The 72,089-nt window shown below is 32.7% G+C and overlaps 5 protein-coding genes across 5 annotated transcripts; 4 read left to right on the top strand and 1 right to left on the bottom strand.

Annotated features, from left to right (window-relative positions):
- Nucleotides 1-29,279: 29,279 nt before the first annotated feature.
- Nucleotides 29,280-33,299, top strand: LOC114323975 (uncharacterized). Its single transcript, XM_028271687.2, has 2 exons — nucleotides 29,280-29,465; nucleotides 31,492-33,299. Coding segments are annotated over exons 1-2 (1,683 nt in total). The 5' UTR covers nucleotides 29,280-29,463; the 3' UTR covers nucleotides 33,173-33,299.
- Nucleotides 33,219-33,797, top strand: LOC145821586 (uncharacterized). The gene has a single exon (XM_082918115.1). It carries the CDS (start codon nucleotides 33,219-33,221, stop codon nucleotides 33,795-33,797), a length of 579 nt encoding a protein of 192 aa, XP_082774241.1.
- A 285-nt stretch (nucleotides 33,798-34,082) lies between these two features.
- On the top strand, nucleotides 34,083-37,201 carry LOC114255885 (uncharacterized). The gene is made up of 3 exons (XM_082918114.1): nucleotides 34,083-35,753; nucleotides 35,838-36,881; nucleotides 37,100-37,201. Exons 1-3 carry the CDS (start codon nucleotides 34,083-34,085, stop codon nucleotides 37,199-37,201), a joined length of 2,817 nt encoding a protein of 938 aa, XP_082774240.1.
- Nucleotides 37,202-42,620: 5,419 nt separating this feature from the next.
- On the top strand, nucleotides 42,621-48,488 carry LOC114323966 (vacuolar cation/proton exchanger 3). Its single transcript, XM_028271677.2, has 11 exons — nucleotides 42,621-43,119; nucleotides 43,275-43,342; nucleotides 43,745-43,773; nucleotides 44,166-44,362; nucleotides 45,081-45,299; nucleotides 45,565-45,690; nucleotides 46,096-46,212; nucleotides 46,303-46,356; nucleotides 46,472-46,588; nucleotides 48,012-48,102; nucleotides 48,196-48,488. Exons 1-11 carry the CDS (start codon nucleotides 42,886-42,888, stop codon nucleotides 48,252-48,254), a joined length of 1,311 nt encoding a protein of 436 aa, XP_028127478.1. The 5' UTR covers nucleotides 42,621-42,885; the 3' UTR covers nucleotides 48,255-48,488.
- A 939-nt stretch (nucleotides 48,489-49,427) lies between these two features.
- DDB2 (damaged DNA binding 2) lies at nucleotides 49,428-67,114 on the bottom strand. Its single transcript, XM_028271668.2, has 11 exons — nucleotides 66,547-67,114; nucleotides 66,302-66,392; nucleotides 65,633-65,760; nucleotides 55,213-55,335; nucleotides 54,996-55,084; nucleotides 54,723-54,843; nucleotides 53,917-54,008; nucleotides 52,862-52,991; nucleotides 52,410-52,658; nucleotides 52,116-52,312; nucleotides 49,428-49,925 (listed from the first exon to the last, which is right to left on the bottom strand). The coding sequence occupies exons 1-11, from the start codon at nucleotides 66,796-66,798 to the stop codon at nucleotides 49,703-49,705; spliced, it is 1,695 nt and encodes a 564-aa protein (XP_028127469.2). The 5' UTR covers nucleotides 66,799-67,114; the 3' UTR covers nucleotides 49,428-49,702.
- Nucleotides 67,115-72,089: the final 4,975 nt, after the last annotated feature.

Below are 72,089 nucleotides of genomic sequence, written 5' to 3'. Positions count from 1 at the left end.
GCCCTAATTACATTGATAAAATAATTTGTACAAGAAATTTAGGAATTGAGAAATTGAATAGGAAATACTCAAATTAGAAAGGTATGGGGTTAAAGGGTGTAGTTGGACTCACTTATCGCTCACCTAGTTAAACCGTTGTTAATATATCAAATTGGTGCATTTATTTCCTACTTAGAAATAACTGTATAGGACTATCGGTGGAGGACTGTACTCCACGGTTTATTGGAAGAATGGGGATGAACCTCTAAACCGGATCTTGTGACAGTGATACAGCACTACAATGTGTATCAGGCTGCGAATTAGAAGTATTTTCTTGTGACAGTGATACAGCACTAGAATGCGTATCAAGATGCGAATTAGAAGTGTTTGTTTGATTTGATATAGCACTAAAATGTCTATCAATATCATTCGTGAAGTATGTAATTGTTTGTTTGATTTGATATAGCATTAAAATGTATATCATCATCATTCGTGAAGTATGTAATTGTTTGTTGATTTGATATAGCACTACAATGTATATCATTTGAGAAATATAGGAATGTTTTTTTTTGTTGACTGTGATACAACATCAAAATGTGTATCCACCATAGATTTCGGAAATGTTTTAGTGATGAACTATAATTGCATCAAATGTTTAGGCCAGGGTACTGAGCCTTGTTTCCAGACTCAAAGTTGAATAAGAAATGGAAAGTAAATTTGTAATATGGACATGATTATCATATAACAGAAATGTGATATAAGTGGAGGTGTATGAGTTGACCATCTATCAACTGCTAATCCTTTAGTCATTGCTTATAGTTGGTTTAGTGTATTTCTACTGGGCTATGGCTCACCCTATATGGGACACCATTTTCAGGTACAGGAAGCATGCCACCTCCAAGGACATAGCTTGAGAGGCTAGAGGCAGGCAGACGTTTGTGGTTGTATTATCTTTGTTGTATTGCATGTAATTTCAAGCCAAGGGCTTAATGTGTATTTGAGTTAGTACTCTCCTCTTTGTAACCAAGTGTTAACATGGAAAACTATAAGCCCGTAGGGCATTTGCTTTTGTTGTTAACATGTAATGCCTTTGTAAAGAATTACTCTGATGAATAGAATGATGTTTATTTCTTATATCAATGCATGTCTAAATGGATGGGATTAATGCTATTATTTTGAGGGCGTTACATGTTTTTCTTTTAAGAATGTCTCGCACATGTTTTACTTTGTCATTCATCCAAACATGTTAGGTAAAAAACTACACTAAATTATTTTTCTTTTTCAAAAAACACAGTCAATTATTTTTATTTATGAATGTCTTGCACATATTTTACTTTGTTATCCATCCAAACATGTTAAGTAAAAAAATACAATCTGTTATTTTTCTTTTTTAAAAAACACAATCACAATTTTTTTGGAATCGTGTTATCAAAATGTAGTGTAAAAAAATGCAATCAGTTAAAAAACATAGGCACATTTTTTTTTCTCACCGTCAAATCAAAACGGAATGTAAAAAAGAAAAAAACACAATCAATTAAAAAACACAAGCACATATTTTTTCTGACTGTCTGATCAAAACGGAGTGTATAAAAGCATAATCAATATTGTAAAATAATCATTCATATTAAGAATGTCATTTAAAATGTGAGTTAAAAAAAACCATATGCTCATTTTTCATAAAACATAGCGAGTTAAAAAAAACAATTACAAATACTTTTTTTTTTCACTGTGTGATCAAAACAGAGTATAAAAAAATACAATCAATTAAAAAATCACCGTGCTTCTCTTTATTATGTCAAACAGATGCTCTAGAATATATTAGGCAAAGGATATCAAAGAGTTTTCTTATATATATAGATATACACTGGTTTAACAAGGCACGTGCAATGTACGGGCTATTATTACAATATGTTTAAGTTTTGTATTTTGATAATTCTTTAGAAGTTAGAATATTTTTCTATGAAATTGAATATAATAAATCATTAGATATATAATATGAGGAAAAATTGGTGATGAATCCAATCTAAAGAGTGTATAAGGCATTAAGTTCAGGCGATATTTTTTATTGGTAAGAGATCCATATTTTGTGAAATAGTTAATGAGAAGTCCTAAAAGAAATTTTGTTTCTAATTTAGCCCTTTGACTTTTTTTATCTATTTGATTTTTTGTTGACTATATGTTCAAATTTTATCATTTGTTCAAATTTTATTCTATCTGTCCAAATTTGTTATCTATATGTTCAATTTTTTTTGTCTATCTATTTAAATTTTTGTATCTGTTCAAAAATTTTTTGTGTAAATTATCTATTTGTCCAAATTTTTTGTGTAAATTTTCTATCTATCCAATTTTCTAACTATTTAAAATTTATCTATTCAATAGCTTCAATTTGTTCTCATATAGTGAAGATTCACAATTTGTACAAATCCTATTTGTTCATCATCTCGAGAAGATGTTCACCAAATCTTATCTGTTCATCATCATCATCATCAATAACATCAAAAAATTAAAAAAATAAACAAATTTGTTGAACTCATTACCAAATCCTATTCATTCATCATCATCAACAACAACATCAAAAAAATAAATAAATAAAATAAATAGATTTGTCAAACTTGTGTGATATAGTGATTCTGGTTTTGACCCAGACTCGGGTTTTATGATTTCATGTTGTTCACCTCTTTCTTCCCTTGTATCTCCTTAAATTTGGTTATTGAATTGTTGTGGTTGGGTTTAGGAGGTTGGTTGCTTAGTTTCCAAACTCTGATTGCCCAGAATTTTGCTCCTCCACTCAAACGACACTTCTTGCGCTCGAGCGAGCTTTGTGAACTACTGGTATTTTTGCAGGTTTGCAAAACTACTAAGAGAGTGTGTTCTAGCTTGAGCGGGCTCAGCTCGAGTGGCCTTTCTCGCGCTCGAGCATTGGTCCGTTGTCTGCAAAATTACTGGGAGCGCATTCTGCGCTCGAGCGTCACTTCTTGTGCTCGAGCGGAACAGCTTATTGTGTCTAACGATCTAGCGTCAACTCTTGCGTTCGATCGAACTGTGCGTATATCAGTTTGTAACAGCCACATTTTATATTACTTTTTCATCTCTTTCTCTCTCTAAAACATTTCAAAACCCTAGATTTTGAGGGGTTTTTGAATGAATGTATTAGAAGTTGTTATGGGAGTAAATATAAGCTTCTGTTGTGTTAAAAATGGTTAATTTTGGTATTTGGGATGAAATTGGAAAAAATGGAATTTTGTCCTAAAATGTCTCGAATAATTATTTTGTGTAAATATGGAATTGATTTTGGGAATATGAAATTGAATGGATGTTTATATAAATGGTGGAGTTAAATATGTATTACCTCACACCTATGAAAATTTGGATAATTTATTTGTAGTAAAGATTGTATATTTATTTAGAAATATCTGTTTCGAGCTATCGGTGGAGGATAGCCATGATTGTTGTAGAATTGCATGAGGATTAGGCGAATTGAAACTAATCTCTTAGTTGTTATCATTGAATATGATTATGATGTGTATACATTCTAAATGTATCATGTTTGGGAAGAGAAATAGGATATACTCCATGTTTGGGAGAAGAAAGGAGATGGACTCCATTAAACTAAGTTGGTCTGTGTGTCCAATGTGAAAGTCCCGAAAACCGCGCATATATATTGGTGCCGATTCCCATGGATGAAATTTCTATAAAATGGCAAGTGAATGTATTTGTATGATAATCATATTAGTTGGAGACCTGTGAGGTGTATCCTCTGTTTAATTGATTAGAAGAAATTATTATAACTAATGAATCGGGATAAAATAAATTGAGATGTAAGTTTGGCATAACCTAGTTTTGGAAAAGAGTTGTAAAAGATTTTGTCATTGGACATTGAACATGTGCATATTACTTATATCTTTGTTAAGATTCATATATTGTGATAGATTGTCTCTACTGGGCTTTGGCTCACCCTACTTGTGAAAATCATTTTCAGGTGCTGGTGACATACCTCCTCCAAGGACTTAGCTTGCACTATAAGAAAAATCACCTTTGGCGACTAAATTTTTAGTCGCCAAAGGTCCATTTTTAGTCGCCAAAAGTCGCCTTTTTACCTTCCCCGACTAAATTTTTTAGTTGCCGGTTTTGTCGCGAATAAACGGTCGCAGAAGGTTTTGGCAACTAAAAAGGTTTTAGACGGCAAAAAGACAGGTCTTTAGCGACCAAAGTTTTGGTCGCCAATACTCAATTCCACTGTTTAAAATTATACATTTGGCAACTAATCTTTTAGTCGCCAATAGTTGATGGAACACCGACCAAACTGTTTAGTCGCCAAAACAAATACTTTTGGTGACCAATAGTTTAGTCGCCAAAGGTTCTTCGGTGGAAAAAAAAAAAGAAGCTAACTTTTCTACTTTTTCTAAGATTCGAACCACTAACCTTCCACCTTCTAAACCTTTAGCAACACACTCCTTCCACTATACCACTACAACATCACATGAATATATATGCAATATATATTATTTATATACTATATTGACCTGTATTAATATAAAACTATATATATAAATATAATTATTTTTATGCAATATAATTTATGTAAAAAATAAATTGTTTACTAAAAAAAAATTGAAGCCACTTTTTAGTCGCCAATAATGTAATTTTGGGCTACTAAAATATTTTTTAGTCGCTAAAAAAATAAGTTCCAGCCGAAAGTAGCATTTTTGGCGACTAAACCTGTTTTTAGTCGCCAAAAACGTCCCCTTTTGGCTACTAAACTGAACTTTAGTCGCCAATTGCCTGTTTTTAGCTACTAAATTTTTTTTAGTAGCCAAAAAGCTTCACTTTCAGCGATCAAACTGTTTTTAGTCGCCAAAACATGTAGAATCGGCGACCAAACTGTTTTTTAGTCGCCAAAACCTATACTTTTGGCTACTAAATTATTTTAGTCGCCAAAAACCGTCACTTTTGGCTACTAAAAAACCTTTCGTCGCTAAAACCCATACATTTGGCGACTAAATCTGTTTTTAGTCACCAATAACTATACATTTGGCTACTAAACTCTATTAGTCGCCAAAAGTCTTCACTTTTGGCTACTAATTCCATTTTAGTCGCCAATTGTGCTACTTTCAGCGACGAAAATTTGGTTTTTAGTCGCCAAAACTGCTTTTCCTTGTAGTGTTTGAAGGACCTGGGAGCTGAAGGCTCTGTTTTGTTATTTTGTATTCAATATTTGCACAAGCCTAGGGCTTTATATGTATGGAGGTTAAGATTCTCTCTTTTGTTGTAACCAAGCATAGTCTTGGAAAGCTGTAAGCTTGTAGGGCATATATTTTGTTGAACATTTAAGTTGGTATCACATGCTATAGATTTAGGGTAGAGCATATGAATGTATATCACATGTGTCACATTTTTGTAAATTAATTCCAATTAATGAAAATCTATTATTTTGTTTATGTCATCTTGTATTAGTTATTTGCAGATGAATTATTGTAATTATTTTGGGGGCGTTACATGTGAAACCCTCAGATCTAAGATAGATACTTGCAATGAGATAGATCTGCAGATTTAAGAAATAGCATATTTAACAACAACAATAGCATATTCAGATCTGAGATAGATATTTAGATTTGAAGATGAAGATTTAACAACAATAATAATAAGAGAGAGTGTGTGTTTGAGATCACCATTACACCATATCACTCACTTTCAAATTTGATGAGTAAGTGATATATATATATATATATAGAGAGAGAGAGACAGAGACAGAGAAAGAGAGAACATAGAGGAGAGAGAGAAAGAAAGAAATGGATGAGGAAGAACGGCGATGGGGCTGATCTTGCCGTCTTCTGAAGCTTTCCTGTGAGATCTCACCGAATGAATCGTTCAGATCTTGAACCTTCTTTCTCAAATCTGTGTGGTGGTGGTCTTTCCCATCTATCTCACTTTCACTCATGTCCAAAATCGCTGGCGACCACCTTGTCAGTGAGAGTGAAGGAATAGAGAACTTGTTTGAATTCGGAGAGATCTCATGGCGGTGAGGGGTAGCAAGGTGGTAGTGGTGTCAGATGATGCGATAACTTCGGAAGAGGAGGGGAGAGAAAGATGAGAGAGAATAAAAAGAGATTGATCAGAGATGGTGAGAGAGAGAGACGGTAGGGTTTAGACCATTTATGATATATATATATATATATATAAAGAATGATATTCTAATCATTTTGTTTGAGTTTGTTCTTTTGGCCAAAGTGTTTCAACGTCTGGATTTTTGGGCAAGCAAAATTAAAATTTAGACTTTTGGACCAAGTACCCATAATACAATTATGTGATATGGTATATATCATTTTTTGATTTGTTATACACCTAATGATGTAGACTCCAATTCTATTACCATATCATTTTAGGTGAATTTATGAGTCTTTAACATTTCTTCTGAATTTATAAAAAAAAATTATGGTGCATAGCTTTTCTTAACAGATAAATATAAAACGAATACCAAGATAATTCTCTCATCTAAAAAAACTACTAAGATAATTCACTAAACTAATAAAGAAGTAGAAGAAAATATATATATATATATATATATATACAAATGACCAATTTTATTAATACATAAATCATACTCGCGTAACAAATGACTAATTTTATTAATAAGTAAATCATTAACTAAATTGACAATTTTTAATGATATGAAAAATATTTTTCAGTTAACTATTTTGTTTAAAGTGCTAAAAAATTAATAGTTTTTAATGATATGAGAAATATTTTTCAATAAATAATTTTGATAATTTATTATTGCATAGAAGAATAGTTTTTTTTTTCTTTTACCACAATACTCAGGGGGAAAAAAAAAAAACCAATTCTCCTATGCAATAATAAATTATCATAATTGTTTATTGAAAATTATTTCTCATATCATTAAAGACTATTAATTGACTTAATGATTTATTTATTAACAAAATGGTGAACTGAAAAATATTTTTCATATCATTATAAATAAAACAAATAAATTGTATGACAACAATACTCTAGTGTGCTAATTTATAAAACAAATACAATTGTGACTATAATGTGTTCTAGTGTGTTTTAAACAGAGCATTCTCAAGTGGCTAATGCACAGCATAATTAGCTTCTTGTTTAATTTATCAAAAAATAATAATAATTAGCTTCTTGTTTATTTTAATTGGGTGCACTGCAATCTGAGAAACTGATTTGGTAGCCCCTCATCTATCATTCAAAAATAGGTCATTTTGAAAATGATAATGCTCTGCTGGTTGATAATGGATTGGGTTTAAACCGGAATTGTCATATGAGACATTACATTCCAATATAAATACTTAAGTTCAAAAGAGAATGCCTGGACGACTTATATATACCAAGAGTCTTGTCCTATTACAATGAAAATAAGATTCATCCCAACACAAAACAAACCCTAGGCTTTACAAGATAAACAAAATAAATGAGATTCTCGCTCCCAAAATCCTCTAGCCCTTACCTCGGTGGAAACAATCCATCAATACTTGAAAATAATTTTTCACGAAGGGATGAACATTAGGCTTAACTAGATAAATAGGCATTGAGTATGCATATGATTATGAATGCAATACATGTGCCATTTCATGATAAAACAATTCTTTAAACATGAAATTAACCATACAACTTTCCATTTTCCTCAACTTTCATAATTCAAAAGAGTATTTATTTAATTCGAGAATACAGTGAATCTCTAAGTAAATATCTACCAGTATTCTATCAAAGAACTACTAAAATCACCCCCACTTTACTGGTTGCTAGCTGGAAGGAAATTGATACCTACTCCACACTGATTTTCAGTCTTTCACCGAGGACCTCAAGCCAACTTAATTCAACATTTTAAATCATTTTATACACTATCCAGATTCATCCACAATTATTCAACAAATTCCAATAATTTTCAATCATTTCATAAACATGACAAAAATCATAATTTGTCCAAGGCATAGTGTCTGATAATAATATGAGATGCTCAATGCATGATTTTTCAAATGGTTTTGATTCTCTTAAATCATCAATCAATCTCTACAACACAATAATTCAGCATTCCACCTATTGCCACAAACAATTATCTTAATACATCATAATCTCTTGAATACTTTCAATTTACCAAAAGTGGTAATAATTCAACATTTCATCAGCTTTCAAATTTTTAGGATTTTGAAAAAATTTAGGACTTTTGCCTTTTTGAAATAGATTTGACAAATTCATGCACAACTCTTGTTTATGAAAATAATTTTTTTGAAAGAATATGATTATATATTAAAGTCCTAATTTTTGATACAATAATTCTATAAAAACTCTTACATTTTTCATAATCTCATAATTAATCAAAATATCACATATACTACTCAAATCAAATTTATATATGTAAAAGAATCCCTTCTTCAAGATTGAAGAGGAGATTGACAAAGGCCCAAACTCGAAATTGCTCTAAATAACGATTGGACTTGATAAGATCGAAACCCTCGACGCACTCTACAACTTTAGTAAACGAATTTTGAACAAACTCTAACTCCAGATAAGAGAGATTGAGTGTTTTTGTTGTAACAATCTTCTGTGTAAAATAAATAATTTGAAATAAATCAAACAAATAAAAATAAATTACTTACAAAATTTATTTTACCGAACCGAATAAATATTTAAAAGATCAAGTCGAGTGTGTGACACTTTGCCCTTAACACAAATTCGCCCCGTTACGGTGCTTACAAAAAAAGTGGCATCTATCTCCCAAGATATAATGATCTTCATAAATTGTAGTAGCACTTCAAACAATTTGTATGGCGAACAAAACATGTGTACTTTACTCTCTGAATTTTCTCTAAATAACTAAATGAAGAATAATGCAAACAGAGCAAGAAATGGAAAGCAAGAAGATGATCTTCGAAATACAGAAATGCTGGAAGATGTCCTGGTATTTATAGGGCTGAACAGATCTGAAAATCAAATTGAACATGTATTATTTGAATTAAACAGATCTTATTTCAAATTGAACAGGTGCAGAACTAGTTTAAATAGATCTGTTAACTGCAGCAGTTATAAAATTGTCCAGAACTGTTGGGCAGTTTTCCAATCTGTTTGAACATTTTGAACCTGTTGAACCTGCTGGAAAATGGATTAAAACCGGGTACTGTTTGGACAAAAAAAATTGGCGCAAAATTTAAATTAATTTTTCTTGCAAGAATTTTTGAAAAAATTCAAATAAATTTTGTCCAAAAAAATTAATATAAGAACCGACCCGACCCACAACCCCCACCCGGCATGACTTGGCAAGTCGATCAGACAGACGGCGCGCGCTGCGTGTGCGGGCGCGTATGGTGGTTTGAGCCAAGGCTCACTTTGTCCATAACTCATTCCTTTTACAAACTTGGGGTGTCCCTTGGGGCCCAATGGAGCTTATATACATAAACAACTCATTTCAAGGAAACCCACATTTTACTTCTTGAAATGTCCATTCCACAACCCGAAAACGATATCAAGTTCCCATTCACTCATAAATGGTTTTGACGAACCGTCTTCACCGTGTGACTTGCTATGTGGCAAGGAACATGCCCATCTCAAAAGACATGTGGACCCCACTCAAATTTGGGCTCAAAATTAGTCCAAAATAAGCCTGTAAAACCATTATTTCCAACAATCCCCCACATGAATGGAATTTGACGGAAAGAAAATGCAACAACATGATCTAATTACAGAAAGTATAGAAATTGGAAATATTCTACAAAGGATAGATAGCTTTTGGCTTTGATCCTTTCCTTGTAAGACACTATCCGATTTACTAACTAATCAGTGAACACGATGCCTAGAAATGTTCAGCTATTTGTGTAAAACCAAGAGAATAGAACTCACACAGTATATTACCAGAAACAATTTAGTTCTCACTATTGTGTTCATTTTGGCCCTGAACAACCTAGTCTTTCATGAGTGCTCTGGAGAATTGTAGTCCTTCACAAATCTCATAGAACTGGCCTAGTCCACACTCATATAGGTGATTCTTATGAAGAGTATCCTGTCATACTCCACTACGTATACCTAGATATAAGAATCATTAAAAGTATTACTTAACCTAAAACGCTACAGGCATCACTATTTCATCTTAGAAATGGGTAAGAATTAGACTCCCTAGTGATCCTTATGAGTCATGCACAACTCGGTTGTCCCTTCAAATCTAGATCTTGGGATCTCCAGTCAACTATGTTGGGTTGCCATTGTGGTAACTCTTATTTAATAGGCTTAAGTCCAATTCCCCTCGATGAGTTCTCAACTAACTCTCTTGCTAACCCTTTGGTTAGTGGATCCGCTATGTTGTCTTTGGACTTCACATATTCAATGGAAATAATTCCATTAAAGAATAGTTGTCTCACGGTGTTATGTCGACGACGAATGTGTCGTGACTAACTGTTATATATATGATTTTGTACTCTACCAATTGCTGATTAACTATCACAATGTATCCATATAACAGGCACCGATTTTGGCCACATTGGAATATCTTCAAGGAAGTGGCGAAGCCATTCTACCTCTTTCCCAGCTTTATCTAAAGCTATGAATTCTGATTCCATAGTAGACCTAGCAATGCATGTTTGTTTGGAAGATTTCCAAGATACAACACCCTACTAAGAGTAAAGACATACCCACTGGTGGACTTTAAGTCTCTAGTATCCGATATCTAGTTTGCATCACAATATCTTTCAACTACTGCTGGATATTTAGTATAATTTAGCCTAATGTTACGAGTAAATAAGAGATATCTTAGAACCCTTATAATAGCTTTCCAATGTTCTACTCCTAGATTACTCATATATTTACTTAATTTACTTACTACATAAGCTATATCCGGGCGAGTGCAACTCATCAAGTACATTAAGCTTCCAATAATTTGGGCATACTCTAATTGAGAAATACTTTCCTATACATTCTTAGAAAGAAACAAATTAACATCCATGGGTGTTCTAGTAAGATGATCATCATCTTTGCTGAATTTGTCAACTATTTTCTCAATGTAATGAGATTGTGACAAAGCATATCATTATGATATTTTGGTAATTTTCATACCAACTATTACATTAGCAATTCCTATGTTCTTTATGTCAAAATGTTTATTCAACATTTTCTTGGTAGTTTTAATCATGTCATTATTACTACCTATGATGAGCATATCATCCACATAAAGACATACTATAACATAACCCTTGCTTGTGTTTTTAATATAAACACATTTGTCACATTCATTAATTTTGAATCCATTTGACATCATTGCATTGTCAATTTCTCCTGCTATTGCTTTGGCTCTTGTTTTAAATCATATAATGATTTAACAAATTTACACACTTTCTTTTCTTTTCCTAGAACAAAAAATCCTAATGGGTTTTCTATGTAAATTTCTTCATCTAACTCACCATTTAAGAAAGCAGTTTTCACATCCATTTGATGAATTTCTAGATTGTACAAAAATGCATTGACAATTAGCATTCTAATGGATGTTATCCTAGTAACCAGTAAGTATGTGTCAAAGTAATCAAGACATTCTTTTTGTCTAAATCCTTTGACTACAAGTCTTACCTTGTATTTGTCAATTGATCCATCCGCTTTTATTTTACTTTTGAAAATCTACTTATATCCAAGAGGTTTACACCCTGGTGGTAAATCCACCAATTCCCAAGTGTGATTTTGCAAGATGGATTCAACTTCATTATTTATAACTTTTTTCCATAAAGGAGCCTCAAGACTGGACATAGCTTCTTTAAAAGTTAAGGGCTCATTTTCTAACAAAAATGTTAGAAAATCTGAACCAAAAGATTTTGAGGTTCTAGCACGTTTGTTACGCTTAAGTTCATCTTCCTTATTTTGATCTATCTCTTGCTCTTGTTCTTGATCTTGTTCTTAATCATGACTAGTAATAGCATCATAAGATTTTTTATTAGTACTAGTCTCTTGTCCAGTTTTATAAACACATGTTTAAAGAAAGACGCATTCCGAGATTCAATAATAGTATCTACATGCATTTCGGAATGTTTAGACTTATGAATCCAAAATTGATATGCACTACTATTCATGGCATAACCAATGAAAATGCAATCAACAGTTTTAAGACCTATCTTAGTCTTTTTAGGACTAGGAATAGACACTTTAGCCAAACACCCTCACACTTTTAAGTATTTGTAGGATGGTTACTCTCCCATACCACAATTCATAAGGTGTTTGATTCACTTTCTTTCGAGGTACTTTATTTAAAATATAATTAGTAGAAAGTATTGCTTCCCCCCACAAGTTCTGAGGTAATCTTGAACTTATTAACATGGCATTCATCATTACTTTTAAAGTCCTATTTTTCCTTTTAGCAATTCCATTTTGCTGAGGTGAGTAAGGAGCGATGGTTTGATGAATTATTCCATGTTCTTTACAAAACTCACCAAAAGGTGGTTCATATTTACCACCTCTATTACTTCTAAGTTTTTTTAATTTTCTTACCAAGTTGATTTTCAACTTCAATCTTATATTGAATGAAAGTTTCCAAAGTTTCATTCTTGGTTTGAATTAAATAAACTAACTATATCTACTATAGTCATCTATGAAAGTGATAAAATATTTTTTCCCACCTCTAGTTTGAATTGATTTAAAATCACAAATATAACTATGAATTAATTCAAGTGGTTCCGCACTTCTTTCAATTGAATGAAAAGGAGTTTTGGATAATTTTGCATCAACACAAATTTCACATTTAAGATTTAAATCAATATCAAATTTAGGTAAACATTCCATATTAATTAATCTATGCAAAGATCCATAATTAACATGTTCAAGTCTGCCATGCCATAAATTTGAAGACTCAAGCAAGTAAGAAGAAGATGTATTTTTATTAATAACAGAGGGTACAACAGTCATTACATTCATTTTGAAAAGGCCATCAGGCATGTAACCTTTTCCTACATATATCTCATTTTTGGTAAGTACAAATTTGTCACTTTCAAAAACTAGCCTAAACCCATTTTTACTCTACAGAGATCCGAAAACTATACTGTTGCGAATGCCCGGTACATGCAGCACATTGTTGAGAGTGAGTTCCTTTCCAGATGTCATCTTCAGAATAATCTTTCTTTGTCCTTCAACTTTGGAAGTTGAGAAGTTGCCCATAAAAAGTTGTTCATTGTTGTCCATCACTGAATAAGATGTGAACATCTTTTTGTCGGCACAGATGTAGCGAGTAGCACCAGTGTCCACCCACCACTCTTTAGGATTTCTGACAAGGTTTGCCTTAGAAATAACTACAGAAAGATTTATGTCATCTACACCATTGGAAATTTTGTCCACTTCGGTCATATTGGCTTGAGCAGGTTTCTTGCTTGATTTTCATTTACCTTTGCGCTTGTTACGACAATCTTTGGCCCGATGCCCCTCTTTGTCATAGATGTAACATTTGTCATTAAACTTGTACTTTTTAGTTTCTCCTTCTTTAGAGCCTTGTGAGGAACTTTCTCCAGAAAACTTTCATTTCTTGGCTTTTGGAGCATGTTCCACCACATTTGCCTTTAACTCCATAGGATGCTTACCGGCCCGCTTCTCTAAATTGCGGTAATCCTCCTCAATCCTCAAACGCACAATTAATTCCTCCAAAGACATTTCTTTGTACTTGTGTTTGAGGTAGTTCTTGAATTCTTTTTGGCCTTGTGGTAATTTCTCAATTAAGACTGCAACTTGGAAGGATTCACTGAGAGACATGCCTTCTGCGTGAATGTCATGCAGAATGAGTTGGAGATCTTGAACTTGGCTAATCACAGTCTTAGAATCAACCATCACAAAGTCTAAGAATTTGCCAACCACAAATTTCTTTGAGCCAGTATATTCTGTTTTATGCTTTTTCTCCAAAGGCTCCCAAAATTCCTTTGCTATTTTGATAGGACTGTAAACATTGTATAATGTGTTATCAAGTCCATTCAAGATGTAGTTATGGCAAAGAAAATTAGCATGTTTCCAGGCATCGACTGCAACAACCACTTGCCGGTCGGTTTCATCCTCTTTCAAAGTAGGAGCATCCTCACGGAGGAAACGCGCCAGGTTGAGAGTAATAAGATAAAACATCATTTTCTGCTGCCATCTTTTAAAATCAGTTCCTGAGAACTTTTCTGGCTTCTCACCGTGATTGACTGGCACAGTCATAACATGAGAGTTTGGAGCAATTGGAGCCACCACACTAGTACTTGTTTGAGCATTAGTTTGACCAGTTTCAATAGCCATGAATTCTAAATTATAAAATAAAATTAGAATTAGAATTTTATACTATTGTAGACACTCTATTTTGACCGGCCCTAAGACTTGGGCGCTTTCTTTTGATTATTCGATGATGACAATTAGAATGTGTTTCTCACAGAGTCATCAGTAAGAAAGATGGAATTTAATCTTTAATCCCAACCTTCACCCATTTTTTGGCCAAACTATTTTAAACCTTAAAACTCTCTTTTCAAAATATTTTTTTAAATGCTTCTACGATGTCCCGAGGCTCCCATTTCGATTAAAATATTGCACTTTTCAATAAACTGAGTAAGGGCAAAGTGGAAATAAATGGAAGGGAGGTAAAATTTTTGAAAAATATTTAAAAACATCTTCTTTATAGGCTTGGAGTTGAAGGAAATAGGAGGGGATGAAAGAAAACTGGTTCAGGAAAAGGATGAGCATCAAATCATTAAGAAGGAAGTGAACATTCTTCACTAAAATAGGCATATCTATTTGTACACTTAGAATTTAAATGTGAGGCCATCACCATTGAAAATTAGACTTCTGGGGATTCAATTTAGACCCAAGAATCACCTAAAACCAAGTTCGGATAAAGGAGATATGCCCATTTAAAGTTGGGCTTAAAAGCATATTTTGTTGACCCATCCCAGCACAACCTTCACTAAATTAGGAATATCTCTTTGTACACTTGGAATTTAAATATGAGGCCATCACCATTGGAAAGTAGACTTCTGAGGCTTCAATTTAGACCCAAGAATCACCTAAAACCAAGTCCAGATGAGGGGGATATGCCCATTTGAAGTTGGGCTTGACAACAGATTTTGTTGACTCGGCCCAAAACAGCAGTAACCCATTGTTTGGTTCAGTTGGGACACTCCATTGACCTATTTTCGACCCAAACATGTCCCAATGCATGTATACTCATCCCCTATCACCTAGTGCTTGCTCCATTGAAGATAATGCTCCATGTTTGCTCCCATTAGCTCCATTAGTGCTCTATTACCTTCATTTATGCTCTATCTTATCTTCCACCATATCTTCCACCATCTCTCCACTTGCTTAGCCTATAAGTATACATCTGATTGTTGAGAAGAAGGAAGAGGATAGATGAAGGAGAGAACATATGAGCTAGAGAAAAAAAGGAAGAAAAGAGAGAAAAGTTGAGTTTTTGAGCTAAACACACTCCTATCTTTCATATGCACCCTATATCTTCCACACAAACTGAAATTCCATCTTTTCTACATCCAAAACTCCTCCAAAAATTCTGAAATATTTGAATTTCAGTAACTTTGATCAAGAGGAAGAGTGGGTGTTGGTAAAAGTGAGCAAAAACAAGAGAGACAATCACTTTTTTCACCACATACACCTCGATGCCATCATTCTAGCAAGAATTCCAAGCTTTCAAATTGAGGATTGAGAACATAATTCATACACTTGAGGGTGATCAAGAGTAAGTTTGGAAATCAAGAAGTTCAATATTTCCTTGGAAGGTGAATTTCTAGTCTTTCATTTTCTTATATTTTCTATCTTATATTTATTTTCTTGCTTCTTATTTCATAGTGTTTTGTTATAATCCAAGTGGATTGTTTATCTCATATTTATTTTCATACCTTATATTTCATAGGGTGTTGTTGTCGTCCAAGTGGTTTTTTTAGTTAATAATAATAATAATATATTATTATTATTATTATTATTATTATTATTATTATTATTATTATTATTATTATTATTATTTTTGCTTATTTGCTTGCTCTTGTTTCATATTTGTTGTAAGTTAACTGGTAGTTGTTTGTTAAGCCACCTACATATTTCTTGTTTGTTCATTTTCTTGGTTTCACAACAAGATAGGTTTTGCTCGGCCTAGTTGGCCGGTCAATTAGCTTCTTTCGGACAAGATGGCGTAATCTTCCAATGTTGACCAATTTCCGCCGACGATTCCAAGGAACATGAAGCGCTTTTATTTTGTTTATTTTTATTTTGAGTGTTTTGTGAGGTTTTATCTTGTTTTATTGCAATATTCCCTCATCTTTCTCTCATTTGGTCTGTAATAATTTATTCAAGTGTTGTAATAATTCCTCATCCCCGCTTCTTTCTATCCTGTTTTTTTACTTGCTTTCTTTATTTGTACATAAATATCATATTTATTTTCATCATAATTATGTTTTGCGTCCATGTTTCATGCATCTTGATTCGGCTAAGTTTGCATTTGTAGATTTAATCAATTTCTATGTGATTATGTGCGCTACCTCATGTTCTTGTGATGATTCACATATCATATTTTAGAAATCGAATCTTTAGTTGCATCTCATGAGTGAATTGCATTAGGATTTTCTATATAAGATCATGCATATTTTACTAACTATGTTTTGTAGCTTGTTCGTGGGACGTCAAACATGTAAGTTTTTTATGCTTTAGCATCCTGTTTGTGTGTGTTTTTCTTATTATGTCTAGCATTCTACCATAAGGCTATTTGCTTATGTGACATAACTCTATGAATGTCAGTGGGTGGAGGTTGTGTCGTTTAATTTGGAATGATGTTGATTTTCATGTTTGTAAACTCAATTTATTTGGGTTGTACATCTTCGAAACTCTTTCAAAACTACATGAAATCAAATCGTTCCAAAGTGGATGACAAAGTCTATACTTGTATGCTTCACATAGTAAATTTTACGATTTATTAAATAATCAAAACATGAACATAAAAAGAAACTAAAATTCATATCATGGTTAGTAAAGGCCGATCTTTGATCGAGTGAGCGGGGGTGCTCAAATAATGACCTTCCTCTCTCATACCTAAGGTTCCAAACTGAGACAACTTTGGTTATGACGAACAGTGGCCTTGGCACGAGTCATGGGTTTCCTAATTTCCCAAAATATTATGTGGCGACTCTGAGATCTGATGACGCAGTCCATTTCTGATAAAAGGTTTTTTAATAAAATAGATTTTCTAAGAGTTGCCAAATCTGGACTCTCATCTATGTTTCACATTGCACTCGTGAGACTAGATCAAAGAGATCTCGAGGGTCTGAACTGTTTAACGCGCGCGGGTACCCCCCGGGCATGTTACAACTACACAGAGAATTTAAACCAAGACCTCATAATTAAATTCTGTAAAAAATAAAATAAAAAAGAATTGTAACTTTTATTTCCAATTAATTTGAAAATAAAATAAAATTTTATTTAAACAAATTAATTCCACACAGAAAAATATTTCTGTAACACTTCAAAAATTAAAATACTGAAAACAGAATTTTAATTAATGAACACTCAGAAATTATTTCTGAAAATCAAAATTAATTTCTGACCAACTTCACAAATAAATATTCTGAATTGTTAATTACACCATTGCATTACTACTAGTTGTCAAAGAAAATAAATAGTATATAACTACAATTTGTCAAACAGTATATTACTACTATTTATTTTTCCAACCAGAATATTATTTTGTAAAACCACAGAAAATAATTTATGTAAGAAGAAGAAAGAAATAAACGAAAAATTCTGTATAAACAGAATAATTTGAATCTTTCTTAAGATTGTTAGAACAATCTTCTGTGTAAAATAAATAATTTGAAACAAATCAAACAAATAAAAATAAATTACTTACAAAATTTATTTTACCGAACCGAATAAATATTTAAAATATCAAGTCGAGTGCGTGAGACTTTGTCCTTAACACAAATTCGCCCCACTACGGTGCTTACAGAAAAGTGACATTTATCTCTCAAGATACAATGATCTTCACAGATTGTAATAGCACTCCAAACAATTTGTACGGCGAACAAAACTTGTGTACTTTACTCTTTGAATTTCTCTAAATAACTAATATGAAGAATAAGGCAAACAAAGCAAGAAATGGAAAGCAATAAGATGATTTTCGGAATGCAGAAATGCTGATAGATGTCCTGGTACTTATATAGGGCCGAACAGATTTGAAAATCAAACTGAACAGGTATTATTTGAATTAAACAGATCTTATTTCAAATTGAACAGGTGCAGAACTAGTTTGAACAAACCTGTTAACTGCATCAGTTATAAAACTGTCCAAAATTGTTGGGTAGTTTTTCGATCTGTTTGCACTTTTTGAACCTGTTGAACCTGTTAAACTTATTTATTTTGATGATTTATTTAATTATATTTTAATTTATTTGAAAGAGAAAAATATAATCCAAAATTTATTTTGATGATTTATTTAATTATATTTTAATCAAAATTTATTTTGATAATTTACTTGAAAGACAAAAATAAAAATAAAAATAAAAATTATTTTGATGATTTATTTGAAAGAGAAAAATAGAATCAAAATTTATTTTGTCCCATTATTTCTCACCTAAACCTATATCCTAAATATTGTTAGAATGTATTTAATATTTGATTAAATCAGGAGTTCAAACAGCCTAGTACAACAGCAGGCCAAAAGGTTCAAAAGGTTCAAGTGGAAGATATTCAAATTAGTAATAATGGAAGTACCACTGCTATAAAGGTTCAAAAGGCCAAAAGCTTCAAAAGGTTTAAGTTGAAGATATTCAAATTAGTAATGATAAAAGTACAACTGCTATAAAGGTTCAAAAGGTTCAAGTTAAAGATATTCAAATTTGTCATGATAGAGTGGAAGATATTCAAATTGGTAATGATAGAAGTACAACGGCTTTAAATCCAAATGACTACAACAGCTATAAACGGCTATAAATTCAAATGAATACAATGGCTATAAACGGCTATAATTTTCATTATATATACCAAAGCTCTAATGTAAACAAGTTACAAAAAAACCTAAAAATATTCTTTGATCTATAATCACTCACATCTATTCTCAGAAATTATACACTGAGCCTTATAGCCTTAAGCCCATCTTTCCTGTATGAGGTTTACAGAAAAACCAGAGTTTCATTTTTATATCTATCTTTGAGAGATAATTCTTGTAGCTTTCTATGAAAGCAAAAACACCTTCTTTTCAACCTTGTAAGAGTGTAGTATACTCCAGTGTTCTTGACTTAGAAAGTCAGTATAAAATCTGTAGAGGATTGCTCCATCTGTGAAAAGGTTGCTAGCATCCTGTGAAACTAGAGTATAGTGGAAAATCTCAAGTGAAGCTTGAGGAGTGGACGTAGGCTGAGTTGAAGCCAAACCACTACAAATTTGTTTGCCTCTCTCTCCCTTATCTCTTTATTTTATTTTAAATTGCCATTGCTATATTTCACATTTTTACTATGCTAAAATCATTAACTAATATAGTTGTTAAGACACTTGTTTTAATTATTTTTATTTCATTAATTATATTTATCTATTGTGCTAGTCATAATTTTTATTAGGGTATTATTAATTTTAATTATAAAAACCTAATTTACCCCTCCTCTTAGGTTGTCTTTTGGGTAACAATTGGTATAAGAGCCTAGACTATTGCTTTAGATTTAACCATCTAAGAGTTTCGATCTATGGCAAGCTTAGCTAGCGCTAGCACTACTGAAGGACAAGCCATCAATAGGCCACCATTATTTGACGAAAACAACTATAATCATTGGAAAGATAGGATGACCCTATACCTACAAGCCACTGATTATGCTATGTGGATTATTGTCACCAAAGGTCCAAAAATTCCTACCAAATTAGTAGACAATATTAGTGTATCTAAAACTGAAGATGAATGCGATGAGAGGGATCACAAATTATTGCAAGCCAATGCTAAAGCCAAACTCACCCTTGTTTGTGGATTAGACTCTAACGAGTATAATAAAATTTCAAGTTGTGATTCGGCAAAAGAAATTTGGGACAAACTTGAGGTAACGTATGAAGGTACAAACCAAGTGAAGGAATCTCGTATTGATATGCTTGTTCATAGTTATGAACTGTTTAAAATGAACTCTGATGAATCTATTTCAAGTATGTTTACTAGATTTACTGAAATTGTAAACTCTTTGAAATCTCTTGGCAAAACTTATACTAACAGTGAGTTAGTAAGAAAAATTCTTAGGTGTTTACCAAAGAATTGGGAAGCAAAGGTCACTGCCATTATAGAAGCCAAAGATCTTTCCACACTTGGATTGGATGAGCTTATGTGTTCCCTTATGAATCATGAGATCACCATGAAAGGACATGAGGATGTTGGAAACAAAAAGAAAAGTGGAATTGCATTCAAAACCTCATCAAATCAAGAAGAACATTCTATGCCATGTTTAGTAGAAATCTCAAAAAGCACTTTAAGAAAAATAATTATGGAGGAAGAAGACCTTTCAAGAAAGAGTACAACAAAGATAACAAGAAAAAGCCTATTATTTGCTATGAGTGCAAAAATCCTAGACATATGAAGATGGATTGTCCAAAATTGAAGAATCATGGAAAAGACTACAAAAGAAACAAAAATGTCATGGTAGCAGCTTGGGGAGAAAGTGAAGATGAAAGCTCAAGTGATGATATTGAAAATGAAGTAACCACCTTATGTCTCATGGCTCTTGAAGATGAAGACTCTACTCAAGATGAGGTAACTACTCTTTGTGAAGAACTTGAAAGTGCATTCCATGAACTATCAAATAAATTTAGAAAATTTTGTGCCAAAAATAATGTGTTGAAGAAATCTGTTGCATCGTTATCTATTAATGTAGAAGAATTAAAGAAAGAAAAAATTATTTTGACACTATCTCTAATGAGAAAACTGCTTTACAAAACAATGTTGATGATTTAACAAAAGCAGTTGGAAATTTTGTAAATGGTAGAAATAATCTTAACATGCTTCTTGGAAATCAAAGATGTGTTTTCGATAAGGCGGGCATTGGATACGACCCTATTAAAAAACAAAAAATCTCAATATAATTTTTGAAAAAGCACCTCTCATGACTCACCCTCATATTGCTTGTCATTATTGTAGAAAGAAGGACAATTATATATCTTCTTGTCCATTTAAAAATAATATAAATATGGGAATTAAAAAGATTTGGATTGTTAAGGGATCTAACAAAACTAACCAAGAAGGACCTAAAAAACTATGGGTACCAAAAACCAACACTTGATTGTCATCTTGTAAGTTTCTTTTAAGTCCAAAGCTAAAGAAGGGAAGTGGTACCTTGATAGTAGATGTTTTAGACACATGACCGGAGATAAATCATTCTTTACTAAACTATCATCGAAAGATGAAGGATTTGTTACTTTTGGAGACAACAAGAAAGGAAAAATCATCGGTATTGGTAGCATCGGTATTTCTCCTAACCCTTCTATTGAAAATGTTATACTTGTTGATGGACTTAAGCATAACCTACTTAGTATTAGTCAATTATGTGATAAAGGTAATTGAGTTATTTTTGATAAATCACATTGCACAATTGAAAGCACAAATGATCATAAAGCTTTATTCGTTAGTAATCGCCATGATAATGTTTATATTTTTCATCTTAATGATCTCTATGCTAGTGATGTTAAATGTTTATATGTTAATAATGAAAATAGTTGGTTATGGCTTAGAAGACTTGGTCATGTTTATATGGATTTAATTGCTAAACTTTTGAGAAATGATTTGGTCATTGGACTTCCAAAAATTAAATTTGAAAAAGATCATCTTTGTAGTGTTTGCCAACAAGGAAAACAAACTAAAACATCATTTAAATCAAAATCTCATATTTCCACAACTAGACCTTTGCAACTATTGCATATTGATTTATTTGGTCCCTCAAGGATATCTAGTCTAAGTGGTAAACATTATTGTCTTGTTGTGGTTGATGATTATTCAAGATTTACATGGATTATGTTTTTAGCATACAAAGATGAAATCTTTTCTTCTTTCACAAAACTCTATCGTAGAATTCAAAATGAAAAAGGCTTTCTTATTTCTAATATTCGAACTGACCATGGTAGAGAACTTGAAAATGAGAAATTTGAATTGTTTTGTAATAAGCACGGTATTGGACATAATTTTTCAACACCTATAACCCCTCAACAAAATGGTGTAGTAGAAAGGAAAAATAGAACTTTAGAAGAGATGAGTAGAACAATGCTTTGCGAAAATAATCTTCCTAAATATTTTTGGGCCAAAGCCGTTCACACCGCATGCGATATTTTAAATCGTGCATTAATTAGACTTATTCTCAAAAAGACTCCTTATGAACTTTGGCATGATAGAAAGCCCAACATTAGTCACTTGCATGTTTTTGGTTGTAAATGTTTTGTGCATAATAATGGTAAGGATAACTTAGGTAAATTTGATTCAAAATCTGATGAAGCAATTTTTATTGGCTATTCCTTAACTAGCAAAGCTTATCATGTTTTTAATAAAAGAACTCTTGTTGTTGAAGAATCTATACATGTGGCATTTGATGAAACTAACATTTCTGTTCAAAAGCAAATCTTTAGTGATAATATAGATTTGGAACTAAATATGGAAGGTTCAAGTATCTACAAAGAAGAGAACCAACCATGTAAGTTGAATAAAGAGATTGAACAACCTATTCTCCCACCTCACGAAGAAGGAGGAAGCAATGACGATTTGCTAAGAGAATGGAAGTTTGTTCATAATCACTCTAAGGATTTAATCCTAGGTGACCCTACAAAAGGTATTGAAACTCGCTCTTCACTTAGAAATATTTGTAGTAACTTGGCTTTTCTCTCACAGATTGAGCCTAAAAACTTTCAAGAAGCCGAATTCGATGAACATTGGATGATAGCTATGCATGAAGAGCTTAACCAATTTGAGAGAAACAAAGTGTGGGAACTTGTGCCAAAACCTAAAGATCATACCATTATCGGTACCAAATGGATCTTTCGAAACAAGCTTGATGAATCCGACACAATTATAAGAAACAAGGCTAGACTTGTTGCACAAGGATACAATCAAGAAAAATGTATTGATTTCGATGAAACCTTTGCTCCGGTTACTAGATTAAAAGCCATTCACATGTTGCTTGCATTTGCATGTTTTAGAGATTTCAAACTTTATCAAATGGATGTAAAAAGTGCCTTTCTTAATGGTTTTATAAATGAGGAAGTTTATGTTAAACAACCCCTAGGTTTTGAAGATCATGCTTTTCCAAATCATGTTTTTAAACTATCAAAAACTTTATACGGTTTTAAACAAGTACCTCGTGCATAGTATGAACAATTAAGTAAATTTTGATTGAAAACAATTTTTCTAGAGGAACGATTGACACAACACTTTTTGTTAAAACTAAAAATGATGATTTACTTATTGTGCAAATATATGTGGATGGCATTATATTTGGTGCTACTAATGAAACCTTGTGTAAGGAATTTGTTAAGTGTATGCAAGGTGAGTTTGAGATGAGCATGATGGGGGACCTAAATTATTTCCTTAGGCTTCAAATCAAACAATGTAAGGAAGGAATTTTTATCAACCAAGCTAAGTACACAAAAGAACTACTCAAAAAGTTTGGTATGTATGACTCAAAAATAGCTGGAACACCTATGAGTATATCTATTAAGCTAGACAATGATGAAAAAGGTAAGTCCATTGATCAAACAAAATATCGAGGTATGATCAGCTCACTTCTTTATTTAACTGCAAGTAGACCCGATATTATGTTTAGTGTTTGTATGTGTGCTAGATATCAATCAAATCCTAAGGAATCACATCTCAGTGCTGTTAAAAGAATGACTACAACGGATGTAGACAGCTATAAATTCAAATGAATATAACGGCTATAATTTTCATTATATATACCAAAGCCTCTAATGTAAACAAGTTATAAAAAAACCTGAAAATATTCTTTGATCTATAATCACTCACATCTATTCTCAGAAATTATACACTGAGCCTTATAGTTTTAAGCTCATCTTTCTTGTGTAAGGTTCACAGAAAAATCAGAGCTTCATTTTTATATCTATCTTTGAGAGGTAATTCTTGTAACTTTCTGTGAAAGCAAAAACACCTTCTTTTCAACATTGTAAGAGTGTAGTACACTCTGTGTTTTGACTTAGAAAGTCAGTGTAAAATCTATGGAGAATTGCTCCATCTGTGAAGAGGTTGCTAGCACCCTGTGAAGCTAGAGTATAGTAGAAAATCTCAAGTGAAACTTGAGGAGTGGAGGTAGACCGAGTTGAAACCGAACCACTATAAATTTGTTTGCCTCTCTCTCCCTTACCTCTTTATTTTATTTTGAATTGCCATAACTATATTTCACATTTTTACTGTGCTAAAATCATTAATTAACATAGTTGTTAAGACACTTGTTTTGATTATTTTTATTTCATTAATTATATTTATCTATTGTGCTAGTCATAATTTTTATTAGTGTATTATTAATTTTAATTATAAAAACCTAATTCACCCCTCTTCTTAGGTTGTCTTTTGGGTAACAGAACCTACTGGAAAATGGATTGAAACCGGGTACTATTTGGACAGAAAAAATTGAAGCAAAATTTAAATTAATTTTTTCTGCAAGAATTTTGAAAAAAATTCAAATAAATTTTATCTATAAAATTAATACAAGAATTGAGTTCACTTTGTCTATAACTCCTCCCTTCTACAAACTTGGGATGTCTCTTGGGGCCCAACCCAGTGTTGCCATCTAGAGCTTATATACATACACAAACTCTCTTAAAGTTTCAATATGGGACAATCCATTTCAAGGAAACCCACATTTTTCTTCTTGAAATGTTCATTCCACGAATCCGAAAACGACATCAAGTTCCCATTCACTCATATATGGTTTGACGAATCGTCTTCACTGTGTGACTTGCCATGCGATAAGGAACATGTTACCTCTTTGGACTCAGCTCAAAAGACGTGTGGACCCCACTCAAATTTGGACTCAAAATTAGCCCAAAATAAGCCTATAAAACCATTATTTCCAACAATTTTGTGTGATAAATGTAAGAGTCTTAGAGAAAGAGTGTTTGGTTTTCGAAATAGAAGAGAGAGAGAGAAGAGAGGAAAGAGGGAGGAAAAGAAGAGAAAAGCTTATTTAAGTTTCTTTCAACAAGGTGATCGATTGCACGTAAGGAAGCGATTGATTGCCTATAAATGAATCAATTCCCTATCAGTCACTACACATTGTTGAAAATTCTCTCAAAATAAATTAGTAGAGCAATCAATCGCAGAACCAAGAGCGATCGATCGACCCAATGAGATCAATTCCTTTTCGATCTTTACACAATGCTTAAGTTTGCCCCAAAAAAAAAAAAAAAAAATGAAGAGTGATCAATTGCTACCCAAATGCGATCGATTGCCAACCCAAAATTTCTATCAAAACTCTTCAATTTACTCTCTCAAAAATCAACAACTCAAAAACACAAGTGTGAGAATTAAAATAGCAACAACAATGACAATTAGATTAACATAAGACGATACGGTCCGCGTGCAAGTATATTGGAAGGCCAAATGGGTCGAGTATAGACCTGAGCCGTCACAAGCAGTCATTACAAAAAACTTAACTTTTCTTTTTATTTTTTCGCACGTCTTAATTAAAATAGTCAATTCTAAAAAACAACCATGAATTAGGTGTGCAGTTAAAATAGGAAAAATGCTAAATTATTAGACTTTTTAAATAGAATTTGTTACAAAAATGATATAACAATGATATATTTATAAAGGGTTTTACACTTTTCACCCTTATAGTTTGATTCAAATTTCATTTTAGTTAATTTTAAATTGAATAGTTTGATCCCTACAATTTAAGTGTAGTTTTAATTTGGTCATTTCGTCTAAATTGGATATTAAAATTAACAATTTTAGGAAACTTGACAATTTTCTAATGTGTATATGTAGATAAAATTAACAAAAATTTAGATCTTAGGACCAAATTAAAATAAAACTTAAACTTAAAGATCAAATTAAAACAATAAGACTAAAATAAAAATTGAGTCGAACTATAGAGGTGAAAGTGTAATTAACCCATTTATAATTCTAATTACAATAATGGACATTATATGTTTACATGTTATGTTACTTCCGTATAAAAATTCTGTATTTTTTGTTTGTTTGTTTGTACATACTTATTAGATATATTTTTTTTCTGGAACTCTACACTTATTAGATGTTGATAGCTAGAAAGTTCACACAAATCCATTCATGGTCGAATTTGCACCGCTTGTCCCATGAATGGTGGTGTTGCTTTTATTTATTTTTATTTATTTATTTTAGTAGAGTTAAGTAATCCAAAATACGGACATATGGTATTTTTTAGTACTTTTTAGTATTGTGACTGATAGAGAAGATGGATAAGCGGAATATTATATTGAGTGATTGAGAAATATGAACAATATGATAAATGATGATTGGTTAAGGAGTATGAAAACGTGGTACTCCGAGAATATTCTATTTAAAACAAACACAAAAAAATAAATATAAATTAAATTTTAAGAAAATATTTTTGACCCAAAGAAAAAAAATATATAAAAATAGTGATTTCTTTTCATTTTTTAATTTATTTGAAAAAAAAAAAAAACCAGATTTTAAAAACAAAACCGAGGAGAGCGATTACCTATTTATGTGTTACACATTGGAAAGTATCGCTCAAGAAAAAGTGAAAGAATATCCCATGTTTGTCATTTTGATTCCTTTAAAAGCTAATCCAATGCATTCCACTTACGCATTACGCAAATAAGAACCCAATGCCGAGATTATTTTTATTTTTATTTTTATTATTACTTTCCAAAGCATATATTATCTTATTTGAATCTATGCTTTCACACCTTGTTTGGAACATATAAATTACAATTTATTCGAAACAAACTGTTGATTTGAAAAAAGAATATTTATAAAATCACTTACACTTTTAAAACAAATACAATTGTGACAAAGCACATTATATTTGAGTAACAAATCAATAAACTACTAATTTATTCGTTCAACAAAGCTGAGTTATAAATTGCTCAAAGCTGAGTTAGACAACAATATCATGTACACAAAGCACATTAACAACTTCTTATTTATGTACTATGAATATAATGTGCTAATTTTTTGTTGCTAATTTATGTATTACGAATATAATGTGCTATTAGCTTTTCTATCAACAGATAAATATAAAATAAATATTAAGATAATTCTCTCATCTAAAAAAACTACAAAGACAATTCACTAAACTAATAAAGAAACAGAAGAAAATACATATATATATACAAATAACCAATTTTATTAATACATAAATCAAACTCGCGTGACAAATAATTAATTTCATTAATAAATAAATCATTAAGTAAATTAACAATTTTTAATGATATGAAAAATATTTTTCAGTTAATCATTTTGTTAATAAATAAAGCATTAAAAAAATTAACAATTTTTAATGATATAAGAAATATTTTTCAATAAACAATTTTGATAATTTATTATTGCATAGAAGAATAGTTATTTTTTTCTTCTGCTTATTGTGTTAAATTAAAATTTATAACAAACAATAGTTGTAATTTCTAGTATTATAGGACCGATTCATATTTTAAACAAATTTTATGAGTGTATTTGTAATCTGTTAAAAAATAAAACATTTATGTTTCATAATTGACCATGATTGTTTGCGTAATTACGAAAAAATCTTCACTCAACATATAGGTCACTATTAATAAATTATTCAAAAAAAAAGTAAAATTGGAAAAGAAGACAAACCTCAAGCAGCTAAGCGCCTCTTATATATATAGATATATATACTAGTTTCGAAAGACCCATGCAAGGCACGGGCTACTATTACAGTATATTTAAGTTTTATATTTTGATAATTTTTAAAACTTAAAATATTATTCTATGAAATTGAATAGAAAAAATCATTAGATATATGGTAGAATTATGTGGTATGATATGTATAATTTTTTTTGTTATACATTCGATGATGTAGACTCCAATTCTATTACCATATCATTTTGGATAAATTTATGAGTCTTTAATATTTCTTCTCAATTTATAAATAAATAAAAAATTATGGTGTGTAACTTTTCTCAATAGATCAATATAAAACAGATACTAAGATAATTTTCTCATCTAAAAAAAACTATTATGATAATTCACTGAACTAATAAAAAAGCAGAAGAAAATACATATATATATATATATATATATAAATGGCTAATTTTATTAATATATATATATATATATATATATATCATACTCACATAATAAATGACTAATTTTATTAATAAGTAAATCGTTAAGTAAATTAGCAATTTTTAATGATATGAAAAATGTTTTTCAGTTAACTATTTTATTAATAAATAAATCATTAAGTTAATTAACAATTTTTAATGATATGAGAAATATTTTTCAATAAAAAATTTTAATAATTTATTATTACATGGGAGAATTTTATTTTCCCTCAGTATTGTGTTAAATTAAATTTATAACAAATGATAGTTGTAATTTCTAATATTATAGGATTGATTCATATTTTAAACCAACCTTATGGGTATATTTGTAATTTGTTAAAAAAATAAAAGATTTATTTTTCATAATTGACCAAGAATGTTTGCGTAATTACGGAAAAACCTATTTCATAATTGACTAAGAATATTTGCGTAATTACGAAAAAAATATGTTGCATAATTGACCAAGAGTCTTTGTGTATTTACGAAAAAACGTTCACTCAACATGTAGGTCATCGTTAATAAATTATTCAAAATGTAAGGACAAAATCGAAAAGAAAATACGAATGTCAAGTAGCTAAGTGCCTCTCATATATAGATATAAAACAGATGCTCTACAATCTAGCATTAGCTTTTTAACGCTAGGCTTGGTTGGTGGACTTGGGAGAGATTTGGAAAATAAAAGGAAAAATATGTGTCAAACTATATGAAATGTTTTTTTTGTTTTTTTTTAATCAACAAAGAAAAATTTCAATTTTTCATTAATAGTATGAAATTAAAGGTATAGAGAGATGACATGCATCAAGAGAGATTCAGAAAAATACAAGTTACCCCTATTACTGCTGCTCACATCCATACAACCAACTCATTGGCCTCACAATTATTTTTTTTAAACAAAATAAAAAGCAGACTAAAAAGATAAAAAAAATAAAGAAGGACTTAACTAAAAGAAAATACATGAATCCCCACAAAAGCAACCCACACAACCCAAAACAAAAACACCAAAACAAAAACACCCATGCTGCTCCTGCACTCATATTTTCAATAAACCAAAATAGCATCAAAAATTATGACGCACATGTAAGAAACACTTCCACCATGCAGTTTGGTTGAACTGGCCGAGAACCACCATCACGCCTCTCATGGCTGAAAGAACCATGGCCGGAAAACTCCCTTGACCAAGGACTATAGCAGAAACACACCCAAGGACTATGGCCGAAACTATATGAAATGTAAGTATATATTATTTACATTTCACATATTTTTTTTCTTTTCCTTTTCAAATCTCTTCTCAAATCCTCTAATCAAATACATTGTTTGTTTGTCTAATACCTGTGATCAGAGTTAAGGGAAAAGAAAAAGGATAGTAATCTGTATTGGAGTTACGGTGATAATTAAAGCCTTTAGAAAGGCTGAGAGTAATTTATATGATAGATTTTTTTTAGAATGGTGAAATCTGTATGGTAGACTAACAATTGAAATAATATACAAATTTCTTTGTTAAATTCCTTGCTAAGGGATTGGTAAGGGATTTTAGTTATAATTTTTTTGTCTAATTCAATGATCGTCATTTAAATATGATAGTTTAAAAATACAATGATTTTTATTTTTCTTTTCAAAAAATATAGCGAATTAAAAAAACTCAATCACAATTTTTTTTCACCATGTGATCAAAACGGAGTATAAAAAAACACAATCACCGTATTATTAAAATAGTGTAAAAAAACAAAATCAGTTAAAAAATACAATCAATTTTTTTTTTCTCCCTATGTGATAAATTTTCAACAACCACGATAAGAAAATAGATGAAGAAAACACAATATGTTAAAAAATTGAATCACAATTTTTTTTTTCCCTCACCATGTGATCAAACGAAATGTAAAAAAGTACAATAATATTTTTTTTTTCTCACCGTGTGTAAATCTTCAACGCCCACAATAAGAAAATAGATGAAAGAGCACAATCAATTAAAAAACACAAGAATATTTTTTTTTCACACCGTTTGATAAATCTTGACTCACAATAAAAAAAATAGATGAGAAGAAAAGCAATAGTATAGTTTAGAAAATAAATGAGAAAACATAGTCAATTAAAAAAATACAATAACATTTTTTTTTCACATTGTCTAATAAATTTTCAATACTCACAACAAAAAAATAGATGATAAAAAAATCAATAGTATAGTTCATTCATTGATTATGATAGAAAAAAGTAATGAAAAGGAAAACAAGCATTAAAAGAATCAATGAAAAGAAAAGCAATCAAGTGAATTCATAGTTACCTACATGTATGACTGTTTTACGAAAGTTAGGGTTTAGGGTTTTTTAAAATTTTAAAAATCTAAAATCGAAGGGTGGGCTGGAGTTTTTTTTTAATTCAAAAATTATGAAATTAAGATTGAAATATTGTAGTTCTTGAAAGTCTTATGAATTAGTAATCTCATTTTATTTATGTAATATATAGATAGATAGTAATATGTATTAGAGTTATGGTGATAATTAGAGCCTTTAGAAAGCTGAGAGTAATCTGTATGAAAGATTTTTTTTTTTAGAATGGTGAAATCTGTATGGTAGACTAACAATTGAAATAATATACAAATTTCTTTGTTAAATTCCTTGCTAAGGGATTGGTAAGGGATTTTAGTTATAATATATATATATATTTGTTTTTCTAATTCAATGATCTTTGGTCATTCATCTAAATATGATAGTCAAAAAATACAATCATTTCAGTTTTTTTTTTTTCAAAAAATATAGTGAGTTAAAAAACTCCACGACAATTTTTTTCCCACTATGTGATCAAAATAAAGTGTAAAAAAACACAATCATCGTATTATTGAAAAAAGTGAAAAAAAACACAATCAGTTAAAAAATATAATCATATTTTTTTCTCATCATGATAAATCTTCAACACCCACAATATGAAAATAGATGAGAAAACACAGTAATTTAAAAAAAACTGAATCATAAATTTTTTTTCTCACCATATAATCGAAATGGAGTGTAAAAAATACAAACAATTAAAAAAATACAATAATATATTTTTTCTCACCGTGTGATAAATCTTCAACACCCGCAATAAGAAAATAGATGAGAAAACACAATTAGTTAAAAAACACAAGAGCATTTTCGCACCGCCTGATAAATCTTCAATCCTCACAATAAAAAATAGATGAAAAGAAAAGCAATAGTATAGCTAATAAAATAGAATGGCAGTGATGGCAGTGCACAAAGCTGATGGCTTATGGTGTCACAACAGGGCATTGAGGGTAAAGTTGGCTGAGTTTAGCAAGTCCAATCAAAGTAGACAGATGCTCACAAATGCTAAGCAGGGAGGTATGGTGCAGAAAAAGCAGTGGACCCCTGTCCAACCTATGATGCGAATCAAAGGTAAGTCATATGCGGAAGTAGTTCAAACTGGACGACAAAATGGAGGAGAATATGGCAATCAAAATGTGTCTGTTAGAGCTGTGGAGGTTGGGAACGGGTGGTTATATGATAGTGTCCTGGTCAAGCTCAAAGCTTTTTTCTTCTTCCATGACTTCAGGAAGGAGATCTACAAGAGGATTGATAAGGATGTGGTAGTTAGACAAGTGGGAGGGAAGCAGGCAATTCTATCTTTTAGCTCCAATCAGCAGAAGAAGGAAGCACGAGTGAGAATGAAGGAGTGGATTCATGACTGGAGTGATGAAGTATGTGAATGGGAAGAAGGGAAGTTAATGGAACTGGATAGATGTATCTGGCTCACTTGTGTGGGAGTACCTCTCAATCTCTGGAATATCAAGACCTTCGAAGCGACTGGCAAGGTATGGGGAGATGTAGTTCAGTACGATGAAGATACAGTGGGAGGTAAACATTTTATGTTTGGCAAAGTAAGGATCATCACAAAAATCATGGAGCCCATCAATACGGTAATTAATTTACTAGGAACTGAGAGGGCTTATCAAGTGAGAGTGTATGAAGAGCCCTTTGTCAATATCTGTCAATGTAATGGTGAGTATAGCTGCCAGATAAATGAAGTAATGGAATCCAATCTGCACAATGAGGTTGAACACTTAACCAAACGAAGGGGCCAGGTTGATAATGTTCATCCAGAGGTAGCTGTCAATGGTGTTGAAGGTGGGGAGGAAGGTGAAGTTGGGTCGGTTGTAGAGAAAAGTGATGATGAGGATGTGGCAAAAATTGATGAGGTGTCAATTAAGGGAGCTCACACCGTGGAAAGAGTACTCGAGGCAGTAGATGAAGGCCATCATTTCATGTCTGGAGTAGCAGGAAAAGAAGCTGAGCGTGCTCTAGGGAAAGAAAGGGAGCTACAGGCGAGCTGCTCGAGGGTGTTGGAAAGTCAACGGGTAGAAGATCAGGTGTGCACTTCAGGTTTTATAAATAGTCAAACTGGGTTGGGGTGTGGCCGGCCCAAAATAAATTTAGAAGTTATGTTACATGGAGCCCAAGTTCAGCCTATAACTAATGGGCCAAGATGGGAAGTTGATTCCAATCTGAGTGATTGCATAGCCCAGAATCAGTATGAGGCTATAGGGAAAGATGCAGCATACAAAGATAACCATGAGAAGGGGGGCCCATCTCAGAAAGTTCATGCTGGATCAAAAAGGAAGTCTGATCTGAAGAGGAAAGGAGTCGACCAGAGTAAAGAAAAAATGGAGCAGGGGGGCCATCCAAAACAGAAGGGGATTCTATGTAGTAGCAGTCTCAGAAGTGGAGTGATCCTTCGAGCGGCAGCAGCTGCTATGTCCCTATCAGCATCACAGAGGAGTAATTCTCAAAGAAGAAGCAAGTTACTTAAAGAAGCCCGAGCTATGATTGAGGTCAGAACGGCTTTAGGACTAAACTGTGAAGGGAAAGAGGAGGAAGTGGTGGCCAGAATAATAGAGTTGGAGGAAAAAGATTTGGAAAGAGTTGAAGGGAGGAGAGAGGCTGATTAAGTTGCTGGACAAATGAAGGAGTATAGGAGCTGTGTTGAAGGTTTTAATGAAACTCATGTCATGGAACGTCAGGGGTCTTAGACGACCTGAAAAAAAGAGTAGTATTAAGGCATTGGCGAGGGCAAAATTAGTAGATGTTTTGATGCTGCAGGAGACTAAGAGAGAAGCTGTTGATGGCAATTTTGTAAAGTCCCTATGGCCAATGGATGAAATGGATTTTATGGAGGTATGTGCAGAGGGAAGTGCAGGTGGTCTCCTTTGCATTTGGAACCCTCAGATTTTCCAGTTGATAGACTGCTGCAGTTCCAGGAATTTGATTCTTCTTTCAGGTATCATATCTCAATCTTTTCATTGTGTTATCTGCAATATTTATGCTCCGACTGAAGTAGTGAAGAGGAGGAAACTATGGGAGAGTCTTATAAATCTTAAGCTCTCTTATCCCAACCCTTGGTGTCTGGGTGGTGATTTTAATGAGATTAGAGTTATGAGTGAAAGGAAGGGCTGTTCAAGAAGAGATAGGGGAATGAAAGATTTTAATAATCTTATTGATAGCTTGGAATTAATTGATCTGAATATGCATGGAAGATCATTCACATGGTGTAATGCATTGGATGGGGAGAGGTGAAGTAGGATCGATAGGTTTTTACTTGATCCTGTCTGGTTAGAGAAGTATAAATTTAAACAATGGGGTTTGGCTAGGGGAATTTCAGATCACTGTCCAGTTCTGCTTATGGATGATGGGAAGGATTGGGGGCCTAAACCTTTTCGATTTATTAATGCCTGGACATCCCATCCTCAGTTTAAAAAGGATGTGGAAAAGGTCTGGGAGGAGGCTCAGATTCAGGGTTGAGCTAGTTATAGACTCATGTCTAAGTTTAAAAGACTAAGAGCATATCTGCGTAGGTGGAACATGGAGGTCTTTGGTAATATTGATGACCAACTTCAAAAAGCAGAAGATGAACTCCATGAGTGGGACTTGAAGGCTGAATGTGGATCCTTATTGCAATCAGAGGTGATTAGAAGACGGGAGATCAGAAGTCAAGTTTGGAATCTAAGTAGAAATAAAGACAGGTTGTGGCTACAAAAGTCTAGAATGTCATGGGCACAAAATGGTGATAAAAATACCAGACTATTTCACTTGATGGCAAGTAACAGGCAGAGGAAAAATTTATTGGATTCAGTGCAGGCAGATGGGGTTGTGGTGGAGGATCCAAGTATGGTGAAGCAAGTAGTGGTGAACTACTTTAAAAGAGTTTTTGCTGAAAGCTGGAAGAGCAGGCCTAAGTTGGCAGGGCCTTTGTCGTCCATTAGTTCTGTTGACTCAAAGGAAGTGTTGGAGGCAGAGTTTACTGAAGCAGAAATTTGGGCAGCCATCCAAGACTGTGATGGGAATAAAGCCCCTGGGCCTGATGGCTTCAATTTGTATTGTATTCAGAAGTGCTGGTCTTTAATGAAAGGTGAGTTCATTCAGTTGTTCCAAGAGCTTCATCGTAATGGGAAGTTGGCCAAAGGGGTAAACAGCTCTTTCATCACTTTGATCCCTAAAATGAAGAACCCAATAGATTTGAGTGAATATAGGCCCATAAGCTTGGTTAGCGCAATTTATAAAGTGTTGGCTAAAGTGTTGTCTAGAAGGGTAAGGAAAGTACTCCCAAAGCTCATAGGAGAAGTTCAATCTGCTTTTATTTCTGGTAGATGCATCCTGGACGGGGTTTTAATTGCAAACGAAGTGGTGGATTGGTGGAGAAAGTCTAAGAAAAAAGAAATCATTCTTAAATTGGATTTTGAGAAGGCCTATGATTCAGTTAACTGGGAGTTTTTACTGTCAATGATGAAGAATCTTGGGTTTGGTGAAAAATGGGTGGGTTGGATTTGGTCCTGTATATCTACATCAAGGATCTCAGTGCTTGTGAATGGATCGCCCACAGCAGAGTTTTCTCCTCAGAAGGGTTTAAGACAAGGAGATCCACTATCGCCCTTCCTATTCAATATAGTGGCAGAAGGTTTAAATATTTTATTAGAAAGAGCCAAAGAAAAGGGGATGATCAGAGGAGCTTCAGTTGGTCATCAAGAGTTGAAAATTTCTCATTTACAATTTGCAGATGACACTATTATTTTTTGTGAAGCCAAATGGGAGGAAATTATAATGCTTAAAAGAATCTTGAGGTGTTTTGAAGTCATGTCAGGCCTCAAGATTAATTTTCATAAAAGTATAGTTTGTGGTATTGGAGTAGAAGAGGAGCTAGTTAAGGAGTTTGCTAAAACACTAAATTGCCTCAACCAGAGTCTACCTCTGTCATATCTTGGTTTACCTTTAGGGGCCAATCCAAGGAGAAGAAGTACTTGGCAACCGGTGGTGGAGAAGTTTAAAAAGAAGTTAGCATCTTGGAAAAGGAGATTTTTGTCCTTTGCCGGCAAATTGACCCTAGTTAAGTCTGTTTTGTCAAGTCTTCCACTGTATTTTCTATCCATCTTTAAAATGCCCGTTGGTGTTGCTAAAACAATTGATAGGATTCAATCAAACTTTTTGTGGGGAGGTTCTGAAATTAAAAGGAAAATTTACTTAGTTCAATGGAAAGAGGTGTGTAAAAGTAAAGCCCAATGGGGGTTGGGTTTGAGAAGTCTCAGTGATGTTAATGTGTGTTTAATGTTAAAATGGTGGTAGAGGTATGGTTGTCAACATCAGTCTCTTTGGAAAAGGATGGTATGTAGCAGATATGGTGGGTTTGGAGGTAGGTGGACACTAGAACCAGTGCCAGCTACAATGGTATCTATTGTGTGGAAGGATATTGCATCATTAGCTTCGTCCAATAGTGTAGTGGCGGAGTTTTTCTCACAAAACTTTAGGATTATTCTGGGAAATGGGGAAAGGATTCATTTTTGGACGGATAGATGGTTCAATGATATGAGTCTTAGGTGTGAGTTCCCTAGACTGTTTAGTTTATCCGTGAAGGATGATGGTTCCTTGCAGTTTTTCTACCAACGGAAAGGGTTGGGCAGTGATTGGAAGTTGGCATTTAGAAGATCGCTCCTAGCATGGGAGGAGGAGGAAGTACAAAGACTAAATGCAGTATTAGCAGAGGTTCCTAATCTAAATCCTGTGACTGAGGATAACTGTCTGTGGAAAGCTAATAATTCAGGGGTATTCACTGTGGCCTCAGTGTGGGAAAGGTTGGAGGTAGTTAATGGATCCAAGATTCCCATTTCAAACTTCCTATGGAAAAATGCAGCACCTCCAAAGGCTCAGTTCTTCAGCTGGTTAGCTTGGAAAGGGAGAATCAAAACCGTAGAATTTATGCACAGGATTGGAGCTCTACCCATCAATGTCAGCTCCTTATGTGTATTTTGCAAAGCAGAGGTAGAAACCATAAATCATGTGTTGCTTTTATGTCCATTGGTGTGGAAATTATGGTCTGAGTTGATAAGTTGGTGGGAAGTGCAGTGGGTAACGCCAAGATCTGTGGTTGTTTTGCTTGACTGGTGGTCTGGTATGAAATTAAAGAAGAAGGAGTTCAATATTTGGAAAGTGGTCCCTTTGGCTATGTTATGGTCCTTATGGAAACTTAGGAAAGAATGTTTATTTAACAATGGTAATGCAGATTTTGCACAGATGGTAGAGAGATTGAAAGTAAGAATTGCATTATGGGTTAAGTCAAATGTTAAGGGGGTGCACTGCACAGTACATGATATTGTCACAAACTTGAAGCAGGTGAGAGGGTGTCTGACATAGGATTATGGCTGGGCTGTTACTAGTGTGAAGGTGGAAGGTGGAAGCTGGGTTGTAGCTGGAAGCTGATCTGTCTGTGAAGGTCTCTGCAGATAATCTACTAATCTGTCTGTGAAGGTCTCTGATATGGGATGCTGGTTTGGTCTGATCTGTCTACTAATCTGGACTATATAATGGAGGGTGGCATTGATGCTCTGCAGCTGGGATGGTCTGAGGCCCCTCCATGGGCCTGCTGTGAGGCTTGTTTCAAGTTCAAACCTGAGTGGTGGCTGTTGCTGCAAGGATCATGCTCTACTGTCTGAAGTATGAGGCTGCTGCTAGTGTCACATTGTTCATGCTCTGCTGATATGAGGACATGCACTGCTGTGGCTGCTGCTTGTGATCAAGGCAAGGTGTTGGCTGTAGAGGTGCTACTTATTGAAGTGTATTTGTTCTGCCTCTGGCCGTATGCTATGCTGTTCGGGGTGAGTCTGCCCTATGCTATGCTATCTGTGGCTGGCTGCAACTTCCTCTCTGTGTTCTATCCTCTTCTAGCTGTGATCTGAGTTGCTGTGGTCTGAAAGGTGGATTCTCCAACCTCTCCCAGCTGCTGCTATATGTGTTCTGGCCTGTTCTGTCCCAGCTGCTGTGGGAGTTCTATTTTTGGGGCTGGTGTATATTGTAGTTCTGGATGGTTGGTGCTGTATGATCAACTTTGGGGTGTTGATTTACTAGTAGCTCTCCTTCTGCTGCAGTGCTTGGCAGATATGCTTAGGTGATAGCTTTGGTTGGTTGGTTTTGTTTTTTTCTTTCTTCCGTTGGTCTCTCACCAACTTTGGGGTGCTAGCAAATGATAGGGTGTGCTCTGCGGTGCCAACCTAGTTGGGATCGTTTAGCTCACTGTGATGCTTTTGCACTTCCCTTTCCTTTATTGATGTTTTTTATCTTGTACCTTGTACTTGTTATTTTCATCAATAAAGTTTCATTTTTTCGCTGATCAAAAAAATAGTTAATTAAAAAACACAAGAACATTTTTTTTTTTTCACATTGCCTAATAAATCTTCAACACCCACAATAAATAAAAAAAAATAGATGAGGAAAAAAAAAATCAATAGTGACAAAAAATAAATAAGTAACAAAATAAAAGTAACAAAAACAAAAGCAAGCATTAAAAAGAATCAATGAAAGGAAAAATAATAAAGTGAATTGATAATTATTTACTGGTATTGACCGTTTCAACTAAAGTTATGATAGGCAGAAAATAAAAAAAATATATATAGTTTAGGAAAGTTAGGGCTCCGGGTTTTTTTAAAATTCAGAAAATCAAATTGAAGGGTGGGTGGGAGTCTTTTTTTTTTTTTTTTTTTTTTTTTTTTTGCAAATTACTTGGAAGTCCTATTTAAGAGATGATAAGTCTATTTAGTCTCATAACTTTTTAAATACTCTCAAAAGTCCACTAAGTGTTTTTCATCTTCATTCTTCTCTGTGCATTTGTTTTTTTCTACCTTATTCTCTTCATGATTTCTGGTGATCGGCAACCATGCCTTACTTCTTCTCTTTCTCTTTCTAATATATAGTTACCGGTGACCGACGACCATTATTGCTTGGGATTTACCGGCAACCACCGACCATCATTGCTTAAGATTTACCGGCAACCACCGACCATCGACTCCTTATTTTACCTTCACCAACGGCGAAAGAGACGAGTTTCTGGCGAAGAAGATGAGTAGATCTATTCAGATCTGAGTAAATCTACATAAGGCCTGACTAGATCTAAACAAAAAATAGTTACCGAATTATAATATTCTCTCTATACCTGTTTCTCTCCTTCGATTTCTCAATTTTTCTTTCTTTCTCTACTACACACTTCTATTTCCTGTTTTAATGGAGAAAATTTTCAAGTTCTGAACAAATTATTTTTGAGCTTTAGTTTCATGCAGTGAAAACTGTAAAATTTTACAGTTTCAATTTTTTTGGTGCCAAAATGAATCATGCTTTAAAACTGTAAAATTTAATAGTTTCATAACATTTTTTAGAACTATAAAATTTTATAATTTCATAACATGTTTTCCAGTTTGATTAATAAGAATAAATGTTTAATAGAATCATGCTTTTGAAACTATAACATTTTATAATTTCAAAATTTACTTTTCAGTTTAATCAATATTGAAAATTATTTGCTTAAACCCTACAAATATTAAAAAATAATATATATTCTTTCCCATTGTTGTTTGTTGTTGTAATATTTTTCCCCCCTTTTAGTTTATCAATATTTAACACGTTTTGTTATGTTTTTTCACTATAATTTCTCCATTTATTCTCTTTTTTTTCTCGACAATATTCTGGACATTCCAGTGAGTCTTCGATAATATTCTTAACGTTCAACAAACATTCTGAACATTCCGGTGACTTCTAGTGACATTCAGAACACTCCGGCGATACTTCGGCGCATATCCAGCAATACTCTGGCAACTTCCCGGTGATGTTGAATATTTCGGCGAGTCTCCGATGATCGTTTGACGGAAGTCTGGTAGTGGTAGGATATAGCAGCGTTTTTAAAGTTATATAATAAAAAAAAGATTTTTTGATAATAATTAAAAATATATAAGACTAATTGGTGTAAGTGTTTTGTTTTGGAATTAGATGGATTTTAAATTTTATGTATAAGACTTACTAATAAATGTCCCATTTTTTTTTTAAATTCAAAAATTAAAAAATCAAGATTAAAATATTAGAGCTCTTAGAAGTTTTGTGGATTATAAATCTCTTTTACGTATATATTTATTTATTTCCTTTTCTTTAGCTGTAAGACTTTTCCCTATAAATTGAGCAAGTGAGGGGCGGGTCCTCATTTACCCACTCAGTTTTCTTCTTCTCCTCAAATTGTTCTCTTTGATTGGTTATTACTAAATTTTGAGTTTAATTTGGAAGTATTTACAATGAGAGTTAATAATTTTACAAAGAGGAGGTGTTATAAGTTATAAATTTTATCAAATTTTACATATCTTATATATTATAATTTTAATTCGTCATTTATTTGAAGATCTATGAAGAAATGGTAAATGATTAAAATGTTGGTGATAGAGGAATTGTTTTGAGGTAATTGGGTGGTATACAATATACTTTCTTTAAATTTCTTTGCTAAGAGTGTTATTTTAATTACTTTCAATTTGTACTCGGTTTGTTATACTAGTCATTTGATTAATTATGTAAAATTATTCTGTGTTGACAATGTTAATTTATCTGACTAAAGACTTTAAAATATTTCGTGCATGAATTGAGTTGACCCTGTCAGTAGCTTGCATTAATATGCTCGGATAAGCAGTTGTGCTTGGATAAGGTGGGTGAGGCCGGTCATTAGTCATGTACTGAGTAGGACCGGGTATTTGGTCCTGGATAAATTATCATATGATAAGTTGACTTATTTGTGCAATTTGGTAAACTACTTGTTAATTTGAATCAAATCGAATCGTTTGTACAATGTCGTCATTTATTGGATCCCTATTAATTTGTTTTCTATCCAAGCATTGTTATTCATCATGTCATATTGTATACTTTCCGAATTAATTTAGGGCGAATTACACTAACAGTCCCTATAGTTTGGAGCTCGTGTCACTTTGGTCCCTATCTTTTCAATTGTGACACATTTGACCCTGAATTTTGAATATTATTTCAAATAAGGACAATTGAAGATACCGTTGCTTAATTTGGTAAAATATAAATTAATTTGACAAAAATAAATGTCAAAAAAATATTTCTAAATTTTTAAAAATTATTTCTACCCACTAAAGATAAAATTATGCAAAATTTGATAAATCTTTAGACATTTTTTTTTCCCATCAAATTAGTTTTTATTATGTGTTTGGATAATAATCATGTAATGGATAATTGTTAGGATTTTGATGTGTAATCGATATATTTAATATATGAAATTATTTTAGTTTTGAATTTTTTGATTTAATGGATTGGTTTAATAATGATATCAAAGTTGTCGCTATATTTGACTTTTGAAAAAATAAAAACTAATTTAATAAAAATAAAAACAACCATCTATTACATGATCATCATCCAAACAAATAATTAAAATTAATTTAGTAAAATAAATAAATAAATAAATAAATGTCTAAAAGATTTATCAATATTATATAATTTTATCTTTAGTGGGTATAAATAATTTTTAAAATTCAAAATATTTCCTTGACATTTATTTTTGTTAAATTAGTTTATATTTTATCAAATTGACGATTTTGTCCGTGAAATTAAGCAATTGTATTTTCAATTGTCATTATTTGCAACAAGATTCAAAATTCAGAGTCAAATGTGTTATAATTGAAAAATTAGGGACCCAAGTGACACAAGTTCTAAATTATAGGGACCATTAGTGTAATTCGCCCATTAATTTATTATTCAGGTGTGGAGCAATTTAGTGACAATCGGGATTGAAACATTTAAAAGATTTACTGAGTTTGATATTTTCGGATCCACCACTATTATTATTTTTGGAGATTTATATAAATTATATTTTGAAAATATTTGCGTAATTATTTTTGGAGATGATTTGTATATTTAAAGTTATTAGTTATCTAGAGTTATAAATTTAAGATTGATTTAATTTATTAACGGCCTAAAAATTTAGACGTTACAGTATGCATCGCATACCGAAGCATTTCCCTTGTTTCTTTTTTTTTTTTTTAATTTTTTTTTAAACTCCTAGGAGCTTTTAGTTTAAGCCTCCTAAAATTTAAAAAGTTAAATAAAAATAAAAAATTCAATAAACACAAAAAGTTGCTAATTTTTTTATTTTTAATTTTTTTTAATTTATTAGGTGCGTTTAGACTAAAAGCACTTAAAAAATAAAAAGCGTTTGACAGATGTTAAAAGAATAAAAAAATTATTAGAATTTTTTTTAAAAAAAACTTAAGTTGTATCAATACCACCATATTACCACCGTCACCACATTCACTGCTATCAATACAAGCCCACCACTGACAATACCTTTTCCACTTTACCACTATCTTTTTTTTAATACAACCACTTTACCACTATCCCTCGACCATCAATGTTACCATTAGTTTCAAGTTGCAACTAAAATAAAATAAAATAGAGTATAAAATAATATTCAATAAATATTGAGAGTGTGTTGACCTAATTAATCGAATATATATATATATACACTAACATTTTGAGTATATGTTATTATTTTTTAAAATCAAGAAGAGATTTGACTATTGAAACCGTAAAGAGATTTATTTTTTATTATTATTTTTTTATTTAAGGGGTATTGGTATGTTATTACATACTTACCCCCTTTGTGGGATAGAAACAAACAAAATAGCTATCTCACACAAGAGTATTTTGGAAAAATAATTTATTGTGACCCTACGTCATGTCAAGTGCTCACATATAATAATTGTATAAGAGTACAGATCAATAGTAATACTACATGTACAAAAGGAAAAAAATTACAAAAATGAGCACACAAAAATTAATATGTGACTAGATTCATTATGAGTATGGATCACGCATTAATTTTTTTTGTATTATTAATTGATATATGTATATATATTTACAAATATATTTTGTGGTTATTTATGCATATTTATTTTGGAGTAATGTTAAGGATATCAAATTTTTTACTGGATAAATGACCAAATATCTTATATGAGTGTGAGTTCTGCAATTTTATAGACCTTACGATCATATAAGACATTTAAGTCACCTGTAACATTTTTTCTTTATCTTGTGGTTGCTAACATTTTTACATGAAACCACCTGTACATTTATGGATATACGTACGTGTAAAAAACTTCATGTAAGAAGGAAACAAATATAGGAAAATTCCAGGAAACTTCAACAACGTACATTTGACACATTCATTGTCCTAACATGAACTCTTTCACTTCCAATATCAACAGAGAGAGAGAGAAATTTGTGTGTTCTTTTCTTTGAAACCCTAATACGAACTCCATTGATTGAAGAGACATTGAAGAAAAGAGCTATATCTATCATGGGTTCACTGGATCACCGGAACACGGAGAACTTGATTGGCCGGACGACTCAGAATCTATCATCGTCGTTGATACGAAAAAAGTCGGATCCGACACTTTTATCCAAGGTTCGGTGCAGAATGCTGAGAGAATTTCTGGGAAATCTTCAAGAAGTGATACTTGGAACCAAGCTTTGTTTGTTTTTCCCTGCCATTCCTTTGGCAATCCTAGCTGAGTTTTACAGTTTTGGAAGAGTAAGTGTATGCCAATTAGGTTTTGTGAAATTTCACTGTTCTTCTTCTTTTTGACTGTTTCATTGGTTTTGATTTTTTAAGAAAAAATACAATAATTTTTTTCTCCTAATGATTTTTATTTTTATCTTTTTTTTTTTTTTTCCCCAACTAATTAGGTTTGGATTTTTGGTTTGAGTTTGTTGGGACTCATCCCACTTGCTGAACGTATCAGTTTTTTGACAGAGTAAGATTCTTATTTTGTCTATTTGGTTGCCAGTATTTTATTAGAGTTAATATTTGATTAATTGGTAGTAAATATAATTTTGGAAAATGTTTTGAGACTTCCCGAAAAAATTAAAATCTCACAATTTATTTTTGATAAGCAAGTGTTCTAATCAACTTACTTGCATCTCGACTGAGGGATTAATCCCACCGTCCACTTGCAGGGGTCTCATTTAAAGTCAGAGTAAATGCGCTGGCTTTAAATGATATATGTTAAGTTTTGATTTGTTACACACTCAATAAATAAAAGTGTGAATTTCTAGTATTTCTCTGAAATTTTAGATGATTATCCTATATCAATTAATAAAGTTTCTAACAAGTTCTTTCTTTTTGTTTTTTGGTTTTTTGTCAACAAAAACTCAAGACAAATTGCATATTACACTGGTCCAACAGGTATTTCTCTATCACTGTCTCACCCTTAAAAAAAAAAAAACAATTAGAGTAATAATATTAATTTAATATATTTATATAAAAATTTTAAATATCAACTGATGCATTACATTATCCAATGCGTATATCGGTACTTGTCTATTTCACAACTTGATTCACAGCTCATACGTTTAGTTTAGTGCTATAAAGTTTTTTTCTTTTCTTTTCTTGTTGGTGATTGATGATTTTTTTATAAAATTTTCAACTGTTTTACCCAATTCTCGATTCATATTGTTTAAAATTCTTGATACTATAACAATTTCATATCCCAATACTTTTATTTGGAACTTTGTTATGCATTCAATCTTATAATTATTTAAGAATGATATATTCATTATATTAATATGTTTTGACAGTTGGAGGGCTTCTTAATGCAACATGTGGCAATGTTACAGAGCTGATAATATCTATATTTGCTCTTCACAAAAGGAAAATTCATGTGGTGAAATATTCCCTTTTTGGTTCCATTCTCTCAAATCTTCTTCTTGTTCTTGGGACCTCTCTGTTCTGTGGAGGACTGGCCAACCTCCAAAAGGAACAAACATTTGACAATGTAAATATACTAAAAACACAAATTAGTTCAAACCCTATCTCAATTCTTGTAATTTCAAGTAAGTCTATGTATTCAAGGGACAAAAAAAACCCCAAAACGTTATCCAGAAAAAATAGTTTGTGATTCCGATTCATATATACTAAAAATTTATTATGAGAGAATAGTATAATTTAGATTCAACTCTTATACGGTGAGATCTACACTTAAATTCTATTTTTTAACAGTTCAAAAATTCACATTTTTCTGATTTTTTTTTTTAGTGATTTTTTATATAAAAAAAAACTGCCAACTTTTTTTTTTTTTTTTTAAAGTCCTATATTAGAAGGATCTAAAAAGTTTAAAAAACAAAAAACAAAAACAAAAACAAAATTCACTAAAGATTTTTTTTTAAAAGAGCATTTTTTTAGCTTTTTTTCTTCTTCTTCTTCTTCTTCTTCTTCTTCTTCTTCTTTAATGGATCTTTTTCAATATATATATATATATATATTTTTTTTTAAAATTTTGGGGTCTTCTTCAAATCTAGTAGGATTTAAAAGTGAAGAATTTTTTCATTTATTATTATTTTTTTTAAAGAAAAGTTCACTAAGGATCGTACAACAATTTTTCTGGGTAAAACACATTTTCTGGATACCTAAAATTACTAAACTTCAGGCTCTTCACTACTATAGGGTTTGTGATCTCTGATCATTTCATGGCTGTTTTTGTTTTTGTTTGACAGAAGCAAAGTAATGTGAACATGCTACTACTATTGCTTGGATTGCTTTGTCTTCTGCTGCCATTGATGTGCAGATATGGTGCTATTGAGCATAACACTCTCATGGCTGCAAGTTCAATTCTTCAATTGTCAAGAGCAGGCAGCATTATTATGCTTTTGGCATATGTTTCCTATCTCTTCTTTCAATTGAAAACCCACAGGCAATTGTTTGATTCCCAAGAGGTGATTCTTATTCTCATGGAGACCATCAAAATTTACTCTGAATTTTACTCAGAAAGTGTATGTATGGTATAAATTTGACGGTAAATTACACCATTGGTCTTTCTAGTTTAAGCGAACTTTCACTTTGGTCCTCATAGTTTCAATTTAAATAATTTGATCCTTGCACTTTTAACTGAGCTCGCGAACAGTCCAATTCATTTGCTGCTAAATGGTAATCAATCCCATCTCAAAATGCTAACTCATATTGTGGTGTGGTAATGGACAGGAGGTGGATGATGGGGCTTCTGAAGAAGAGAAGGCTGTGATAGGGTTTTGGAGTGCATTTATATGGCTATTTGGGATGACAGTTATCATTGCTTGGTTATCTGAGTATATTGTCAGTACAATTGAGGTATGCAAACTCATTTCATCTTTATATATAAACAAATAATTTTAGAATTTTTTTTATTTATTAATTGACGTGACACTTATCATATTATTGTAGCAGGTCTTGTTTCAAATTTCAAAATTTAATTACTGCATATTGCATCAGTGAGTAAAAATTTAGTAAGATTTGTTTGTTTATCTATCTAATATTTACCATTATTTTTAATGGATTTATAGCCTATCTATTTGTTTCTAATTAAAAAAAAGCTGATTATTAGCTTCATTTTTAAATTTTAAAAAAATGCATTTAAAACCCAACTGCAAACATAGCATTTTCTGCTTATTTTAAATCTTTAAAGTTGAAAAAACAAATAAGCTAAAAATCAAAAAGGGGAATCATACACCCTAATATTGTTTTCTTGTGAAATAGGCTGCTTCAGATTCATGGGGCATTTCTGTTGGCTTCGTCAGTGTAATATTGCTACCAATTGTGGGGAATGCAACAGAACATGCTGGATCAATCATCTTTGCTTTGAAGAACAAGTTGGTATGTATATTTCACAATTATGTATTTTTATTATATAAATGTTACCTTCAAAGTTTTTTCATTCTGTAAATTTTTCTGTATCATATGCAGGATATATCTTTGGCAGTTGCTTTGGGTTCTGCTGCTCAAATTTTCATGTTTGTGGTGAGATTTGAAACAAATTAATTAATTAAAACCCAACAGAAATAATATATCTCTTCGATAAAAAATATAAAAATAAAAAGTCCAAAACACAAATTCTAAACTTGGTTCATTTCAGGTTCCTTTATGTGTGGTTGTAGCTTGGATAATGGGTGTCCATATGGATCTTGACTTCAATCTCCTAGAAACTGGTGCTTTGGCTTTCTCAATTATAGTCACATCATTCGCTCTCCAGGTAAATATACATGTCTATTCTTCTCTATAATGATATTTTTTTTTAGCATTATTGCATTCCTTGTTGCATCAAATAATGCTACACACAACCACGAAAGAGATACATTGGGAGAGGCCATAATAACCTCTTGTCAGGATCTTCTCATGTCTCCTATCTTTAATTACTTCTCTATCACACATGATGTATCTTTTTGCCATGAGGACAGACATTGAAGATGTCAGATTCTCTATCAAGATCTTTTTCGGTTTTCTGTCTTAAGTTACTTCTCTATCACCATGAATATTTTATCATGAGGACATACATAAGAGATGCTAGATTCTTTATAGGAGTCTTCCCTAGTCAGTCGTTCCGAACTACTTCTCTACCATACATGAAGGATTTATCTAACTTGATTGTGTAGTTGAGAGGGACTTCAGACAAAAAGAAAAGAGAGATTTAAATATAAAACTCCCTGCCAACATAAAACTCCATGCCAAACCTGTTAGGAATTCATAACATCTAACTAGGATCGGTGATACACAAAACAAAAAGAATGACAAACGTACAATAATGATAAATTCACTCACACAGAATATAAAATTTACGTGATTCACCTCAAAACTATTGTTGTATCTACAGTTGTTCTGCACTTTCATTATGATCAGAAAAGTTACATGAGATTACGGAGATTACCGCCTCCTTTCAATTATAAATACATAAAATTTAAGACAACATGTCACAACTGTAAAACTACCAAAGATAACCCTTACTCCAAATTTAAGTCTATGATCATGATCCACACTACCCCAATAAAACCCAAATGGCCAAGTAATCATGTTATGATGTGGTACAAAGACTTGTTTGAACTACATAGTGTTGGCTATGTTATTATCATCCCATGTGAGTGGCTAACCCACCTTAGAGAGAGTGGGGTGGTTGGAGACCACTTTAGAGAGAGTGGGAGTGGCACCTCCCCACTAACCAATCCACTCACCATTGCTGTCCAGCTTCCTTCCCTCATGATATGTATAAATAGAGGTTGAGAGGAGAGTAGACAACTGAGAGAGAACCAAGAGAGAAGAGAGTGAGAGATGTGAGGTGGAGAGACCGTCTCTCTCGGTGTGAGAGAGGGAGACGGGTGAGTGGGTGAGTGAGGAGAGTGTGAGCTCCTCCCCTATTATAATCTTTCTGTAATCTCTCCATTGTTATAGTGATAACCGGTTACTCTCCCGTGGACGTAGGCTTTAAGGCCGAACCACGTTAAATATGGTGTCTCCTTCTGTGTGGGTGTGTTTTTCTACTTGGTATAATTTCTGGAAGGTCTTGGGCGGGATCCCCGATCCCAACACATAGAATGCAACATGCATTTCATGTTCAAAATACTTTTTTTGGGTACAAACTTCATGACCAATTAAAATTTGTATTTTCTGGTTATGATCTGCAGGATGGAAATTCTCACTACATGAAAGGAGTTGTTCTGTGCCTTTGCTACACTGTTATTGCCGCATGTTTTTTTGTTCATAAAATTGTACTTGGTAAGTGCCTACCTACCCAAAGTTTCAAGCTGCACAATTTTAAAAGTTCCAAGCTAATTGATAATTAACCTTGCCCTTGTATTTTCATTATAGATCAAAAAGCTGTCAACAACTTGGAAATCAATCCAACCTCTGGCGTCTTGGCTGCTTAATTAATTGGCTTTCGAAAGGCCTTGTGGTGAATCAAAAGCTAGCTAGACATAAGAACATGGGTTGCATATCTCCTTGTAATGTTTTGTACCTAGGTTTTGGTTTATGATTTGGCTTTAAAGTGGTGGCAAAGGGCATATATATATGTACATATGCTAGGCACTGAAAAATATCATTACTTCATACTGTATTTGTAATAAAAATCAATAATCATATATGTACATATGTTGCACCCATGTCTCCTTTACCCAGCCAACCAGGTGGATCAACTCAGCTGCATCCATTCCATAACTACCATTGTCTGAAACTACCCTGTCAACATGTTGAATTAATGCTCAGGGACTAGCGAATAATTACTTGCTTAGCATGTACAAAAAAATAAAAATAAATACATAAGTAATAAAATAAAAACAAATTCAAAAGATCACATTCTTAACTAATAATCACTATGTTTGGTTTTAATTTTTGAGTTATTTTTCAAAAAGGTGATTTGAAAACTATGTTTTGAAAATGGATGTGTTTGGTTTTCAAAGATTTGACTATTGCAAAGAAATTCAAATTTCCCTCCGCACACATAGAAAGAGAGAAGGCAATCTAAATGATGTATTCAACAATAAACTGAAAAAAAAAAATTATCGTTACATCAAAAGTACTACCATATTTGTTTTATGTATATATATGTACATATCAAAAAATAATTTGGTATTTTCCCTTTTATCGGTGCATACTTATTATTAAATTGATAACTTTATCATAAAATTTCATGATATCAATCACAAAATTAGTAATTTAATCACAAATTGGCATAAAAAAAAATTAGGTAACTAACTTACAACTTTTTATAACATCAAATACAGAAGTATTTTTAAATTTTGTTTTGTTTTTGAATTTAAAATCCCTCCACGTTGAATATTGTGTTAACGTAAAATTCAAAATCCTGTCACATTGGACTTTCGATCAACTTGTTAGAACATTCAGCAACATAAAATAAATAAATAAATAACAATGCAAAACAAAAGAGAGTAAGTCACATCAAAAAAATAAAAAAAAAAAAAACAAAAAAGAACAAGTCACATCAAATCACATCTCTATTTATAAGTGTGCATCCAAAAAAAAAATATATATATTTAAAGCTTTTTTTTATTTTTGGACTTAACCAAACAAAAACTCAAAAATTTAGAAAACCAGAACCAAACACATTGAATAGAATTTCAATACAACCGGGTAGGCTACAAAAAAAACTATTACACAAAACATAGAGCTTATCTTGAGCACTAGGTAAGCCTAGTATACAATGGCGAAGAACCAAAACGATGTGAAAAGTTACAAAACTACATATCATGTTAAATACTACATCACCAAAACATAAGTTAGCATATACAAAGGTTGGCAGATAGGAACCATCAATTACCAGCTCAAAAAATATTGCGGGGTAATTGCATTCATAAGCTTATCGCTTGCCCTTAAGACTACATCGAGATGATTTTGGTTCAGCTTTTCTTGATTTGGTGATCTTACCCTTGATTTTGCGTATGTCATCATCGGAATCATCACTTTCACCGTCAAACTTCTTATTGAGTTTCTTCTCAGCCTTTCCGCAAAGAACAATCTTCTTTTCATCCTTCTGTTGCACAATCTCAGACTTCTCCTTCGGGTTCCAAATGAAAATAGACCTGAAAAGGTAATGTTTTAGATTAAAAAATACAAAATGGCACATCAACAATGAGAAGTAACAATTAGCGAAATGGTCTTAAATCATTAAATTTACAATAAATTTAGTTCTTCTAAATTAGAGTATTTTAGTCACTTGTCCAAATAATAAAGATTAACAACAATGTCGTTATTTCTACTTTCTATCGTCTTTCTGTCCTCTTCACAATTGTATGTCTTTGTACTGAAATGGAAATTCATATTTAAAAAATAAAACACAATAATAATTTGCAAATTTGGATCACACCACTTAAGGTAAAACCGCAATTTCAAAGGTATCATAAGAAAAACAACCAACGGAAAGGATTTGTTCATAATAGTTATGTTCCACATGTTACAAATACTCCTAAGACAAAGACAAACCATCAACATTAGCTGATAACTAAAAAAAAAAAAAAAACGCCCAATAAGTACACATTAATGTGTTTGGGAGGGGAAAGATTCAGTACACACCTAACCTTTAGCATAATACGTAAAGTGGTGGTCCCAAGACTTGAACCCATAACCTCAAGGTTATTAGGCCAAGTCTTAACCATTAGCTGATAACTATATGTATGAAAAAGTGGTAGATGAGTTAGAAAAAAGTTGAGATGAAGAATGACAAATTACCACTATGCAGCAAAATTCTTAACTGTTTTCACTAAATAATCCATACTACAAGTCTACAGATGCAGCTCTGTATAAATTACACCACATAGGGTTATTGCTGCCTCGTCCTAGCAACTGTAGAGATTACATTTACAACCATGGGTAGAGCATCTAGACAATGCAATAAGACAACATAACAATTGTATGTAAATTTCTCCCACTGAAGAAAAAAAAAATTGAAAAAAAAGAAAAAGGAATGAAAAAAACTTTCCCAGTTCATCAAAGAAGAATAAATTCACTGATAAAGCTTCATCTCACTGTAGGGTTACACTAAGGATCTACCTTAAGTCCTTATCTTTTTGTTTTAGTTATGAACGAGTAGATGATAAATATTCAAGATGACATGCCATGGTGTATGCTTTTTGCAGACGATATTGTGTTAGTGGATGAGACTAGAGAAAGAGTTAACACAAAGTTGGAGATTTGGAAAAAAGCTCTTGAATCTAAAGGATTTCGGATAAGCAGAACTAAAACAGAATACATGGAGTGTAAATTTAGTAACAGTAACAATGAAAGCAGAGGAGAAGTGAAGATTGAGAACCAAGAACTGCCTAAGAGTGAACATTTTCGTTATTTAGGGTCGATTATCACAACAGCGGGAGAGATTGATGCAGATGTGGCCCATAGGATTAAGGCGGGATGGTGTAAGTGGAGAAGTGCGTCTGGGGTATTGTGTGATAAACGAATACCCATTAGACTAAAAGGTAAGTTCTATAGAACGGCTATTAGACCAGCTATGTTGTATGGGACGGAGTGTTGGGCAACCAAGGAACAACATGTAGATAAGATGAGTGTGGCTGAGATGAGAATGCTAAGGTGGATGTGTGGTAAGACTAGACAAGACAGGATTAGGAATGAGTGTATTCGGGAATGGGTAGGAGTAGCACCGATAGAAGATAAGTTGAGAGAGAATCGTTTGAGATGGTTTGGTCATATTCAACGGAGGCCAACAGAGGCAGTAGTGAAGAGCTACGATACTGTAACGATAGATGGAAGTGTTAGGGGACGGAGTAGGCCTAGATTAACGTTGACTAGCGTTATAAATAGAAATATGAATCTACTTAATTTGACTAATGAAATGGCCTTTGATAGGACCGCGTGGAGAAGAAAGATTCATGTAGCTGACCCCATTTGATGGGACATAAGGCTTGGTTTGGTTTGGTTTATAAAGCTTCATCTCCACTCCACCATACCCAACAAACTTTAGCATCCCCGCTACTTGGTTTCATGTATGAGTGTGTGTGGGAGTATATGCATACCCATTATTTATGAAATATTGAACCAAATCAAAAGTTGTCAAAGGTCATGCTCATATGACATGGTGAAGGAATACAATTAAAATCCATAATGCAGGAACAAGCAAGAAACAGCAGGGTATTCAAAGAAGAAATTTTTTTTTTACATTTAGACCGTGTTGAGATTGCATAAGATCTGATGTACATATAGAAGCAACAAATATATAATCACCACAGAAGAATGAATCAATGATTGCATATGGTTCAAACCTTGAACTACCAGTTGCCAAAACATCATCTCGTGGATGTAGCTTGTTCACAGGACTGATAGTTGTAATGTTCGGATCCATGACCTCAGCAACTAGCTTCCCAGTGCTAATGTCTATAAAATCAATGGGATGCAAAGCAGCTCCATTATAATTTTCGCTTATGTAACGTCCAATAACCACAAGGGACTCCGACGGGTCCTACATAAAAAAGCAGCACCTAATATTTGTATTTGCCCTCTTTTAAGCATTGAATACAAGTAAATGCATTTCGCGCTACAAATAGGCATATCATCACCTTTGGATCCCATTCAGCTCGAAAAGGAGTCAAGTGTCGATTGAAATCATGACTATGTACAATTTCCCGACTTGGGGAACCCAAATTGCCGAAGATAGAATCCCATACTCGAAGGCGGTTGTCCTGTGATGTAGTAAGTATTTTGCTGCCACTTCGTGGAGAAAAATATGCGGAGTTAACAACACGTCTGTGTGCAAGACTGCAAAGAGAAGATCCAGATTCTAACCGACGCATGTCCCATATGCGGGCCTGAGATGAAAAAACCATTTCAGTTCAAAGACCATCATAACAACAAACATAATAATAACTTTATATGGGTTCACAAGCTACTAAGGAGATTGAGAATATTTTCATACAATATTCTACTTTTCTTTAAACCCATTACTATTCAATTGTAAAGAATCATAAGAACAAAATGAAAAAAGTTGCAATTACTAAACAAGGAAGCTCACAAAATGATCATTTCCACAGCTCAAAAGAAGATCTGGCTGAACAGGATTGCAGTGTAGCCCCACGACTTTACTTCCTTTCTTATGGATCAAAATAGTCTCCCCTACTTTGCTGTTGGAGCGAATATCCATCCTACATATGTCAATAATAAGAAGAAAAACTAAGGCTATGTCATGGGTACTTTATCATTCAACTAATAGCTACATACACATGCCTGTATACATTGATGTATATATGTAATACGTATATATAATAGATGTCTGTACAGTAGAAAATCAATGTGCAAAAGAGCAACAAAACCATCAGCTTCTTTCCCCAAGTCAATGAGGTAAGAAGCAAATTGGTCCATTTGTGAGATGCACTAGACCTTGGTTTTTCATTTTTAAATTTCACTTCCAATTATTCGTTTTTCTTTTTTCAATTCCAATTTTCTCTGGACCTTCAAAACCAGTGGGGACACACATACATATAGTTACAGCATACAGCCACAGATCTCAAAAAAGGTTTTAACTCGTACTGTTTCCAAATTAACTCAATATGAACTTCAGAATAATATAACATGCTATTAGTTAAGTCCCCTTAGATCTCTACCAATTTACAAGGTCTAACTGTTCAATCATCAACCATTCTAAGAGCAGTCCAAAAACAAGGACAATATGATCTCAATCGTCCATCAATAATAATCTAGGAAATTTTGGGCCACAGAAATGATGCATAAAAAAGAAATCAAAACCCCCCATAAAAACAATTCATTCCAAAGGTGGCCCATTAATTGCATCATTCAGATGGCAGATACTCCCATTTGACGGTTAACAGCAAATGTACATCAATTGCTTTATAATCATTGATTATTCCCAATAGCTATTGTATCATTAAAAAAGGAGAATAAATGAGAACTTCCTAAGAAAAAAATAGCAGCACTCGATTGAATGAAGGGCCAACAGCAATTATGAGATTTGATAAAAAAAAATTACAATATCCATGTACTAATTGTTTTCTCTTTTGCTTCTATATCTCTTCAATATTGACATAATCATCAAGCAGATCAGATACGTACAAGTACAAATATCCAAAGTTATCTGCAACAAGCACAACACCTTTCTCTGAGTTGACGTCCAACCCATAAAGCATTCTCCAACTGCTTGGGCCCTACAGGAAAACAATTTATAACTCATACTCGGATATCAATACTCTGGAATGACCCATTATATGTAAACAATATGCTGAATTGTAGCCAAAATACATTTTAAACTTACAAAAATTCAAAACACTTACATATTTAAATAAAAATTCAAATGATTGATGAATATAATTAAGAGACTTGAGAGGTGAACGAGCCATGTGTATGCACAACTAAACAATGTGTAGTTGTATGATGTTTCTGTGGAATCTCATTGACCCCATCCAATTCTTACTTCCAAGCATACCATTGTAAATCAAATGAAGAAACAAATTACTTTAATTAGGACAATACTACAAGGAAATGTAACAAAGGAACAGAAAAACCAAAAACTAAAGAAGGTTCCCAAGTTCTGTAATGATCCATATCACTGGTTACAAATTCCTCAGAAGTTGAAAGAAATTAAGGTCAAACTACAAGAGTCATAGAAAAGCAATCAGACAGGCAAACAACTTAATTGAATTTGGAGGTAATCCAAGTTAAATGGTCATACCACAAACTTACAGTTTCAGGATGTTCCACAGTAGCAATAAAAAATCCTCAACAATGCAAAGAAGCTTGAAAAGCCAGATTAAAGGATTCACATTGAAAACTTGATCATTACATCTCACAACTTCAGTGAGAAAATAATTACAGGTTAGAAGATTGGATCACAAAGGAATGTTTAACTTTGAACGAGATACCTGCCACCCATTAGGATTAAGGTTCATCAATGATGATGAAATTCCAGTCTCCAAATCAGTGCAACTGATGGTCCCATCTGAGGATGCAGCATATACTGTTCCATCATTTGTGGGCTTGAACCTGCAGGTAATTGGATAACAATCAAATTCACCCACCAAAGAGGAAAAGGCCTTCTTGTTGAAGAGCTGAACGTGCAATGCATTTCCATTCACAGATACATATCATACCAGAACATAAAATCCAAAAACAAAGCAGAAAAAGGGATCACTCACTTCATGTTGTTAAGTATGCAACCATGTATGTTCCCATAAACTATCTTTTCATGTACTTTGCAGTAGTCCCAAACTCCAAGTTGTCCTTTCTTTTACAATAGATCAAGAAAAAAAAATTGAGAGAAAAAAAAATAAAAGTTGATCTATCAATAAACAACCTCGCCTTAGTCAGAACAAACTCAACTGACTGTTAGTGCACAATATGGCTGACACTAACCTTATCTCCGGATAAAAGAATGTTATTACGAGTTGGATGGAACTCCAAACATGTAACTCGTCTACTATGGTATCTGATAACTGCACAATTCACTTGATCGGGAATCACAAATGCTGGCTTGATCTATAGCACAGACAACAAAGATACGAAAAATACATAATGGCAAATAACACAAAATATTTGAGAGAAAGAGAGAAAAAAATGGTACAGAGCTCTGAAGATCCCGCAAAGGTCCAACAATATCACAATTACACAAAAAATAACTCAAGACAAGCATTTAAAAGTAGCTATACAAACAATCTAACATCTCAAATGCCAGGAAACCTGAATTAAATTAAGTGTAGAAAGCTCAAATGAACCCTACACAACTCAAGTATGAACCCGAGCTCTACATAATAACTAACAAGATTCAGTGGGCTGCCTATAATATATATAGGGCTCCGTGACCACCCACACCCCAGTGGGGGAATGAACCCCATACTTTTGGAAATAGAAGTTGCAGCATCATCAAAAAATGCAGCAATGCAAACCATTAAACCACTCTAAAAAAATTGAAGAGGAAATAGATAATATATATGTTGGAGATGCTTCAAATTTATATATATATATATATATACACATATATACTCGTGCATTGTTGTGTGAATTCAAAATAACATTCTTTTAAATCTTTTCTTTATAACTTTAAGTCATTTATTCCCTTTCCTTTTTAGTTTAATCTTGATTTTGGAGTTGATTAGCCCTTAACATAATTTAAGGGATTTGTTTTGTGAAATCCATATATATAATTTTGTTTCCTTTTCCTCCTAGCTTTGACAAGCTATATATATATGAGCATAAACATTTTGCCGAAGATAGACAAAAAAATATTCTGTCCTCTTCTCTAATTTCTGTCACTGTTCATCTGTTTCCTTAGGCTATTCTATACACGAGTTCGTAGCCTTGATTGGTAAGTGCACACCAACAAGACCCGTCATTGAATCCTAGAGAACGACAGCCAAAAGTCCATCTGCACCGAGTGGAGGTGAAATCGTTTCTTAAGGACAACAAATTAAGTTCCGTGCCTTGACGTTTCATACTCTCTTTTTTTCAATAATTTTTCTTTTCACTAGTTTTTACTCATTCTTGTTAATCAATCACTGTTTTTAACTCTTTTATCCAACAATCTTAAGAAATGATTTTCTTGATTAACAAAATGAATACCGTTCCTGATATGATCAAACTTGAACCTTTTGATGGCAACCATTACAAATGCTGGTCTGAAAAAATTCTGTTTTTCCTAGAGTCCATCAGTGTTGATTATGTTCTGTTTAATGATCATATTCCTAATGATGTTTTGGAACTGGCTGATACTGAGTCTATTTGTCTTTATGAAAAAGATAACAAGACTTGTCGTGGTCATATTCTAAATTTTCTGTCCAATTCTCTGTTTGACATATGTTGTGTTTATAAATCTGCTATAGAGATTTGGGAACTTTTGAAAAGAAAATATTCAACAGAAGATGCAGGTATAAAAAGTATGTTGAGTAGATTCTCGGATTTCAAGATGATTGATGAGAAATCTGTCATGGAACAAGTTCACAAATACCAGAATATAATTCATGACATTCTGGCTGAGGGAATGAATTTGGATGATGCTTTTCAAGTTGCAGCATTGATCTAGAAGCTACGCCATCTTGGAAGGAGTATAGAAATTCCCTCAAGCACAACAGGGATCTCAGTCCCGAAGATGTCATTGTCCATATTCGCATTGAAGAATCCAACAGATTGAAAGACAAAAATGACTTGGCTCATGAGTTCACTTCGAAGGCTAATATGGTGGAGGTGAAATCTACTGTGAAATCGGTTTGGAAAGGACAACAACAAAAAACCAGGGAAAAAGAACCACAACAACAACAACAGCAACATCAACTTCAAAAAATCAGAGGGCATTTATAAGAAAAAAAGGGGGACATCCTTTGTGTGCGGCAAAATAGGACATCATGCTTTTGAGTGCAAACTTCGCAAAGCCAAAGACCATCACCAACATAAACCACAGGCTAACCTCACTGAATCTGATATCATAGCAGCTGTTGTTTCAGAAGCAAATTTGGTTAGCAATGCGGTTGAGTGGGTGGTAGACACTGGGGCTACTTACTCGTCACATTTGTGGCAACAAAGATTTGTTCGCTACCTATGAAGTTGTTGGTGATGGTGAGCACGTGTACATGGGAGATGCTCACACTGCTCGTGTGGTTGGTAAGGGGAAAATTATGCTAAAGCTCACTTCCAGTAAAACCCTGGCCTTAAATGATACCCTTCATGTGCCCGAAATGCCTAGAAACTTGATTTCTGGATCTCTTCTTAACAAGGCTGGTAGTATTAAATTAGTTTTTGATTCTGATAAACTAGTGCTTAGTCATAATGGGGACTTTGTGGGAAAGGGTTACTGTAATGGGGGTCTCTTTGCACTGAATGTTATCTCTGACTTTGCTAATAAAGCTAGTACTTCTTCTGCTTATATTGTTGAGCCTTCTGCTTATATTGTTGAGCCTGTTGATTTGTGGCATACTAGATTAGGGCATGTAAATTATGCTTCTGTTAAAAGGATGAGACAACTTAGTTTAAGTCCAGATTTTAAAAATTCTAATACATCCAAGTGTGAAATGTAGAGGCTAAGTTTACCAAGAAACCTTTCAAGACTGTAGAAAGAAGTTCAGAAGTCCTAGAATTAATACACAGTGACTTGGGAGATTTTAAAAATTATATGAGAAGAGGAGGAAAAAGATATTACATAACCTTTGTAGATGATTGTTCAAGATTCACTAGAGTGTATCTCTTAGGAAACAAAGATAAAGCAACGGAGTATTTTATAAAATATAGGACTGAAGTAGCAAATCAGTCAGACTGGAAAATTAAAAGAGTTAGATCTGATCGGGAAAAAGAATATGACGCAACCAAACTTAAACTTGTATGTGAACAAAATGGAATAATTCATGAGACAACTGCTTCTTATACTCCTGAAGAGAATGGGATAACCAAACCAAACTAAACAAACCAAGCCTTAAGTCCCATCAAATACATGAATCTTTCTTTTCCATTCGACTCTATCCAAGGCCATTTCGTTAGTTAAATTAAGAAGGTTCATATCTCTATTTATTACACTAGTCCACGTCAATCTAGGTCAGCCCCTTCCCCTAACACTTCCATCTATCGTCACTGTATCGCATCTCTTCACTATTGTCTCTGTTGGTCTCCATTGTATATGACCAAACTATCTCAATCTATTCTCTCTCAACTTATCTTCTATCGGTGTTACTCTTACCCATTGTCGAATATACTCATTCCTAACCTTAGTTGCACGAAGCGAGGGCGGGAGCGGGAGCGGGAGCGGGGGAACGTGGCCATTTAGAGGAGTCGTAAATTAGGAGCGCTTATATATTATTTTTATTAATTATATTTTATTTATTATAATAAATAATGAATAATAAATTATGTTCAAATAAATAAAAAATAAAAATTAGATCTTTTATTTTATAAATTTTTAACTTTTTTTTTATTATATATGATTTAAATAGATTTTTTTTAAATAATTAGATGATTTATTTTATTTATTATATGTTAAAAAGTTAGAAATAATAAATTTTAATAAATAATTTTTTATTTTAGACAGAAGAATTATATTATCTATGACAAATTATATTATATATGATAAATATTATATATATTATATATAATAAATTATATTATATTATATTATATTATATATATGATAAATTATATTTATATTATATAATATAAAACGGAGAGGGAGAGGGAGGGAGAATAGAGATCGAGACAGAGAGAGAGGGAGAATAGAGATCGAGACAGAGAGAGAGGGAGAACAGAGACGAGAGAGGGAGACGAAGAGAGAGACGAAGCAAACAGAGGCGAAGAGAGACGAAGAGGAGATCGAGACTGAGAGAAGAGAGAGCGACAAAGCCAGTCGAGATCGACCGTGAGAGGTCTCAGCCCTAATCGCGATTCTTTCGCATTAGAAGCGCGATTCTTGTGCGATTCTTCCTTGGAAGCGCAAAATCGCGCTTCTTCCTTAGAAGCGTGAGTCCCTTCCACGATTCCTGCTACTAAGTTCCTAACTCTATCTTTTCTAGTCTTGCCACACATCTACCTTAACATCCTCGTCTCAGCAACACTCATCTTATCTACATGTTCCTTAGTTGCCTAAAATTTCAACCCATACAACATCGTTGATTTAATAACCATTCTATAGAACTTCCCTTTTAATCTAATGGGTACTCATTTATCGCATAGTACCGCAAACGCACTCTACCATTTAAGCCACGCCACCTTAATTCTATAGATCACATCCACTCCAATCTCCCCAACCATTGTGATAATCGATCCTAAATAACGAGAATGTTCACTCTTAAGTAGTTATTGGCTTTCAATCTTCAGTTCTTCTCTATTTCCATTGTTACTGTTACTAAAATTATATTCCATGTCCTATGTCTTAGCCTGCTTATCCTAAATCTTTTAGATTCAAGTGCTTATCTCCAAGTCTCCAACTTAGTATTAACTCCTTCTCTAGTCTCATCCATTAACATGATATCATTTGCAAAAAGCATACACCATGGCACATCATCCTGAATATTTCTCGTCTCATCCATAACTAAAGCAAAAAGATAAAGACTTAAGGCTGATCCTTGGTGTAACCCTATAATAATTGGAAATTCATTTGTCTCTCCAACAAGCGATCTAATAGTAGTCACCACATTCATACATATCCCTAATCGCATTAATGTAACCTTTCGTCACCCCTTCTTCTCTAACACTCACCAGATTATATTCCGAGGTACTCTATCATATGTTTTTTCAAGAACGATAAAAACCATATGAATGTCTCTTTTTTTTCTCTATACTTTTCTATTACTTTTCTTAAAAGATAGATCGTTTCCATTGTTAACCTACCAAGCATAAACCCAAATTGATTCTCTAACACCTCTATTATATCTCCCAATTGACATTCCATCACTCTCTCCCACACTTTCATTATATAACACATGAACTTGATTCCTCTATAATTGTTGCAGTTTTGGACATCTCATTTATTCTTATAGATTAGCATTAAAATACTCTTCCTCCACTCCTCTAACATTTTTCTAGTCAACAAAATCTTATTAAATTACCTAGTCAACCAAGTAACCCTCTTTTTACCCAAACATTTTCATGTTTCAATAAAGACATCATCGGATCCTAAAGCCTTATTCGATTTCATTTTCTTAAGTGTAATCTCCACTTTAAAGATTCCTAATCCTACGATAAAACCTGTAGTCTTGGTTTTCCTTATTATTGCCTACTTCCTCCCCTTTTGACCTACCTCCATGTTCCTCATTTAACAACTTTTCAAAATAGTTCTTTCACCTCTCTTTAATCTCTTCATTCTTCACCTACACCTTAGAGTCTTCACTCTTAATGCACTTAACCTGATTAAATCTTTTGTTCTCTTTTCTCTTATATTAGCAAGTTTGTATATCATCTTCTCTCCGTCCTTACTACCTAGTCTAGTGTATAGGTCATCATGGACTTTTAACTTAATCTCTCTCACTTCTTTTTTGACCTCCTTATTAGCCAATCTGTAACTCTTAAGGTTTTTCTCAGTTCTATCATTCTTTCACTTTTTAAAGCACTCTTTTTTCGTCTTTACTACCGCTTGAACCTCCTCTCTCCACCACCAAGATTTCCTAGAGTTGGGTCGCTTTCCTTTCGACTCTCCAAAAACTTCCCTTGAGATTCTCCTCATACAATTGGCCATCGAGTTCCACATAGTTTTAACATCATCTTCTAAGTCCCCAGTACCTTCTTTATTCATTTTATTCTTATATATTTCTAGTTTATCCCCTTTTAGGTCCCACCATCTCGTCGTACGACGCCCACTATCCTTCCTAGCTTGGTATTGCTTTTTAAAGCATAAATCTAGTACCAAAATCCTATGTTGAGACGTCAGGCTCTCTCAACAAATCACCTCACAGTCGCTGCATTTTAGACGGTCCACTTTTCTTACTAGAAAGTAGTCTATTTGGCTCCTAATTGACCAAATCATAAAGATTATTAAATGCTCATCTCTCTTCTTATAAATAATATTGGCCACCACCAAATCAGAAGCCAATGCAAAATCTAATATACTCTCACTAGCCTAATTTTTATCACCAAAACCATACCTACCATGCACCCTCTCATAACCTAGTTTATCTATTCCTAAATGGCCGTTGAAATCACCCCATATAACTTTTTTCTCCTATAGGTATCTCCTGTAATACCTTATCCATTTGGTACCAAAAATTTCTCTTAGTCTGATCATCTAATCCTACTTGTGGAGCGTATGCACTAATAACATTCACTATATTCTATCCAATAACTAGTTTAACCAACATAATCCTATCACCTTTCCTAATGACCGCCACTGCCTTTTCTACAAGACCGTTGGCAACTATTATTCCTACCCCCATTCCTATGTCCATCATTGCCACTATAATACAGTTTAAAACCAGTATCCTCTATTTTCCTAACTTTCTCACCCGTCCACTTAGTTTCTTGAACGCAAGCCATACTAACTCTCTTCCTAATCATGACATCTACTAATTCCACAGTCTTACCAATTAAAGTACATAAATTCCATGTGACTACCCTAAACCTATAGTCTCGAACTAACTTCTTTATATGTGCTCATCCAGAAAAGCGTGAAAACCTTTGCCCATTTTTCACCGCACTCAGGCGTCGATGTGGCGCCCCTGCTCGCTTTTCGAAACACCCGGAGCAGGCACAACGCGTCACTTAAGGGGGAATGACCTAGCATTTAATCGATTCAAAGTAGGATTCATTTTCATAGAATGAGATAGCTGAGAGGAAAAACAGTACACTTAAAAAGATGATGAATGCAATGCTAATAAGCTCTGGTTTACCCCCTAACATGTAGGGGGAGGCAATTCTTTCAGCTTGTCATATTTTAAATAGAATTCCACATGAGACAACAGATAAAACACCATATGAACTCTGGAAGAAACATTCATCAAATCTGAACTATCTATAAGTGCGGGGGGTGTCTAGCTAAGGTTGGACTTCCAAACATTAAAAGAAGTAAAATTGGCCCAATAAACAATAGATTGTATTTTTATTGGATACGCTTAGGACAATGCAGCTTATAGATTTCTTGAAATAAAAGGTGCAAAAGATATTATGGAAGCTAACAATATAATGGAGGCAAAAGACGCAAAATTCTTTGAACATATTTTTCCCATGAAACAAACTTACATTGACAGGATTAGTGCACCAATCCAACCTAGGCAGAGTTCAGAAGAAACATCACAAGAAATAAGACGTAGTAAGAGACCTAGAGTTGAAACTAGCTTTGGACCAGATTTCATAACTGCCTTTATCACCGAAGATGATCCTAAAACATATGAAGAAGCCATAAAATCCATAGATGCCACTTTTTTGGAAAGATGCAATAAACAGCGAACTAGAATCTATTATGGCTAACCACACTTGGGAATTAGTAGATTTACCTAAAGGATGTAAATCCATAGGTTGCAAAGTGTTTAAGAAGAAACTACAGGCCGATGGATCAATAGATAAATTTAAGGCTAGATTAGTTGCCAAGGGTTATACACAAAAGGATAGAATAGATTATTTTTACACATATTCCCCTGTTACTAAGATTTCTACTATTAGGTTGTTAATTCCTATAGCATCTATACATAAATTGATTATTCATCAAATAGATGTAAAAATTGCATTTTTAAATGGAGAATTAGAAGAAGAAATCTATACAGACCAACCTGAAGGTTTTGTAATTCAAGGACAAGAACAAAAAGTATGTAGACTTGTTAAATCTCTATATGGCCTAAAACAAGCCCCCTAACCAATGACATGAGAAATTTGATAAAACCTTGCTTTCAAATGGTTTTGTAGTAAATGAATCTGATAGTTGTGTATATAGTAAATTAACTGATTATGCTTGTGTGATTATATGATAATATGTAGATGATATGTTGATTGTGGGCACTAATTTGCACATTGTAAACATGACCAAAGTCTTTTTATCATCAAACTTCGACATGAAAGACCTAGGAGAAACCGATGTTATTCTAGGGATCAGTGAACAAAATGGATTAGTATTGACACAATCACATTATGTTGAAAAACTTCTTAAAAAATTCAATCATTTTGATGTTGAGCCTGTTAAAACCCCTTATGACCCTAGTTTTCATCTAAAAAAGAACAAGGGATCTAGTGTTCGACAATCAAATAAGCTAAAATCATTGGAGTTTAATGTATATAATGCATTGTACTCGGCCAGATATAGCATATGTTGTAAGTAGACTTAATGGATACACACATAATCCCAGTCGATAACACTGGGCAGCATTGACTAGACTTTGAAGGTATCTGAGAGTTTCCATGAACATGGGTCTTCACTATGTAGGATATCCAGCAGTGTTAAAAGGATTTTGTGATGCCAATTGGGTGTCAGATAATGATGAAACAAATTCAACTAGTGGTTATGTCTATATCATGGAAATCATCCAAACTAACTTGCAACGCTTCTTCTACCATGGAATCTGAATGTGTTGCTCTAGAAATGGCTGGTAATGAAGCTAAATGGCTAAGGAATCTTCTTACTGATGTTCCTTTATGGGGAAAACCAGTTCTTTCCATTTCTCTACATTGTGATTCACAAGCAGCAATAGCTCGAGCAAATAACAAAGTGTAAAATGGGAAGATGAGACATAGACGTCTAAGGCGCAACATTGTTCGACAGCTCATAAGCAATGGTGTAATAGCATTGGAGTTCGTGAGATCAGAGAAAAATCTAGCAGACCCTCTGACAAAAGGACTAACCAGGAAGGTAATATATGATGCATCGAGGGGGATGGGACTTAAGCCCATTGAGTGAGTCACCTGTGAATGCAACCCAACTTGTGCGATTGGAGATCCCATGAATCAGGTTCAATGGGTAACAAGTCACAGAGAGCTTTAGTATAGCACTAATTTCTATGTCTCTCCTTATGATGCAGATAGTGCAAGCTGCTAAATTAAATAAGGTTGAGATAGGAGCTCTTAATGAACTCATAGCTTGTAAAGGTAGTGTGGAGCAGCACATGCTTGATGGGTTCACCTATATAGGTGTGAAGGTTGGGCCGCCTTCTATGAGAATGAGTGCTAACTCTCTAAAGCACTCATAAAAATCTAGGCAAGGTGCACGGCCTTCAAAGCGCCAATCCTAGAACTCGTCATGAATACTTGAGGTGTGTGTGCAGTATGGTTGAATCACCCCAAAGTGGAGGGTTCAAGACTTGTGTCACCTTTCACTAGTTATTCACTTTCTATAAACACTAAATTTCGATTCAAGTCAACGAGACATTGACATTAATGCACTTCAAGTCAAGCCCAAACTTAAAATTTTTATTATCCTTTTCTATCCTTTTTTTTTAATTTGAATCATGTAGGGGATTGTTGGAGATGCTTCAAATTTATATATATATTTACTCGCACATTGTTGTGTGAATTCAAAAAAACATTTTTTAAAATCTTTTCTTTATATTTTAAGTCATTTATTACCTTTCCTTTTTAGTTGAAGCTTGACTTTGGAGTTGATTAGCCCTTAACATAATTTAAGGGATATGTTTTGGGATATCCATATATATAATTTTGTTTCCTTTTCCTCCTAGCTTTGACAAGCTATATATATATGAGCATAAACATTCTGCTGATGATAGACAAAAAATATTTAGTCCTCTTCTCTAATTTCTGTCACTGTTTATCTGTTTCCTTGGGCTATTCTATACACGAGTTCGTAGCCTTGATTGGTGAGTGCACACCAACAAGACTCGTCGTTGAATCCTGGAGAACAACTGCCAAAAGTCCATTTGCATTGAGTGGAGGCAAAATCGTTTCTTAAGGACAACGGAATAAGTTCCGTGCCTCAACGTTTCATACTCTATTTTTTTTTTTCAATAAATTTTCTTTTCACTACTTTTTACTCATTCTTGTTAATCAATCACTGTTTGTAACTCTTTTATCCAACAATATATATATATATATATAAATGAAATATATATTGTAGACGTAAGAGAAGGATGATTAACACTTCTGAATCTAAAACCAACAGGTATAGAGATTTCAGGCATTATCAACTGGTCACACTATCATGTATTCAATTATGTAATGCAGATACATAAAGATCATTTTTTGTTTCTTAAGCTCAGTTGTCATCTTAGCAATTTCATGAAGACTCAATAACGTCAAAATATGGACAGATGATGATGAAACACTGCTGCAGAAATAGCATCACATATAACCTTACGTACACATTCATTCTGATATGGTAAGAAAATTTCCAGTAACACAGAATTCATGAGCATAATGTTGAGGTTTGGCTTACTGCGGGGATGTTGGGTCTAAGCTGGCGTTCAAAGACATAATCCAATGAGTTATGAGTGTGTCTACGGGGTGCTGGGATTACCCCATACTCGGTAGCAATTCGGTGCGGACAAGTCATTGTAGTGTGGCCTTCAATCCCCAACCCACAGAGGAAACAAATAATTGGCATCATATTAGAAAAACTGTATTTGCAAATTTAAAAATGGTCATACGAGCATCTCCAATCCTTCATCAATTTTTTCATCAAATTAAAAGTTGACGAAAAAATTGCTAAAAGTGTGCTCCAAGCCTCCAACCATTTCATCAAATCTGTATCAAATCAAGGGAGAGGCAATTTTTTCACCTAAGAATGAATCAAATCCTTTCCCAAATTTCTAAGAGTCATTTTTTTTTAACTCAAATTTGATGAAAATTTAAGACGTACAATAATTTGAGATAGTTCTCAAAACAGGCTTTTAAGGATAAGTTTAGAAGTTTTCAAAACCAACCAAGTTTTCACTCAAATTTGATATTAAAAAAAAATTAAAAATTAAAAAAAAAAAAAAAAAAAAGAGTGACGATTGGAGAGAAACTCTAAAAAAACTGAAATTACTCAAAATATACACATTAAAAATAAAAATAAAAATAAAATGAAAGAAAGATTAAGGAAGTAGATAAAACAGAAGATTACCAGGCGTTTTGCAGAGAAAACAGGGTTTCATAGGGCAATCAATGTAAGTAGCCCCTTTGAATCCCGCTTCATGACCCGTTCGCTTGCACACCTACAAAACAACACCAATATCTAACAATAACACCCATACATACAGACCATCTTTGCTTGCGTTTTCGTTTTGATTTTTTCCGTGTTTTCAAAAAAACAAAAATCAGTTTCCGAATACAATTCGTGAAACAAAAAACAGAGATTGGGGCTTTTACTTTGCAGACTTTCTTGAGACTGATAGTGATCGGGGCTTTCTCTCTCTTCTTCGCCGCAGAGACCTCGACCTTGACCTCTTCGACTGTGTCTCCATTCTCAACCTCTTCTTCTTCTTCAGCTTCTAGGTCGTCGTTGTTGTCCTCTTCTTCTACATCTTGTTCTTCGTCTGATGATGATGAGCTTTCTTCAGAATCGGTGTCTCGCTCGATGACTACGTTCGGGAACGCCATTCTTCTGGTTTGCGGTGGCATTTTCCGTAACTTGTTCTGGAGCGGAGCGGAGCGGAGCAGAGTTGCAAGACTCGAGGAGGAACCCGAAGCGGAAGGAGAAGAGAAATGTATTGTTGGAACTGTTCCTTGGGGCCACCCGAGGGAGTGTGTTAATTACCTATGTAAACTGCTAAGGTTAATTACGACATTGTGCTACTAGGAAATGGCGGGAGGTGACGTGGCTTATTGTCAGTCATTTGGGCGACTCGCATCGTTTCGCAATTTTTAATTGAGCCGTGCTATCGACCCCAGTGGGCCCACTCACTGACAACCCCGGTGAGGTATTGCCTTTTCATCGGCTGAAAATAAAAAAATTAAAAAAATAATAGTTTTTTTTTTTTTTTTTTTTTTTTCACCCATCACACGCGACCCCAGTACCCTACTGGGGTCGGAGGCTTTTTCTTTTTTAATTTTAATTAAAAAGTCACTTTAAATTATTATTTCACGTTTTTTATTTTTTTTATATTTTTTAAAAAAATATCAAAAAATTATTAAAATAATAAATAAATCGTGAGAATGTAGTGGATAAGTATTGCTCTATATATTCACCCAAAAAAATAAAGTATTGCTCTGTCCACTTAAGATTGGATATCCACTTAAGATTGGACACTTATTTATTTATCTCCAAAAGAGACATAAAAATAGGTTTTTTTTAAGTAATTTTTTGACTTTTTAACTAAAATGTGATATAAAAAAATTAGTATATTTGAGATGATTTTTTAACTTTTTATGAAAAAATAAGTTGTTGATTTTTTTATTTTTTTAGTAACTTAGTAACTTTATAACTAAAAAAGTCACTTGCCAAACGAGACCTTACTATTTTTACTAATCAAATTCCATTTGAAACATCACATAACTTTATCCTAAGATAAAATAGTGTTGAGTAGAGTTTTAGAATTATAATTTGATAGTAGAGTTGTATTTTGAATTTGTGAGTTTTAAAATTATGATTTGAAAAGATAAAATTTGTTTGATTATGAATTTTGAAAAAAGTTTTGAATTGAGTTTTAAATTTTTAATCTAACATATGAAATGAAAAAAATTGTTTTGTTATGAGTTTTCAAAACTTAATTCAAAAATTTATAGCTCATAACCAAACATACAACTCAAAACTCTATTGAAAATTCTACACAAAACTCATAATCAAACTCTTTTTAAAATTCAATTTAAAAAAATAATTTATTATTTTGGTTTAAAAAAATAATTTCTATATTTAAAAAATATCAAAAAGAAATATAAATTTTTTTTTTCCCCAAATAAAAGGTAGCGATTGACAATTGCAAAAAAATAATCTTGTTTTGGACGACTGGTCGGACATCCAGGTGGACGGCCGGGTAAACTAAAATTAAAAAATTGTCTGGTTTACCAAGCATGTTTTCAAAATGTGTTTTAAAATTAATTTGAAATCATGATTTGAAAACTTCAACCAAAAATAATATTAGAATGTAAGGGTGAAATTAGTTTTAGAAAACTGCTCCAAACAAAACCATAGGTAGCATTTTGTAGAATTTTCTAAATATGATTTGAAAATAAAGCAATATTTTGAGTTTTTGAGTTTTGAAATTATGATTTTAGTGTGAAAATTTTGTTTGGTTATAAGTTTTGAATTGAATTTTAGAGGGAGTTTTGAATTTTTGAAATTAGAAAAATTATTTGATTTAAAAATTTACAACTCATAACCAAACACACAACCTAAAATTCTATTCAAAACTCATATAAAAATTTCAAAAATTTCAAAAATATTTTTTGTTTACAATATAAAAATAACAGGTGTTCAAAAAAAAAAAAAACCGAATACTATTCCAGTCAACCAGCTAGACGTCCGGGAGGACGACCATGTTAGCCAAATTTTTTCGTCTGAAAAGAAATTTTTAAAAATAAATATAAAACTATAATTTTAAAGTTCAAAATAAATACTACACTTAAATAAATGAGTAAAAATACAGGGATATTTATCAATAAATCCTATCTTACAAACAGTTTTACCGATTGATCCTAAGGTTATTTATATTGTTTGGATTAGTCCTATTAGTGGGGAAATATCTTACCAGTTGATCCTATTTCCTTTGTTTAGTAACATTGAGCGGTCAATTATACCCTTCCGTGTGTGTGTTGCATGACATACATCATTTCAAGGCAAAAAGTATAAAGAGTCTTAGTGTACTTCGTTGATGTGTGGCACCCATTGTGTGTGTCACATGACATACATCATTCAAAGGCAAAAAACATAAAGAGTTTTAGTGTACTTTGTTGATGTGTGACACCCATTGTGTGTGTCACGTGATATACATCATTCCAAGGCAAAAAGCATAAAGAGCTTTAGTGTACTTTGTTGATACGTGACACCCATTGTGCGTGTCACATGATATATTGTGTGTCACGTGACACATCCTCATAAAGAGCCTTGGTATACTTCATTGATGTGTGGCACCCATTGTGTGTGTCAATTGTGTGTGTCACGTGACATATTGTGTGTGACATGTGACACACCCTCATAAAGCACATGCATCTAATAACATCTAAATGAAAACATTAAGGTCCCTCAAAATATCCAAAGACTAAACGGTTTATTAGAACAAAACTGGAACCAATTGGTTCAGAAATTTAACATTTAAAATTATTGATAAATTCCCCAAAAATATATTTAAAACGCGTAACCAAACACGGTCATCATTTCTCCTTAATCGTGTGGCTGTGCCATATGGAGTGCGGTTCAGGACTCCCAGACTGTGCCGTTTATTCGACCTCGGTTCAAAAATATTCACCAGGATTGTACTTTTTTTTGAGTTAATTTTTAAAATTTATTTTTTTAAAAAATGTTTTTAGAAAAGTAACTGTTATTTAGAATTATTTAGGATAATCTAAATAAATATATTTTTTAATTTTTTATAAAAATATATATATAAAGATAATATGACCTAAATAAGTACATTTATTTAATTTATGCCAAATAATATCTTGATTATTAGGGCTAAATTCAAAATTTAAGTTAAATTTAAAAGTCCTTTCAAAAAATATCTAACCACTTGAGATATAAAGAAAACATAATTTCTTTGGCTTGGAAAATTGGATTTTTGGAATTTTTTTAATTTAATTTTTAGAACCAAACATGATAAGTTTTTGTCAAAAAAAAAAAAAAAAAGAAGTCATTATTAAAAAATCAATTCGTCTCTTTATTTTTTACAAATATTTTTTTAAATGGATAAAAAAATGAGAAATTTATTACAAAGTCTTATTTTTGGAAACTTATGTACCATTTGGTCCCACATTTTAAATGGTTGATTGAGGAATCTTTATTAGGTGTAGTATGTGGCAAGTATGGTTTGATACTTCAACGTGGCAGGTATTAATATGACACTCCAAAAAAATTAAAAACTCCTTAATATACTTTTTTTTAAAATTTTTTTTAAAAATGTGACAACGTGACATGTATGATGTGACACTCTAAATTATTTACTCATCCTTGGTATATTTTTTCTAAATGTGACAACATGATAGATATGATGTGACACTCAAAAAAAATAAAAAATTCTTAGTATACTTTTTTCAAATGTGACAACGTGGCGGATATGTTGTGGCACTCTAAAAAAATTAAAAACTTCTTAGTGCACTTTTCCTAAACGTGACATGTGACATTCTAACGTGGCGAACCCAATTTGGTTGAATTACTGTTTGTCTTCATGTCACACACAAAAAAATAATTAGCAAGGAATTCACATCTCACACTGTGCGTGTTAAAAATAGCCAAACTTTAAAAAGCTATTAATGTGCTTTTCGAACAACGTGACACACAAACACCCTACCACCTTCCTCATACATAACCATATTACCTGTCCCCCAACTGTATTAACAATGGCCAAACAGTTAACAAATAATTTGAGGGACCACTCAGTCACCAAAAAAACACTTAAGACCTTATGGATTATAAGTCTATAAAACGGGATTTACAGGTCAATTCTTCTAAAAAAATTAACTTAAATAATTAGTTTTCAAAATAATCCTAAATACATAAAATAATTTAAATACATGTTAACACATAACATTGGGCGGGTTGATTTTTCAGTGCTTTTTTTGTAAGTTTATTTTTATTTTAATGATTTTTTAAAAAAAATTTAACTTGTAAATTCTATTCGATGAGATAAGTCGAAAAATTAAAAAAAAATTAAAATCAAAAAAGACAAAAATAAGTCAATAATATTGAATTTCTTAAACTTATTTTGACTTATTTATTTATTTATTTTAGAATTTTCCAAAAAAAAAATTAATTTTTAGATTTCTCTATACAAAAATTTAAAAAAAAAAGTCACTAAAACGAAAAAAATTTAAAGAAAATATAACTTATTTAGGTTATTCAAAACGTCATACTTTTGTTTGATGCGCTACCTCGTGTTACAATAACGAAAAAAGGAAACTAGTGTGAAAAACAAGTTTATTTCAAATAAAACTATTTTTCAAAGTAAGATTTTTTAAATCACCCCTCACCATCACCGACATCATCCCCTCACCATCACCGCCAGTACTGCTAATAACGCAATAACTAACACATTAATTTTACAATTATAGTCCAACACCACCACTACTTTATTATCACAATTATAGTCATTTTCATCACCGCTAGATAATCAACAATGTCACCATCAATCCACTACTGATCACGTCATTACCAGCCCACTACCATAAATATAACATGTGTAGTTCTCAAAATATATATATATATATATATAGGAAAAGGCACTACAAGAAAATTGGGCATAAGAGACGGAACTTTTTGCGACGACACATTTGTCGTCGCAAAAAATGTGACTTTTTGCAACGGCACAACTTGCAGTCGCGAAAAATATGACTTTTTGCGACGGCACAACTTGTTGTCGCAAAAAAATAGAGTATTTGCGACGGCAGAGATTGCTGTCGCAAAAAAAATAAAATTTTTGCGACAGCACCAGCTGCAGTCGCAAAAAAAAATAAAAATAAAAAATTGCGACCGTAATAGGTATCGTTGTAAAAAAAAAAAAAAGAGTAAAATATATATATATATATATTGTGGCTTTGAGACGCCTTCATATATATATAGTCATAAAATAGTTTAAATAAATGCAACGGTATTTTTTTGTCACAAAAAAAAAAAACGACGTCGTCTTACTCTTTTTATATAATATTTCTCTTTTCACCTATTTTTTCATCTTCTTGTCTCTCTATCTCTGTTTCTGTCTCTCTTCTTTTTTTTTTCTCTCTCTCTCTCACTCATCACTTTTCTCTGTCTGTCTGTCTGTCTG

Source organism: Camellia sinensis, chromosome 3, assembly GCF_055761805.1.
Source record: "Camellia sinensis isolate YWXY chromosome 3, ASM5576180v1, whole genome shotgun sequence".
In the NCBI taxonomy this organism is placed as follows: domain Eukaryota; kingdom Viridiplantae; phylum Streptophyta; class Magnoliopsida; order Ericales; family Theaceae; genus Camellia; species Camellia sinensis.
This window is presented reverse-complemented; position numbering and strand designations above follow the sequence as displayed.

Excerpts from the sequence above, each read along its gene's own strand:
- LOC145821586 (XM_082918115.1), top strand. The coding sequence starts at position 33,219 with ATGAAACTCATGTCATGGAACGTCAGGGGTCTTAGACGACCTGAAAAA.
- LOC114255885 (XM_082918114.1), top strand. The coding sequence starts at position 34,083 with ATGGAGGTCTTTGGTAATATTGATGACCAACTTCAAAAAGCAGAAGAT. Across the intron at positions 35,754-35,837 it reads ACTTAGTTCAATGGAAAGAG|AGGTATGGTTGTCAACATCA; the intron begins GTGTGTAAAAGT and ends AAATGGTGGTAG. Across the intron at positions 36,882-37,099 it reads TTGTCACAAACTTGAAGCAG|CTGGGATGGTCTGAGGCCCC; the intron begins GTGAGAGGGTGT and ends GATGCTCTGCAG.
- LOC114323966 (XM_028271677.2), top strand. The coding sequence starts at position 42,886 with ATGGGTTCACTGGATCACCGGAACACGGAGAACTTGATTGGCCGGACG. Across the intron at positions 44,363-45,080 it reads AGGAACAAACATTTGACAAT|AAGCAAAGTAATGTGAACAT; the intron begins GTAAATATACTA and ends TTTGTTTGACAG. Across the intron at positions 46,589-48,011 it reads TCACATCATTCGCTCTCCAG|GATGGAAATTCTCACTACAT; the intron begins GTAAATATACAT and ends TATGATCTGCAG.
- DDB2 (XM_028271668.2), bottom strand. The coding sequence starts at position 66,798 with ATGCCACCGCAAACCAGAAGAATGGCGTTCCCGAACGTAGTCATCGAG. Across the intron at positions 55,085-55,212 it reads TTCTTTTATCCGGAGATAAG|AAAGGACAACTTGGAGTTTG; the intron begins GTTAGTGTCAGC and ends CTATTGTAAAAG. Across the intron at positions 54,009-54,722 it reads TTAATCCTAATGGGTGGCAG|GGCCCAAGCAGTTGGAGAAT; the intron begins GTATCTCGTTCA and ends GTTTTCCTGTAG.